This window comes from Bubalus kerabau, chromosome 6, assembly GCF_029407905.1.
Source record: "Bubalus kerabau isolate K-KA32 ecotype Philippines breed swamp buffalo chromosome 6, PCC_UOA_SB_1v2, whole genome shotgun sequence".
Lineage (NCBI taxonomy): Eukaryota > Metazoa > Chordata > Mammalia > Artiodactyla > Bovidae > Bubalus > Bubalus kerabau.
In genome coordinates this window covers 119,682,430-119,754,518 of record NC_073629.1, presented here as the reverse complement: position 1 = coordinate 119,754,518, position 72,089 = coordinate 119,682,430, and the positions used below count along the sequence as shown (strand labels likewise).

Below are 72,089 nucleotides of genomic sequence, written 5' to 3'. Positions count from 1 at the left end.
AGAGAAGTGTTCAGCTGCTTTGACCTCATCAAGTGCATCCCTTAGGCTCGGATTAAAGGCTTCCTCATGTCAATGATGCCTATGGATGACCCTGGGTGACCTCAGCAGGCTGGAGCCCCCTGCTTGTTTGTTGTTCAAAAAAACAAACAAAGAGCCTGGCTTTGGAAATGAAAATTTCTCTTTGTTTTCAGCTTACCAGAAGGAGTCACTACTTTATCATGCTAAGGGCTTGTCAAGAGAAATGGTCAAGTAATACTGAGCACAAAACCATGAACTCAGAATCTTTGAATTCACCACAGAAATACCTGCTTCTTGGGGTGTGGGGCTGAACAGGTGTGCCACACTAGCCACCTGTCCCCTCTACTTGTGAATGATCCCTGGGTGCCAGGGTCCAGCCCCAGCAGGATCCAGGGGAACTCTCAGGGTGAATGGCGTTGGAGAATGAGTGAGATGGGGTGCCCAAACCTCAGTGAGCAAGACCCGTAACTTTATTTTCAAAAGGAGCTTTTATACCCTGATTGTACAAGCTGGAATCAAGATTTCCAGGAGAAATATCAGTAACCTCAGATAGGCAGATGACACTACCCTTATGGCAGAAAGTGAAGAGGAACTAAAAAGCCTGGATGTCTGGATGTCTGGAACTAAAAAGCCTGGATGTCCAGATGTCTGGCTCTAGGTCAGTGATCACACCATCGTGAATATCTGGGCCGTGAAGATCTTTTTTGTACAGTTCTTCTGTGTATTCTTGCCACCTCTTCTTAATATCTTCTGCTTCTGTTAGGTCCATACCATTTCTGTCCTTTATCGAGCCCATCTTTGCATGAAATGTTCCTTTGGTATCTCTAATTTTCTTGAAGAGATCCCTAGTCTTTCCCATTCTGTTTTTTCCTCTATTTCTTTGCATTGATCACTGAAGAAGGCTTTCTTATCTCTTCTTGCTATTCTTTGGAACTCTGCATTCAGATATTTATATCTTTCCTTTTCTCCTTTGCTTTTCACAGCTATTTGTAAGGCCTCCCCAGACAGCTATTTTGCTTTTTTGCATTTCTTTTCCATGGGGATGGTCTTGATCCCTGTCTCCTGTACAATGTCACGAGCCTCATTCCATAGTTCATCAGGCACTCTATCTGTCAGATCTAGATAGATATTGGCACTTAGACCATAGTATCAGTCCTTTCAATGAATATTTAGATTTGATTTCCTTTAGGATTGACTAGCTTGATCTCCTTGCTGTCCAAGGAACTCTCAAGAGTCTTCTCCAAAACCACAGTTCAAAAGGACCAATTCTTTGGCACTCAGCTTTCTTTATGGTCCAACTCTCACTTCCATACATGACTAATGGAAAAATCATAGATTCAACTAGATGGACCTTTGTTGGGAAAGTTATATCTCTGCTTTTGAATATGCTGTCTAGGTTTGTCATACCTTTGCTCTGAATTTCTTGGCTGCAGTCACCATCCATAGTGATTTTGGAGTCCAAGAAAATAAAATCTGTCACTGTGTCCATTGTTGCCCCAACTATTTGCCATGACGTGATGAGATCTGGATGACAAGATCTTAGTTTTTTCAATGTTGAGCTTTAAGCCAGCTTTTACACTCTCCTCTTTCACCTCATCAAGGGGCTCTTTAGTTCATCTTCACTTTCTGCCATTGGGGTGGTGTCATCTGCATATCTGAGGTTGTTGATATTTTTCCCAGAAGTCTTGATTCCAGTTTGTGAGTCATGCAGCATGGCATATCGCATGATGTACTCTTGAGAGAGTTAAGACTTAGGCAGGTTGATAGGGAGTCCAAGTCCCCTTTAAGGTGGAGGTGAACATTTTTATTCACATTCTTTTGCATTAATCATGTAGGCTGCCCAGGCAACAGTATATCTTGCTCATGCTTTCATTAAGGCTTTTGCAACAATGTATCTTGCCCCAGAGAGCTGGCTTTTCTTTAGATATGGAGCTAATAAATGTGCAGCAGTAATATATCTTAATCATGGGTATGGTTTTCGTTGTCTATATGTTAATGATTATAATTGTAGCAAATCTTGCCTGGGAACCTGTTTTCTCATATCTGTTGCTTACACAGCAACAATATGTCTCACCCAGAGACATTCTGTCAGGAACAAATTCTCCTTGACTAATCTTGGATCGATGTTATCTTGGGATGTACCCTGTGGGAGAAAGATTCTGGTAAAACTTTTACAACCTTGTATGCCGGGAGCCGGCATATTGCATATTGAGTGAGGATCTGTAATAGCTCAACTGGAATTCTATCACTGCCGGGAGCCAGCGTGAGGCACTCCGCCCATGACAAAGGTCATGAGGAAGGAGGCTCGGCATACGCAAAGGCGGGATCGAGCCTCAGAAGTCCCCCTGGAAATTCTCGAGCATCTACCCCCCAAACCAGAGTCTGCCTACTTTCTGCTTTGTGCTTTCACCCACACCTCTGACTTTACAGGGGGCTGTCCCCCACTACCTCTCTCTGAAAAAAAGAGTTAGCTTACAGCTCCAGTTAATAATTCTTGGATGTGACAGTGTTTCAACCTACAAACTCCTTTAGCCTGCCTGAATGGGTTTTTCCGGCCACATGTGATTGTTCAGAGCCTCCCAACTGTGAGAGGCAGGAGATGTTCTAAACTGCCTAAACGCAGATTCCTTTGAGTAGTTAAAAGATTGATTAGAAATTGTATTGGTGAAGGGTTTTTCACTTGTTGGGCCAATGTTTGCTGCCAAGTCTCCATACTCCTTACCTACTGTGTCCTTGGCAGTGTATTGATTGATATAATGGGTGTATAGAAATGTAAAATGCAGCTTTGTCCAATGCTTTTTGGAAGGCTGGCGCCTGACTTTGGAATAATCACCTTTAGAGAAAGATAAGTTTCTTAAAATGTTAACAGGCCTCCGGGCCAGAAGATGATGTCTATCACCTGAACTTTTGCATATGATAAGTTTACAGGAAAAAAGCCTGGCTTGCTGCATGACTCTACCCCTTCCCCCATTATCCTCTATGCATAACTTAAGGTATAAAAGCTACTTTGGAAAATAAAGTGCGGGCCTTGTTCACTGAAACTTGGTCTCCCCATGTCACTCTCTCTCCCAAATTCCAGCTGAGTGTCCATCTGGAGCGCGGATCTCCTCTGCGACCATTTATTTGCCTGGGCTTCTAAGACCCACTCGAGAAGGTGTCTAAGGTGGGGCACCTTCCGCTATTCGAGAGGGCGCCTGCGGCCTCCGTGGTCAGAGCTAACCTGGTGTCACGGGTTATATTGATTTTCCGCGTAAACCAAGCCACTCAGCTTCTTTTCTCCACTGAATTTTCCTACTGAGCTATCCTTATTTCAGCCGCTTTTCTCCACTGAATTTCCTCACTGAGCTATCCTCATTCTATTACTCTTTATATCTTTGATGAATAAATAATTAAATAGGTCGCCGACGCCGTCCCCGCTTCAAATACCCTGGATCAGCCGGGGCTGGACCCCGGCACTTGTACAGTCTTGAAGTATTCTTTTTATCTTCTTAGCAGCTGACTGAAAAGTATATACTGCCCTGCTAACTAGTGAGGGGGGTGTACTCTTTCTTTCCCCTTCTGATGCCTACATCAGAAGCTTTCCTATTCTTTCACTTAAGTAAATTCTCTGCCGCACAAAGCTCTGAATGATTGAAACTGTGTCTTTGATTCCAGAGTGAAATTTTCTTTGAATACCACGAATTTGACACCAGCCACTGTAAGATATCGCTCTGCATATCAGTTAAATAAGCAGGATGGCAATATACAGCTTGACATACTCCTTCCCAATTTTGAACCAGTTTGTTGCTCCATGTCTGGTTTGAACTGTTGCTTCTTCAGCTGCATACAGATTTTCCAGGAGCCAGGTGAAGTAGTCTGGTATTCCAATCACTTTAAGAATTTTCCACAGTTTGCTGTGATCAACACAGTCAAAGGCTTTAGCATAGTCATTGAAGCAGAAGTAGACTTTTTTGGGATTTCCCTTGCTTTTTTGGAATAGATTCAAGGGAGTAGATATGGTAGACTGAGTGCCTGAAGAACTATGGACAGAGGTTTGCCACATTGTACAGGAGGTGGTGACCAAAATTATCCCCATAAAAAAGAATTGCAAGAAGGCAAAGTGATTATCTGAGGAGGCCTTACAAATAGCTGAGAAAAGAAGAAAAGCAAAAGGCAAAGAAGCAAGGGAAAGATATACCCAGCTGAATGCAGAGTTCCAGAGAATAGCAAGGAAAGATAAGAAAGCCTTCTTAATGAGCAATGCAAAGAAATAGAGGGGGAAAATAGAATGGAAATCTGCCGGGAGCCAGCGTGAGGAACTCTGCCCGTGGCAAAGGTCATGAGGAAGGAGGCTTGACATATGCAAAGGCAGGATTGAGCCTCAGGAGTCCCCCTGGAAATTCTCGAGCATCTATCCCCAAAACCAGAGTCTGCCTACTTTACTGCTTTGTGCTCTCACATACACCTCTGACTTTATGGGGGGCTGTCCCCCACCACCATCTCTCTCTCTGAAAAAGGGTTAACTTACAGCTCCAGTTAATAAAGTTCCTGGGCGTGACAAGTGTTTTAGTTCACAAACCCCTCAGATGGCTCTCTAACTTGCCTGACAGGTTTACCCAGACTCCTACAGCTATGCATACGATTGTTTACAGTCTCCCAGCCACGAGAGGCATGGGGAGCTTAAGATATTCAAATACTATAGAGCCTCTCAGAGAGTTAGAAATTGTCAGAATAGAACTAGTAGAAGATTTCATTGTTGAGCCAATGCTTGCTGCCAAGTTTCCACATCCCCTTTATTGTATCCTTGGAAGTGTATTAATTAATATAGTTGGTATGTGGGAAAAATAAGTAGTGGCCTTGGTGTTAGCAACTTTAGACCCTTAAGGTAATAAATTCTTTCATTTGTTGTAAACCCACTGCACCTCTGCCCTATAGGAATGCAACTTTATCTAACACCTTCAGAGGATGGCGCCAAACTTTAAAATAATTACTCTTAGAGAAAATAAGTCTTATGGTTGACAAACCTTTGTCAGAGCCATAAAATGTTAACAGGCCTTCTGGCCAGAAGATGATGTAAATCACCTAAACCATTTGTATACGATAAGTTTGCAGAAAAGAAACCCTGGTTTCAATAAGGATCAAAGACTGCTGACTTTGCATGATTTCACACCCCTATTATCCTCTATGTGCAACTTAGGGTATAAAAGCCCCTGTTGAAAATAAAGCTATGGGCCTTGCTCACCAAAGCTTGGTCTCCCCATGTCGTTCTTTCTCTCACCTTCTGGCTGAATTCCCATTTGGAGCGTGGAGGCTCGTCAAGCTTACTAATTTTGCCTGGGCTTCTAAGATCTGACTGGGGAGGTCTTAGTGTGTCCTCTCCTTCGGGAGAACGGGAGGACGCCTGCAGCCTACGTAGGTGACACAAACTCTTGTCTTGGAGGTTTATTGTTTTTCCACGTAAGCCAAGTTATTCAGCCTCTTTTCTCCACTGAATTTTCTCATTGAGCTATCCCTATTTAACCACTCTTTATATCTCTAATATCTCTAATTAATACTTAATTAAGCTATTGCTATTCTAATCACTGATGCTGTCATCCTGAGGGAATCCCTGAATCCAACCGGGGCTGGACCCCGGTAGAAATCACTACAGGTCTCTTTAAGAAAATTGAAGATACCACAGGAACATTTCAAGCAAAGATAGGCACAATAAAGGGCAAAAACTGCAAGGAACTAACAGAAGTATAGGCGATTAAGAAGAGGTGGCAAGAATACACAGAAGAACTATACAAAAAGGATCCTAATGACCCAGATAACCACGATGGTGTGATCACTCACCTAGAACCAGAAGTGTGATGCCAACTGGGCCTTAGGAAGCATTACTACGAACAAAACTAGTGGAAGTGATGGAATTCCAGCTGAGCTATTGCAAATCCTAAAAGGTGATGCTGTTAAATTGCTTCACTCACTATGCCAGCAAATTTGGAAAACTCAGCAGTGGCCACAGTACTGGAAAAGGTCCGTTTCCATTCCATTTGCAAAGAAAAGGCATGCCAAACATAGTTCAAATTGCCATACAGTTGCATTCATTTCATACGCCAAACAAATTACGCTCAAAATACTTCAAGCCAGGCTTCAACAGTATGTGAACCAAGAACTTCCAGATATACAATCTGGATTTAGAAAAGGGAGAGGAACCAGAGCTCAAACTGCCAACATATACTGGATCATAGAAAAACCAAGGGAATTCCACATATGAGTGATACAATGTTTGTTTCTCTGTTTGACTTTCTTTGCATCATATGATAATCTCTAGGTCCATCCATGTTGCTGCAAATGGCATTATTTCATTGTTTTCCTGGCTGAGCAATACTCCATTGAACATATTTGCAAAACAGAAATATGCTTACAGATATCAAAACAACTTATAATTACCAAACAGAAAATGTGCAAGGCAGAGAAATGATCAACCAGGAGTTTGGGATTAACATACACAGACTACTATGTATAAGAAAGATAACCAAGAAGGACCTGCTAGATAGCACAGGGAAATCTACTTAATGGCCCGTGATAGTCTAAATAAAAAGAAAAAAAGAATGTAAAAAAGAACGAGATTTTGCAAGTAGTTGAGCAAAGAAGAGAAGCAAAAGGAAAGGGAGAAAGGGAAAGATATACCCCACTTGAATGCAGAGTCTCGAGAATAACAAGGAGAGATAAGAAGGCCTTCTTAAATGAACTATGCAAATAAATAGAGGAAAACAATAGCATGGGGAAAGACTAGAGATCTCTTTAAGAAAATGAGATATCAAGGGAGCATTTCATGCAAGGATGGGCATGATAACAGACAAAAATGGTAAGGACCTAACAGAAGCAGAAGAGATTAAGAAGAAGTGGCAAGAATACGCAGAAGTCTACAAAAAGATCTTAATGGCCCAGATAACCATGATGCTGTTGTCACTCACTTAAAGCTGAACATCTTGGAGTGTGAAGTCAAGTGATTCTTAGGAAGCATTTATATAAACAATGCTAGTGGAGGTGATAGAATTCCACCTGAGCTATTTTAAATTCTGAAAGATAACGCAGTTAAAGTGCTGCACTCAACATGTCAGCAAATCTGAAAAACTCAGCAGTGGCCACAGGACTGGAAAGGGTCAGTTCTCATTCCAATCCCCAAGAAGGGAAATATCAAAGACTGTTTTAATGATCCTACAACTACTCATTTGACATGCTGGCAAGGTTATGTTCAAATTCCTTCAAACTAGGCTTCATCAATACATGATCTGAGAACTTCCAGATATACAAGCTGGATTTTGAAAAGGCAGAAGAACCAATGATCAAATTGGCAACACCTGTTGGATTTTGGAGAAAGCAAGGCAATTGCAGACAAACATCTACTTCTGCTATATTGACTAAGCTAATGCCTTTGACTGTGAATCTCAACAAACTATTGAAAATTCTTAAAGAGATGGGAGTACCACATCAACTTACCTGCTCCCTGAGAAACGTGCATGTGAATTAAGAAGGAACAGTTAGAACTGAACATGAGACAACTGACTGGTTCAAAGTTGGGGAAGGAGTACAAGGCTGTATATTGTCACACTGCTTATTTAACTTCTATGCAGAAGTACATCATGAGAAACGCTGGGCTGGAAGAAGCAAAAGCTGGAATCAAGATTACTGGGAGAAATATCAATAACCTCAGATATGCATATGACACCACCCTTATGGCAGAAAGTGAAGAGGAACTAAAAAGCATCTTGATGAAATTGAAAGAGGAGAGTGAAAAAGTTGTCTTAAAGCTCAACATTCAGAAAACAAAGATCATGGCATCTGGTCCCATCACTTCATGGGAAATAGATGGGGAAACAGTGGAAACAGTGTCAGACTTTATTTTTTTGGGCTCCAAAATCACTGTAGATGGTGACTGCAGCCATGAAATTAAAAGACGCTTACATCAACGATAAAATAATGAAATCCTTTCCTGCTTTTTGTGACAAATGGATGGATTTAGACGATTTCATCCTTTGTGAAAGAAATCATTTAGGGAAAATAAATACCATATGACCTCACATATATGTGGCTTTTTTATTTTTTTTAATATTTTTATTTTATTATTATTATTATTTTTACTTTACAATATTGCATTGGTTTTGCCATACATCAACATGCATCCACCATGAGTGTACATGTGTTCCCCATCCTGAACCCCCTGCCACCTCCCTCCCCATACCATCCCTCTGGGTCATCCCAGTGCACCAGCGCCAAGCTTTCTGTATCTTGCATTGAACCTGGACTGACGATTCGTTTCTTATATGATATTATACATGTTTTAATGCCATTCTCCCAAGTCATCCCCCCTCCCTCTCCCACAGAGTCCAAAAGACTGTTCTATACATCTGTGTCTCTTTTGCTGTCTCGCATACAGGGTTGTCATTATCATCTTTCTAAATCCCATATATATGCGTTAGTATACTGTATTGGTGTTTTTCTTTATGGCTTACTTCACTCTGTATAATAGGCTCCAGTTTCATCCATCTCATTAGAACTGATTCAAATGTATTCTTTTTAATGGCTGAGTAATACTCCATTGTGTATATGTACCACAGCTTTCTTATCCATTCATCTGCTGATGGACATCTAGGTTGCTTCCATGTCCTGGCTATTATAAACAGTGCTGTGATGAACATTGAGGTACATGTGTCTCTTTCCCTTCTGGTTTCTTCAGTGTGTATGTCTAGCAGTGGGATTGCTGGGTCGTATGGCAGTTCTATTTCCAGTTTTTTAAGGAATCTCCACACTGTTCTCCATAGTGGCTGTACTAGTTTGCATTCCCACCAACAGTGTAAGAGGGTTCCCTTTTCTCAACACCTTCTCCAGCATTTATTGCTTGTAGACTTTTGGATCGCAGCCATTCTGACTGGCGTGAAATGGTACCTCATTGTGGTTTTGATTTGCATTTCTCTGATAATGAGTGATGTTGAGCATCTTTTCATGTGTTTGTTAGCCATCTGTATGTCTTCTTTGGAGAAATGTCTATTTAGTTCCTTGGCCCATTTTTTGATTGGGTCGTTTAGTTTTCTGGAATTGAGCTGTAGGAGTTCCCTGTATATTTTTGAGATTAGTTGTTTATCAGTTGTTTCATTTGCCATTATTTTCTCCCATTCTGAAGGCTGTCTTTTCACCTTGCTTATAGTTTCTTTTGTTGTGCAGAAGCTTTTAATTTTAATTAGATCCCATTTGTTTATTTTTGCTTTTATTTCCAACATTCTGGGAGGTGGGTCATAGAGGATCCTGCTATGATGTATGTCGGAGAGTGTTTTGCCTATGTTCTCCTCTAAGAGTTTTATAGTTTCTGGTCTCATGTTTAGATCTTCAATCCATTTTGAGTTTATTTTTGTGTATGGTGTTAGAAAGTGTTCTAGTTTCATTCTTTTACAAGTGGTTGACCAGTTTTCCCAGCACCACTTGTTAAACAGATTGTCTTTTCTCCACTGTATATTTTTGCCACCTTTGTCAAAGATAAGGTGTCCATAGGTGTGTGGGTTTTTCTCTGGGCTTTCTATTTTGTTCCACTTATCTATATTTCTGTCTTTGTGCCAGTACCATATTGTCTTTATGACTGTGGCTTTGTAGTAGAGCCTGAAGTCAGGCAAGTTAATTCCTCCAGTTCCATTCTTCTTTCTCAAGATTGCTTTGGCTAGTCGTGGTTTTTTGTATTTCCATACAAATTATGAAATTATTTGTTCTAGTTCTGTGAAAAATACCGTTGGTAGCTTGATAGGGATTGCCTTGAATCTATAGATTGCTTTGGGTAGTATACTCATTTTCACTATATTGATTCTCCTGATCCATGAACATGGTATATTTCTCCATCTATTAGTCTCCTCTTTGATTTCTTTCATCATTGTTTTATAGTTTTCTATATATAGGTCTTTAGTTTCCTTAGGTAGATATATTCCTAAGTATTTTATTCTTTTCATTGCAATGGTGAATGGAATTGTTTCCTTAATTTCTCTTTCTATTTTCTCATTGTTAGTGTATAAGAATGCAAGGGATTTCTGTGTGCTGATTTTATATCATGCAACTTTACTATATTCATTGATTAGTTCTAGTAATTTTCTGGTGGAGTCTTTAGGGTTTTCTCTGTAGAGGATCATGTCATCTGCAAACAGTGAGAGTTTTACTCCTTCTTTTCCAATTTGGATTCCTTTTATTTCTTTTTCTGCTCTGATTGCTGTGGCCAAAACTTCCAAAACTATGTTGAATAGTAGTGGTGAGAGTGGGCACCCTTGTCTTGTTCCTGACTTTAGGGGAAATGCTTTCAATTTTTCACCATTGAGGATAATGTTTGCTGTGGGTTTGTCATATATAGCTTTTATTATGTTGAGGTATGTTCCTCCTATTCCTGCTCTCTAGAGAGTTTTTATCATCAATAGATGTTGAATTTTATCAAAGACTTTCTCTGCATCTATTGAGATAATCATATGGCTTTTATTTTTCAATTTGTTAATGTGGTGTATTACATTGAATGATTTGTGGATATTGAAGAATCCTTGCATCGCTGGGATAAAGCCCACTTGGTCATGGTGTATGATCTTTTTAATGTGTTGTTGGATTCTGATTGCTAGAATTTTATTAAGGATTTTTGCATCTATGTTCATCAGTGATATTGGCCTGTAGTTTTCTTGTTTTGTGGCATCTTTATCACATTTTGTTATTAGGGTGATGGTGGCCTCGTAGAATGGGTTTGGAAGTTTACCTTCCTCTGCAATTTTCTGGAAGAGTTTGAGTAGGATAGGTATCAGCTCTTCTCTAAACTTTTGGTAGAATTCAGCTGTGAAGCCGTCTGGACCTGGGCTTTTATTTGCTGGAAGATTTCTGATTACAGTTTCAATTTCCGTGCTTGTGATGGGTCTGTTAAGATTTTCTATTTCTTCCTGGTTCAGTTTTGGAAAGTTGTACTTTTCTAAGAATTTGTCCATTTCTTCCACGTTGTCCATTTTATTGGCATATAATTGCTGATAGTAGTCTCTTATGATCCTTTGTATTTCTGAGTTGTCTGCTGTGATCTCTCCATTTTCATTTCTAATTTTATTGATTTGATTTTTCTCCCTTTGTTTCTTGATGAGTCTGGCTAATGGTTTGTCAATTTTATTTATCCTTTCAAAGAACCAGCTTTTGGCTTTGTTGATTTTTGCTATGGTCTCCTTTGTTTCTTTTGCATTTATTTCTGCCCTAATTTTTAAGATTTCTTTCCATCTACTAACCCTGGGGTTCTTCATTTCTTCCTTTTCTAGTTGCTTTAGGTGTGCTGCTGCTGCTAAGTCACTTCCGTGTCTGACTCCGTGCGACCCCATAACATCAGCCCACCAGACTTCCCATCCCTGGGATTCTCCAGGGAAGAACACTGGAGTGGGTTGCCATTTCCTTCTCCGATGCATGAAAGTGAAAAGTGAAAGTGAAGTCGCTCAGTAGTGTCCGACTCTAGCAACCCCATGGACTGCAGCCCATCAGGCTCCTCTGTCCATGGGATTCTCCAGGCAAAAGTAGTGGAGTGGGGTGTGCTTAGGTGTAGAGTTAGGTTATTTACTTGACTTTTTTCTTTTTTCTTGAGGTATGCCTGTATTGCTATGAACTTTCCCCTTAGCACTGCTTTTACAGTGTCCCATAGGTTTTGGGTTGTTGTGTTTTCATTTTCATTCGTTTCTATGCATATTTTGATTTCTTCTGTGATTTGTTGGTTATTCAGCAGCATGTTGTTCAGCCTCCATATGTTGCAATTTTTAATATTTTTTCTCCTGTAATTGAGATCTAATCTTACTGCATTTTGGTCAGAAAAGATACTTGGAATGATTTCAATTTTTTTGAATTTACCAAGGCTAGATTTATGGCCCAGGATGTGATCTATCCTGGAGAAGGTTCCATGTGCAGTTGAGAAAAAGGTGAAATTCATTGTTTTGGGGTGAAATGTCCTATAGATAACAATTAGGTCTAACTGGTCTATTGTATCATTTAAAGTTTGTGTTTCTTTGTTAATTTTCTGTTTAGTTGATCTATCCATAGGTGTGAGTGGGGTATTAAAGTCTCCCACTCTTATTATGTTATTGTTAATTTCCCTTTTCATACTTGTTAGCATTTGTCTTACATATTGCAGTGCTCCTATGTTGGGTGCATATATATTTATAATTGTTATATCTTCATCTTGGATTGATCCTTTGATCATTATTAGTGTCCTTTTTTGTCTCTTTTTACAGCATTTGTTTTAAAGTCTATTTTTTTTTCTAATATGAGTATTGCTACTCCTGCTTTCTTTTGACCTCTATTTGCATGGAATATCTTTTTCCAGCCCTTCACTTTCAGTCTGTATGTGTCCCCTGTTTTGAGGTGGGTCTCTGGTAGACAACATATATAGGGATCTTGTTTTTGTGTCCATTCAGCCAGTCTTTGTCTTTAGGTTGGGACATTCAACCCATTTACGTTTAAGGTAATTATTGATAAGTATGATCCCGTTGCGTTTACTTTATTGTTTTGGGTTCGAGTTTTTTTTTTATTTTTTTATTAAAAAACTTTTTAAAAATTGGTTTACAAAGGAGCTACAGACTACATTGAACTAATCTTTGTACAAAAAGGCAAAAAAAAAAAAAAAGCCCCCAAACACCCAGAGACAAAAGGCAGGGGAAAGACAAGAAAGTAAGATACAAAAGAGCAGGAAGAAACTAAGACAAGAGATTAGCATCATACATACACAAGATCAAGGGGAAAAAAGAGCAAGAAAGATGAGAGAGCATTTAAAAGCATTTCCCCACAGCCCAGGTGATAATCTGATTGAAACCAACAACAAACACAGCATGAGATTATTAAGAAGTTTAAAAAGGCAACAGTGGTATGGAGACTGGTTATTGGGTTCGAGTTTATACACCGTTTTTGTGTCTCCTGTCTAGAGAATATCCTTTAGCATTTGTTGGAGAGCTGGTTTGGTGGTGCTGAATTCTCTCAGCTTTTGCTTGTCTGTAAAGCTTTTGATTTCTCCTTCATATTTGAATGAGATCCTTGCTGGGTACAGTAACCTGGGCTGTAGGTTATTTTCTTTCATCACTTTAAGTATGTCTTGCCATTCCCTCCTGGCCTGAAGAGTTTCTATTGAAAGATCAGCTGTTATCCTTATGGGAATCCCCTTGTGTGTTATTTGTTGTTTTTCCCTTGCTGCTTTTAATATTTGTTCTTTGTGTTTGATCTTTGTTGATTTGATTAATATGTGTCTTGGGGTGTTTTGCCTTGGGTTTATCCTGTTCGGGACTCTCTGGGTTTCTTGGACTTGGGTGATTATTTCCTTCCCCATTTTAGGGAAGTTTTCAACTATTATCTCCTCAAGTATTTTCTCATGGTGTTTCTTTTTGTCTTCTTCTTCTGGGACTCCTATGATTCGAATGTTGTGGCGTTTAACACTGTCCTGGAGGTGTCTGAGATTGTCCTCATTTCTTTTAATTTGTTTTTCTTTTTTTGTCTCTGATTCATTTATTTCTACCATTCTATCTTTTATTTCACTAATCCTATCTTCTGCCTCCGTTATTCTACTATTTGTTGCCTCCAGAGTGTTTTTGATCTCATTTATTGTATTATTCATTATATATTGACTCTTTTTTATTTCTTCTAGGTCCTTGTTAAACCTTTCTTGCATTTTCTCAATCCTTGCCTCCAGGCTATTTATTTGTGATTCCATTTTGATTTCAAGATTCTGGATCATTTTCACTATCATTATTTGGAATTCTTTATCAGGTAGATTCCCTATCTCTTCCTCTTTTGTTTGGTTTGGTGGGCAGTTATCCTATTCCTTTACCTGCTGGGTATTCCTCTGTCTCTTCATCTTGTTTATATTGCTGAGTTTGGGGTGGCCTTTCTGTATTCTGGCAGTTTGTGGAGTTCTCTTTATTATGGAGTTTCCTTGCTGTGGGTGGGGTTGTATCGGTGGCTTGTCAAGGTTTCTTGGTTAGGGAAGCTTGTGTCTGTGTTCTGGTGGGTGGAGCTGTATTTCTTCTCTCTGGAGTGCAATGAAGTGTCTATTAATGAGTTATAAGATGTCAATGGTTTGGGAGTAACTTTGGGCAGCCTGTATGTTGAAGCTCAGGGCTGTGTTCATGTGTTGCTGGAGAATTTGTGTGGTATGTCTTGCTCTGGAACTTGTTGGCTCTTGGGTGGTGCTTGGTTTCAGTGTAGGTATGGAGGCGTTTGATGAGCTCCTATCGCTTAATGATCCCTGGAGTCAGGTGTTCTATGATGTTCTCAGGATTTGGACTTAAACCTCCTGCTTCTGGTTTTCAGTCTTATTTTTCCAGTAGTCTCAAGACTTCTCCTTCTATACAGCACCATTGATAAAATATCTAGGTTAAAGATGAAAAGTCTCTCCACAGTAAGCGACACCCGGAGAGTTTCACAGAGTTACATGGAGAAGAGAAGAGGGAGGAGGGAGTTAGATGTGACCCGAATGAGATGAGGTGGAATCCAAAGAGGAGAGAGCAAGCTAGCCAGTAATCACTTCCTTATGTGCGCTCCACAGTCTGGACCACTCAGAGATGTTCATGGAGTTATACAGAGAAGAGAAGAGGGAGGAAGGAGTCAGAGGTGGCCAGGAGGATAAAAGGAGGGAATGAAAAGGAGAGAGACAGATCCAGCCAGTAATCAGTTCCCTAAGTGTCCTCCACGGTCTGGAATACACAGAGATTCAGAGAGTTGGGTAGAGAAGAGAAGGGGGAGGGAGGAGACAGAGGTGACCTAGTGGAGAGAAAGGAGAGTCCTAAGGGGGAGAGAGCAGTCAAGCCAGTAATCTCGCTCCCAAGTAAAAATAGGTACTGAAGATTGGGTTCTTAAAGGTACAAAATTGATAACAAATACCAAAAAGCAAAGATTAAAATTCTAGAGTAGAGGTTAGATTTTCAAAAATACAATATTAAAGAAAAGAAGAAGAAAAAAAAGTCACAAAAGTTATTAACTATATATATATATGAAGTTTGCTTTAAAAAAGTCTTTTTTTTTAAAAGTAATAGTAGGTTATAAAAATGAAAATTAAAGGAGTAATAGAGGACTTAAAATTAAAAAAAAGTTAGGCACGGCCGCTGGAGCTGGTGTATGTGCGGCAATAACATGTCGGCTCCACTGCCCGCCATCGTGCCTGCCACGCGGAAGGCCACCACCGCGGTGAGACTCTCACGGTCTGACCTGAAAGAGACAACTGTGTTCTGTAGAATGTGATCGTTTGCCCAGAAGCATGTCTAACTGGAACCTCAAGAAGTGCTAAAACCCCACGTGATCTTCCTTCATGGATTGGGAGACACAGCGCATGGATGGGCAGAAGCCTTTGCCAGGATCAGAAGCGCCCACATCAAATACATCTGCCCACATGCGCCGGTTATGCCTGTAACATTAAATATGAACATGGCCATGCCATCATGGTTTGACATTATTGGGCTTTCGCCAGATTCACTGGAGGATGAAACTGGAATTAAAAAAGGCAGCAGAAAATGTAAAAGCTTTGATAGATCAAGAGGTGAAGAATGGCATTCCTTCTAACAGAATTATTTTGGGAGGATTTTCTCAGGGAGGAGCTTTATCTCTGTACATGGCTCTGACCACACAGCAGAAGCTGGCCGGGGTCACTGCTCTCAGTTGCTGGCTGCAACTGCGGGCTTCATTTCCACGGGGCCCTATCAGTGGCGTGAACAGAGACATTTCTATTCTTCAGTGCCATGGGGACCTGGATCCTCTAGTCCCCCTGATGTTCGGTTCTTTCACTGCTGAGAAGCTGAAGACATTGGTGAATCCAGCCAATGTGACCTTCAGAACCTACGCAGGCATGATGCACAGTTCATGTCAGCAGGAAATGATGGACATCAAGCAGTTCATTGATAAGCTCCTACCTCCCGTTGACTGACGCTGCCAAGAGGCCTTGTGTAGAAGTGCACACCAGCATCGTCCAGTGGAGCACACACTTCTTCCTGTGCCCGACCTTGAAACCTGTAATGTTTGCAGTGTTAAAAGTTTTGCAAATATACACCAATGACACAGACTAAATAAATCTCCTCGTGGGAAATGTATGATCTTTGACATTTCTCATACGTATTTGTATGATATGATCCAGGATACACTAGTATTAAAATAGATGAAGCAGTTAGCTTCTTTCTCCCAAATGTAATTCAGCAAAATCATAAAATAATGCAACCGGACTTTTTTTTTTTACTACATCACTTGAAAATTACTAGTATGCTTAATGAAACCTTGTTCAGGTGTAAATGAGCAGTTAAGACATAAAGGGTTTATATGTGCTGTGACTTAGGACTATGGACACATCCCCAAATTACACAGTCACCATGCAGTATCCATATTTTTATATATGTGTTCTTATATACTTAATGATTATAATATTAAGAATGAGGTGTTATTACATTATTCCTTATAAGAGGGATAATGCTTCTAAGTGTCCATAAAGAATAATATTGCTCTCTAGAATTAATGGCCCTTTTATTCTGGGGACCAGGCTTTTGTTTGCTGGATATAATTTCTGTTCTTGTTAATATTCTTTTTTCCTCTGTAGAAATATGTTCTTTCTTCTTTTTGTCCTTCATAAAAGACCAAATATTGCCTCCTTGCCATAGACACCCACGGTCAATATATGCTGTAATTTGACATTCTGAATCACAGACGTGGTGGAGTAAAAATGTATTGATACTTATAGAAAGAAACTTGACATCCCTTCAGAGTTTGTACACTACTTCCTAAACTGGAGTTTAGTCCACATTTTGGACCTGAAGAGTTACTAGAATCTTCAGTGCAGGTAATGAAAATAATTCTGTGGTTGTATTTTCCAGTAATTAACTGAAAGAATAGTTCATATTCTAGTATGTTCTGGAATATTTAAAACGGATCTTAAAAGCTGTAATTTCTAAGATGATTTGCTCTAAGGTGATTCTCCTTATAGTATAGAATTTACTTATTTTGCACATATGTTTGAAACTGACTGCTGTAGGAAATGAACAATCCTTTCAAAAATTTTGCTTTACTCTTCTCTGCCAACAGACTCATTTAAAATTTTCACTGTAGTCAAATGATCTTTTTAAGTTAGCTTTTGTGCAAATGTAAAAATAACAATTATTTGATTTTAAATAATCAGATTTTTCAAATTATCGGTTAAAATTACTTGAAAATAAATTTATGGGTAACAAAAGTTAGTCAGAACTCAATACATGTGGTGTAGTTACCACACAGTTTAATACATACCAAAAATGTACACTTGATATTTCTGAACTGGTCATTTTTCTGGTGTATTCCAGCTGACTAGGACAGTGTTAGGATGGCATCTTCATAAATGGGTGCTATTTGATGATGGAAATGACTTGGTATGGACTACATAGAGCATGTGAATAATGAAGCCATATGTTTATGTCTGGATTCACAGTTTTTAAACAATCACTTACTGTCATTTTGCTTTACCTTGAAGAATATAAACTGTTGTTTCACTGACACAAATCAGCAACATCTAACTTATGGCAAGAAATATTCCATTGAAATGCTGTGCTGTAACGTGGGAAAATGGAAGTCTCTTTCGCGGTTTCTATCAATGTGAAATAAAATTGAATTCTGAAAAAAAAAATAAAAAAGTTAAAAAAAAGAAAAGGAAAAGAAAAAAAAGAAGAAGAAGAAAGAAAAGAATGATCGTAAAAATAAATCTAGGACTTTCTCTGGTGTTGTTGTGGGCAGTGTGGGGTCAGTTCATTTTCAGATAGTTTCTTGGTCTGGCTTATATTTCTCAAGATCTATAGGCCTCTTTCTATGTAGTCGGTACTAACTACAGGGTTTTAATCTATTGCACCTGTCACTTCCAAGGCGGTTCCCTCGGTTTTAGCTTCTGTTTGCTGGTCTCTTCAGTGTCTGATTTCCGCCCTGACACAAGGGGGCGGTGATGGACACTTTTTTTTTTTTTTTTTTTTAGGCTCACTTGTTTAGTCGCTGTGGGGAGGGAGGAACACTGCAAACAAATAACACTGGCATGTGCTCGCAGTGTCTCAGCCACACTGGGCCTGCCCCCACTCATGGCACGTGCACCCTCCCTGCCCACACAGCTCAGGCTCTAGGTTGCTCCACTGGGAACCGTCAGAGGCCAGCCCTGGGCTGCATGCACCTCCCAGGTCTAAGCCTCTCAGGTTCAGGCACTAGGGTAGTCCTCAGAGGCGCAAACTCCGTTGGGCCTGCGTTTTGTGCCCTTCCCAGCTCTGAGCAGCTCGGGTGATGAGGTGTTTGGCGAGCACGGTCACTGCGACTTATTGCCTCTCCCGTCCCTGCCACTTGGTTTCCTGGGTATACAACCGGCGCACCTTCTCAGGCAGATGACTGTCCAGAACCCCAAGAAGTCTTAGTAAGCAAAGAAGCCTGCTTGCAGTTTGGTAGATTATGTCTCTCTGGGGCTGCGATTGCCCCCTTCCAGCTCTGGCTGCCTGTCACCAGAGGGGAAAGGTCTGCAGCCAGCTAGCTTTGTTCTGCCCCTTGTTCTGTGCATGGGCCTGGCAGTGTCTTAGGGCTTTTCGCGTGGTAGCTATCCCACAGTCTGGTTTGCCAGCCCAAATTAGTTCACTCTGATTATCCTTGGGGGCATTCAGGCCTGATCCTTAGTCTAAGCAATGCAGCCCGTGCCTCCCTGCCCAGCCCCTGCTTGCTAGTGGCAGGCGCAGGTGTCTGCATTGCTTCTCCGCTGGAAAAGTTACCATTGGGCTCGTAATCTGTGGGTTTTAATTGTTTACTTATTTTTCCTCCCTATTATGTTGCCCTCTGTGCTTCCAAGGCTTGGCACAGACTTGGCAGTGAGAGTGTTTCCTGGTGTTTGGAAACTTCTCTTTTTTTAAGACTCCCTTCCCAGGACAGAGCTCCATCCCTCCCTCTTTTGTCTCTTTTTTTTCTCTTTTATATTTTTCCTACCTCCTTTCAAAGACAATGGGCTGCTTATCTGGGTGCCTGATGTCCTCTGCCAGCATTCAGAATTTGTTTTGTGGATTTTACTCAGCGTTTAAATGTTCTTTTGATGAATTTGTGGGCGAAAAAGTGATCTCCCTGTCCTATTCCTCTGACATCTTAGGACCACCTCCAGTAACCAATCTTTGGATAAAGGTCAGATGCTCAGATGTACAACCAGGAGATTAATACCTGGGTATAATCATTTAACTAAGTCAGATGACCTGGGGTATACTGAGCTTTATCTAATGAAAGCTCTTGACTTAAATACTTGCTTGTGACCTTACTAATACCTGCTAGCTGTATTATTTTCTATGTCACTTGTTTCAGAAGACTGTTTCTGACATTACTAGATGTGTGACTGAGCCTGTGATAAAATGCTGATATGAAGTTCCTTATGAGATCAATGATTTTAATAATGTAACTCTAGATATGTGAAGAAACAACAAGAGGGAATATTTTCCTGGACCAAGAAGCTAGTAAGAAAGGTATGGCCCAGAAACGTTTGCTACTTGCAAGGCCTGGTCCAATAACAGCACAGTGTGGCCTGTCAATGGAATCTTCCCTAGACCTGGGAATGAGCCTTCCCAGCACCGTGGGACACAACGGCCATGAAATGCCCCCAAAGCATGGTCAAATATGTGGCTCTGAAGGGACCCTGCTGACTGGAAGTTGGCACTTGCCAGCTGCTTCTACAAAGATTTCATCATGACCACTGCAAGCTGCTGACCTTCAACACCCCCAAAAGGAGTTCAGGGAGGAGATCAGAAATAAGGCACTCTGTGCTATGGGAAAAAACCCAGAAGAACTGGCCTTCAGAAAGTCCGATGTTTTCAGGTAAAGATTTTATAAGCACAAATTCTTGCCTCTTCTCGTACCTAGAGAAACACTAACATCACGAACCAATATCTCTTCCTGGTTCTCCTGGTTAGCCCTGAGCAGCTTTTCTACTTCTATTAATCTTTGGACCATGTACCTTTAACTTTCTTGTTAAGTTTATTTCTTCTAGAATACAACAGATCTCCAAGTGGTAGTACAACAAGAATATTCCCTCACCAACACCCAGACAACACTGAAACAGGTCACCTTATCACTCCATGAACTCTCAGATCCCTCCACAAATGCACCCTGACAAAGAGCAAACAAAGGGAACCCAGAGCCCCAGTACGTCCCTGTTCAGCCTGAAGAGGTCAAAGCAGTCATTGCCCCTTTTCCTTTGAGACTGGGTTCCCAAAGGCCTGAGAAGTGAAATAGGTAGATAGGTAGGTATGAGTAGGGTATCAACAGAGGCCAAAGAATTTGCCCTAAAAATAAAGAGAGGGAGGAACGTGGTGACCCAGGGACTAAAGAGTAAATAAGACCAAGGAGGGTCTTGGAATAAGGAATGGAAAACCAGACCCTTATCATCCTTCCCTCCCCCATATTGTAACTATTAATGGATTTCAGGTCCTCCTGAACAGTGTAACCTGTCTCCCCTTCTACCCGACACAGGGAGAAGGTGTTTGCCTTACTCTTCCCCCAGCCCTGTATACATGCCTCATCCAATCAGCAAACGACCCTCAAACCCCCATCCTACTTCTTGTATCCTGAGTATAAAAGTGGACTAAGGGCCCCTGTTCAATGTTGGATCTCCCTTGAGATGGCCTGCTGTTCTAACAACATCTCCCACTCTAATAAACTTTATTTCTCTCTCATTCTGTCTCATGTCTGGAAATTCTTTTCCAATCCATGCCTGGATCACACCATTTTTTTACTTTTCTGTGTTGTCATGACAGCACCTGGTTCTGACTGAACTGAACTTTATCTCAAACCTTGAGTTAACCAATGCTCACAGAGATGTCTTTCTTAAGTTATGTTAATGAACTATGTATTTGCTTGGAAATCTTCCTTTCTTCAAGATTCATGTCAATTGTTTTGTGGCCCAGGATGACTCACCTTCTGCCAATGCTGTCTCAAAATGCATGTTGTGAGTGAGGGGTCTGGTGCAACTCTCAGTTTTGACACATTTCCTTTCTCTCGCCCCACTCCAGTACTCTTGCCTGGAGAATCCCATGGACAGAGAAGCCTGGTAGGTTGCAGTCCATGGGGTCATTAAGTCGGACAGGACTGAGCAGCTTCACTTTCACTTTTCACTTTCATGCATTGGAGAAGGAAATGGCAACCCACTCCAGTGTTCTTGCCTGGAGAATCCCAGGGACGGGGGAGTCTGGTGGGCTGCCATCTATGGGGTCGTACAGACTCGGACATGACTGAAGTGACTTAGCAGCAATAGGTATATAGCTCCTTGCTAAAAACTAGCAAGGGGGGACTCTTTCTGTCTCCTTCTGATGTCAGTCAGAAGCTTTCTCTATCTCTTTTATACTTTAATAAAACTTTGTTACACAAAAGCTCTGATCAATGAAGCCTTGTCACTGGCCCCGAAATGAATTCCTTTCTTCCAGAGGCCAATAATCCTAGTGTCATTCACTCATAGCGGCAACCTTTCACTAGGTTGTTACCTAGTCCTGGTTTGAGTTCCTTGAGTCATACAGCAAATTCCCACTGGCTATCTATTTTATATATGGTAATGTATGTTTCCATCTTACTTTCTCCATATGCTCCCACAAGTCACAATCTGATCAAGAAATGTTTGTTGTTGTTGTTGTTGCCTAGAATAAGAGAAGATGACTTTTCAAGACAATGATTTTTTTTTTTTTTTTTTTTTATTTTTACATTTTTTTTAATTTTATTTTATTTTTAAACTTTACATAACTGTATTAGATTTGCCAAATATCAAAATGAATCCGCCACAGGTATACATGTGTTCCCCATCCTGAGCCCTCCTCCCTCCTCCCTCCCCATTCCATCCCTCTGGGTCGTCCCAGTGCACCAGCCCCAAGCATCCAGTATCGTGCATCGAACCTGGACTGGCAACTCGTTTCATACATGATATTTTACATGTTTCAATAAAGAGACACGAGTACCCCAATGTTCATCGCAGCACTGTTTATAATAGCCAGGACATGGAAGCAACCTAGATGTCCATCAGCAGATGAATGGATAAGAAAGCTGTGGTACATATACACAATGGAGTATTATTCAGCCATTAAAAAGAATACATTTGAATCAGTTCTAATGAGGTGGATGAAACTGGAGCCTATTATACAGAGTGAAGTAAGCCAGAAAGAAAAACACCAATACAGTATACTAAGACAATGATTTTTTTGATTTGCAATCAGCTCATGAGGCACCCACTGACTGAGCTTTTTTATCTTTCCAATTTGCTTCAAATGCCAAATGACCACAGAATGGTCGACAATGAGCTCTTCAGCAACTTCTTGTGTAGTTGTAAGAGGATAAGCTTTGATGGTCCTCTCAATTGGTTGGTATCATCTTCGGATGGCTGGCCACCGTCTCCTTCAACTTCAAGGCTCCCATCTCCTTTGCAAAACTTCTTGACCCACCACTGTACTCTACGCTCATTAGCAATTCCTGGGCCAAATGCGTTATTGATGTTGTGAGCTGTCTCTGCTGCTTTACTATCCATTTTGAACTCGAATAAGAAAATCACTCAGATTTACTTTTTGTCTAACAGTATTTCTCTAGTCTAAAATAAATATAAAATACACGGCAAGTAATGACATTAGCAAAAAATATAAAGTGAGAAGCATGCATTGAAATGATGTGTAATACAACCACATTTATTTAAGAATGTATTCCAATATAAACTGGCAAGTTCAACAGTGGAAAACCACAATTGCTTTTGCACCAACCTTAATGCTTGAAGCTATTTCTCTAAAAGATGATCTATAGATTGCCATCAAACATGAGAAAATGCTCAAAATCATGAATTGTTAGGGAAATAAAAGCAACAGAGATAATACTTCCCCATCATTTATGATGGCTCAAATGAAAGAGAAAAGAACATATATTAACAATTATGTGGATAAAATGGAACAGTTTTGCACTGTTGGAAAGAAGCAAAGTGATACAGCCACTTAGAAAAGTCATATAAGATTTCCCTCAAAATGAGAAAAGATAACCATATGATACAATCAAAAATCTGAATATATACTAAAAGAAAGAAAAGAAAGAAAAGAAAGAAAAAAGGCAGTCTCTCTGAGATATTTGCATGCCCATTTACATAGCATGTTCTTCAACATAGCCCACGTGTTCCTAGGTGGATGAAGGGATAAGCAAAAAGTTGTATACACATGTGATAGTCAGCCCTGAAAATGATAGAAATCTTGTCACATGCTGCAACATGGTAAACCTTGAGGATTCTATGTTAAATGAAACGACCAGACAGAAAAAGACAAATACTGTATGCTTTACTTATCTGGGCCATCTAAAGAAGTCACATGTGTGGAGACAGAAAGTAGAATAGTGACCACCAGTTGTGAAGGTAAAGGGAAAACAGGGAGTTATTATTTAGGGGGATGGAGTTCCAGGTTTGCAAGATGATAACGTTCTGGAGATCTGATACACAGTGAAGTGAGTATGCTAACACTACTGAACTACACTCAAAATTAGTTACAACAATTGATTTTTACATTAATAGGTAGAAACTTCTAAACTTTACTATAGGGTCAGCATCACAACTGCAAAGTGTTTTGTGTTGAAATGTGATGTGTTTATTTTCCACTGAAACACAATAAGCAAACGAGAACCGTATCATGTATATTTTGGAGTTCAATGTCTACTTAACACTGAACTCAATTTATACACCAGAATTAGATGTGAACAAAGAACCAAGTATGTGTCAGCAGCTTGCAAAGTATTATACAGGATGAACCAAAAAACAAACTACTTCTAACATTGTATAATTCCCTTCACTACAGTCTGAAACATAGGTTTACATAGAGTAAAGCCAACTTACAGGGTTTTAAAAATAATTTTCTTCCACAGTATAGGGCAATTTCTATTTCATCTAATATTTAACTTCCTTTCCTGATTTATTTGAAAGTGAAAATTAATGTTGCTCTACTAAGAACCACTGACATTATACTGTTGGCACCATTAACTTGCACGTATGATGAGACATATACACTTGTATAAAAAGATTGCACTTTTCTATTTCCTTTAGAAATTTAAATTAAGATGGTAGAAGACCCAAGATAATTCTTCTGAAATTTCATGGAATGGAAAACAATAAAATGAAAGAGAGAGCTAGGTGAGGGAAAGAGAGAGATTAGAAAGAAAGGAAAGGAAAAGAAAGAAGGAAGAAAGAAAGAAAGGGAGAAAAGGAGGAGGAGAGAGGAGACAAAAGAGGAAGAAAGGAAAATAGGAGATAGAATAATACAGCATGAAACAATCATAAGACATGTCATTTTGCTCCTGAAAACTAGGGCAACTTTTCAAAGACTTGCATCATTATATCAAGAGAATACAGTAATCTATGGAAGACTTAGAATTAAGTTTGGAGCCCAAATATGAGACAATGAGAACAAGAATAGGGTAGAGGCCTCTGAGTAGGTCCCAACAGAGCAATGGTGAGTGGCAGCCTGATGACAGGGTGTGAGCCCCTCCCCCACGGTCCTCCTGAGCAAAGAGAGAAGATGGAGAGCTGTGACCAGAGAGGCAGGGCCCGTCCCGACCGACCCTACTAGGGACAGACCACCCTTGTGTCCAGAGGACAACCTCCTGGTAGTGACCATGGGAGTGGATGACTCTTCCAAAAGAAGATGCCATAAGGAGGCCACTGGGTTCTGAGTCCAGACTGTGTGTTGAGTTCCATGGAGCATGATGATGAAGCTCTGAACCTGCGGCTCAAGCTTAAGGGACCAGGCTCCCAGGGAGTGTGAGAGAGAGCAAGGAGCTATGCTCTCTACAAGAAAGTGCGCCTTCCCTTTCCTAACCTGCTCTCAGCTGCAGCTACCAGGACCTTCGTCCTTATTCAGAGATGTCTGTGCTGACGAAGGATCATAAATGGGAAAGTGTCACCTGCCAGGCTGGGTGGTATAAAGTGTCAGTTGAAGTTTGGGTATCCACGCTGTCTCCCTAGGGCTCCCAGCCTCTGTCTGAGGGGAGAACCCAGGACAGGGAGCACTAGGAGCCTCTGAAGCAGGGGCACAGGTGCTCCCTGCTGCCTTGTTGGGTGGCAGCATCAGTGAACAGAAGGCAGAGGTGGAAGAACAGAAGGCACATGCAGGATTGTGGGGAAGCATGGTCTTCCTAACTCTTAATTGGCTCTGGTGACCCAGGCCATCACCAGGAAAGGGACAAGGCCAAGTGTCCTAGGGCCCCTCTTCTAGGTGGTCCAGGGAGATTGCTGAGCACATAATTACCTAGATTTAGAAATGAAGGGAAAAGAGAGGCATCAGAGTTTGTGTCGTTTAATACCTTCACCAGAGGAAGTTGAACTTGGGATACCCATGCTGTTTCAAAGACTCTCTGCTAATCACTCTGCCCACTGTGCTTTTCAGATTTCAAGATTAAGGTCTTGGATAACATGGGTCATTAGTTCTCTAGTGGGAATGAAGATGCCTTGTCTATCTTTATTTCTCACACTTGCAGTTTGTGGAGCATCATGTGCTTCATAAACAGTAGAATGTAACACTGGATGAAAGAGTGGGTTAGATAAATAGGGAATGAATTTCTCAAACCAAATCCAGTCCCTTCCATGAAGTCATCTTGTCTTGTTCTCAGGACACTGTCTCTCCGGCCATCATCCTTCACGTGGCTGTGTGTCTCTGCCCCAGTCTCTGCAGGGCATCCTTCACATCCTTGTTTCTCAGGCTGTAGATGAGGGGGTTGAGCATCGGGACGACCAGGGTGTATAAGACAGAGACCACCTTGCCCTGCTCCATGGATGCCACAGCTCCCGGCTGGGCATACATGACAAAAAGGGTCCCATAAAAGAGGGACACGGCTGTCATATGGGAGCCGCAGGTGGAGAAGAGCTTGTGTCTCCCTCCTCCTGAGCGCATCCTCAGGATGGTCACTGTGATGTAGCCATAGGAGACGAGAACCACAAGTGTGGTGCCCACGATGAAGAAGCCACAGAGGCCAAACATGACCAGCTCATTGGTCGTAGTGTCAGCACAGGCCAGCTTGAGCAGAGGCGGCACATCACAGAAGAAGTGGTCGATGTGGTTGGAGCTGCAGAACGGGAGGCTGAATGTGAAGCTGGCCTGCAGGATGGAGTTGAGGCAGCCTCCGCAGTAGGAGACCAGCACCAGGAGGGCACAGACCGAGGGGCACATGGTGATGGGGTAGTGCAAGGGGCTACAGACGGCCACAAAGCGATCATAGGCCATCATGGCCAGGAGTAACGCCTCTGTGGTGCCCAGTAGGGCGAAAAAGGAAAATTGAATGATACATCCCTCAAAGGTGATGACCTTGGAGGGGGACAGGAAGTTGACCAGGGCCTTGGGGGCGATGACAGATGAGTAACACAGGTCCACAAAGGAGAGGTTCTTGAGGAAGAAGTACATTGGAGAGTGCAGATGGGCATCCAGGGTGATGACCACCATCATGGTGAGGTTCCCCAGGGCGGCCACCACATACAGGGCCAGGAACAGAGCAAAGAGCAGAGCCTGGGTCTGTGGACCACCCTCAAATCCATCCAGCACAAACTCCTGCAAAGACATCACCGAGAGGTTTCCATCGCCTTGGGGTGACATGGCTCTCAGCTGAGCAACAAGCAGCAGACAGCAGAGAGCAGGTGAGATGCAGTGAGAGGGAGCAGGCCAAAGTCACAAGGGAACACTCTCTTGGAAAACAGAAACACTTCAAGGCCTTACAGCCCACTGACCAACAGACCACCAGCTGCCCTGTTCGTCTCCTGATGAACTCAGACTGACCTGAAATGGCAAACATTTCCTCTCATTTACTAATATCTAAGTGTGCTTGGAGGGCTTCCTTGGCGGCTGAGAGGTAAAGACTCTGCCTGCAATACAGGAGACTCAGGTTCAATCCCTGGGTTGGGAAGATCCCCTGGAGAAGAAATGGCAACCCATTCCAGTATTCTTACCTGGGAGAACTCATGGACAGAGGAGCTTGGAGATTTACAGTCATGGGGTCACAAAGAGTCGGACACAACCAAGCCACTAAACAGCAACAAAGTATGCTTGAAACACTCACTCTGTGGGAGACTCTGAGTGTTTACTATGAGATGGTTCCAGGGGTCATGTCAAGCTGAGAGTCTACTGTGTAAGAACGGCTTCCATCTCCTTGTCCTTGCTTTAAAGGACATGTTCTCCCTTCCCATGGGTTTGATCCTGAGCTGTGTCATTTCTGAACCTTCTCTGGTATCTTATCCTGCCTTTTTGCCCCTGAAGGAAATGGCGCCTGGCTCCAGTATTCTTGCCTGGAAAATGCTATGGATGGAGGAGCCTGGTAGGCTATAGTCCATGGGGTCGCAGAGTCAGACATGACTGAGTGACTTCATTTTCCTTTTTTTTTTTTTTTTTTTTTTGCTCATTCTTTAATTTCAGAAAGTGTTAAACACATCTTGCCATCAGGATGTTACTCAATGATAGTTCTATCTCCAGGCTAGCTTATCAGGCAAGCATATCAGGGCCCTGCCCTCACCAGGCTAGTGAGGTACTTTGCCTGTCTCTCCTGCAGGCCCTGAGATTTAACTTGGCATCTTTGTCACTGAGCTGGGACCTTGATGGCAACCATTGTTAGAGATCTCTGCATCCTTGATATTTTAAAGGTTCTTTCTTGCAATGTCCAGATACTGGACAATCTGTGGACAGGGGACAGTCCAGCTCTATGGCCACAGACACAGCAAGACAGACACTTTAACACACTCAGCACATGGTTATGTCATCTCTCTGTCCTTACTCCATGCATCTGGCTCCTTGGCACACCATGAGGGCTTGATTACTTTGAACAATGGGAACCATTAACAGTGGTGGCCTAGTCGGTAAGGAATCTGCCTGCAATGTAGGAGACCTGTGTACAATCCCTGGTTCAGGAAAATCCCCTGGAGAAGGGAATGGCTACCCACTCCAGCATTCTTGCCTGGAGAATTCCATGGACAGAGGAGCCTGGCAGGCTACAGTCTATGGGCTCACAAAGAGTCGGACATGACTCAGCGACTGATACTTTCACTTTCAACACTGTCACATCTGCACCTTTTGGATCTTCCATTAGGTGCTTCTTCCTGTCCCTGTCACAGCCTAGCACCCCCTTGTCTGTCCTGAGCAGAGCTGACCACTACACTCACGTGGGACATGGGAACCAGCTCTGTAATGGCCAGAGGAATGCTTGGGGGAAGATCCATCCTAAATGAGAAGGAGTGGTGAAGGAAGGTGGATACAGAGCCATAGTGCCTCCTAGGAAGACAAAGAGGATTAGTAAGAGGGTGGAAGTCAATTTTAGAGCTCTTCATGTTTTCTAGAGGTCATATCTGCAGCATCACAGTGCTAGCCTGGGAGTGTGGGTGTGTGGGCAGAGGATGGGTGGTCAGTGTGCCTATAGAGAACTGATGACCCTGAAGTTCCCTCAACCTTAAGTTTCCTTAGAAGGTGGTCTGAGAGAGTTCATTCTTTCCAACAAAACAGAAGGTAGATGACCGTGTAGGTTGTCCAGTTTTCCTCTTCTGGCAGACTTGACTCCAATTCTCACGTGATGGCAGAGGGGACAGTCTGCCCTGGATGCTCAGGCAGGGTTTAATATAATATGTGTTTGAAGCTGGTTCTAAGCGCAGAGTTGGTGGTCTGCCTTACACTCCATGGTCACCCACCCTTGCCTCCCACCTCTGTCCTGTGCAAACAGTCGCAGTAATCATGGCCAAACTTTTGCTATCCATTCTGTTCACTCCCTGGCCATACACACAATAGATTCACTGTGACCACAGTGACCATCTTCTCCCCACCACCCCAGGCCGGCTGTCTGGCTTCTATGTCCCCTGGGGTTTCTGTTCTGTTTCCAGGACAGTTTGTCCACCTCAGGGGCCTTTGATCCTCACAACAGTGACCCTTAGGATGTCTGATGAAGCCCATAAGTAGAGATTGACATGTTTACCTCAGAAAACAAGCTTGGTTTCTGACAAAACAAACTCACACATTGCCTTGGCTTATTGAAATGACTCAGTGGGCCTATGGTTGCTGCTTCAGTAAACCTACTTGTGAGCTGAGCCTGAGATGTACCTTCCCAAATAAAGCAAAAAGTCTACTGATGTCTGTAAGCCTCCATTTGTATTAACTACGCTTGAGTCCTTCAGGTAAACTTGTTGCTCCTACAGCACCAGCATCACCTGGAGATTGTCAGAAATATAGAATCTCAGGCATTAAATTAAAGCCTGCATTTATATGAGACCCCTTATTATTTCTACTCACTTTAAATTTTGGACCTCTGCCATAACTGACCCCTGCTCATAGTAGTAGGTGTGTGGGGGGAGAGTGTTGATCAGGCTTCAGGCTCTCAGGACTCATCTATCAGTGATGCTGATCCACACCCTGCTAAGTGATGACTGAACTGCTCCTGTGATGTCAGAAGGGGCATGACTCACCAAGGACCTTCTGCTCCCAGGGTCGACAGGGCTCCTGACCCAGGGCTGTGTTGATGATAATGAGTTGGTACAGAGGACTCTCCAGGCTGTTCAGGTCTCGCTTTCTGTGCAATGAAGTGTGATTGGAAAGGTTTCAGAGGAAGGCATCTGGGGCCACGGTGAGAGGCAGGCCAGGTAATCCAAGTTGATGCAGGAAACACTTGGGCCTTTAGTCTCGGTATAGGCAGGAAGTGGGGTGGACTCAACTCACCTGTTCCTCTCTGTCCTGTCCCCTGAGGTGGCTAGTATTCATGGCATCTGCATCTTTAGGTCACTGTACTGGGAAGATGCTCTCCATGTGGTGCAGCTGGGACTCTTGGCCTCAAATGGCCAATTAGCTGTTACTTGGCCTCTGAGTGCACTGGGACTCCCAACTCCCCAGGTCCCAGGAAGATGCAGTCCTGTGGCCAAACTTCCTCTAATACATCTCAGCCCAAACAGAGGAGACAGGAAGCCCGATCTCCCCCCAGGACTACTGGGGTTCATCCAATGGGAAGCAAGTTAACTTAGAGCGACCCAGTGGCCCTCTTTGGAAAGGCTTCCCCAGAACTGCAGGTGTGTCCTCCTGGCCCACAGCCTGCCTTCTTCCTCTGCTTCATCCTGGTATGTTGGTGTGATGAAGGGTGATGTGCAGGACTCTGTGCATGTGGAAATGACACAGCCCTCTCTAAGTCACACTGTGGCCCTTCCTCAGTGCAGGTTGAGTAAATGTGTCTGTAAAAACAAAACATTTAAATCCTGGACAGAAATCCAAAACCAAAGTATAAAGGTGATATATGTGTAACATGAAAATATAGAAAGTATGAAAGTAAAAGCAGAAAAAGTAGTATCATAAATATTCTAAAAATAAGAACAAGGCAGCTATATCTCAATAATCATTAGACAAAAAGGATTTCAGGAGAAAAAATGCTTATAAAGGGATGTTTATTAAGGAAAATGTTCAATCCAAGTGCATATCTGGAAAGTTTAAATTTTATGTGACTAATATGATTAAAAATATACATAGTAGAAACTGACAGAGTTAAGAAGAAATGAAAAACATCCATCATAGTTGATATTCATCTCATTCAGTAACTAACAAAAGAAACAGAAAAATTGTAGTCACATGTTAGAATTGGTTCAAAATATTAGCTAAACGGACCTACTGGGCATAGATAGAACATTGTAATCACAACTGCAGAATATAAATTCTCTTGAAACTCATAGAATATCACTGAACTAAGGTTTTTTTATTTAAATGAATTATTAGAAGGAGGTCATTCTCATTGTTGTTAAGTTGCTCAGTCATGTCCGAGTCTTTTGTGACCCCATGAACTGTAGCCCCCTCTGCTCCTCTGTCCACTGGATTTCCCAGGCAAGAATACTGGAGTGGGTTGCCATTTCTTGTCCAGGGGATCTTCCTGATCCAGAGATCAAATCCACGTCTCCTACATTGCAGGCAGGTTCTTTACCACTGAGTCACCTGGGAAGCCCCATGCTGCATTAGGTGGGCCCCACATCCAAAGAGGAGAAGGCAATGGTGCCCCACTCCAGTACTCTTGCCTGGAAAATCCCATGGATGGAGGAGCCTGGTGGGCTGCAGTCCATGGGGTCGCTAAGAGTCGGACACGACTGAGCGATTTCACTTTCACTTTTCACTTGCATGAATTGGAGAAGGAAATGGCAACCCACTCCAGTGTTCTTTCCTGGAGAATCCCAGGGATGGGGGAGCCTGGTGGGCTGCCGTCTATGGGGTCGAGCAGAGTCGGACATGACTGAAGCGACTTAGCAGCAGCAGCAGCACATCCAAAGACTGGTGTCCTTCTAAGAAGAGGAAATGATACAGAGACAAGACACAGGGCGGTGGGCATGTAAAGATGGGACAGAGTTTGGAGTGATGCAGCAGGGGAAGGAGTGCCAAGAAGTCTCCAGAAGCCAGGTAGAGGCAAGGAAGAATGTTTTCCTAGAGATTTGTTAATTAGTTGTGGTGGTCCTGGTGACAGACACAGGAGGGTAGTAAGGGAGCTTGCTTTCACCTGGCAAGGTCAGCAATATATACCTTCATGCCCCTATCTTAGGAGTATGCCCTCTGTCCAACTTTATATCAAAATGTACTCTGTATAGATCTTGATCACCTTTCCCAAACCTTCCATTTTCTAGTTTAACTATTAAATTGCTTTAAACATGAAAACATAGTCTAAGTGCTTGTGAACACATCTTTAGAAAGACACCTAATTTACTCACTTTTTCTTTGTTTGTTTGTTTTTTTTCAATAAAATATGTTATGTAATGGATCTTCCCACCCCCCGCCCCCACCCTACCTCTAATGTGTATATCTAGAAGTGGATTCATGAATCAAAAGACACATAAGACACTTTTTTTCTCCCTCAGCTGAGAACTCCCAGGTGTTCAAGGTGGATTTAAAAATGGACATGAGTTTGAGCAAGCTTCAGGAGTTGGTGATGGACAGCGAAGCCTGGGGTGCTGCAGTCCATGGGGTTGCAAAGAGTCAGACATGACTGAGAGACTGAACTGAACTGAACTGAACGAATCACAACCAGTAGTAGGAGTCTGTTTTCCTCATCCTTTCTTATTTTGATAGTGTGTTAAATCTATGCCTTTTATTTTCATTTGGGTTTCCTACTGCCAATGAGTTCTTATAAGTTTTCAAAGTATTTTTAGGTAGTCGAATTTAGTTATTTTTCTATTAGATATTTGACAACACTGCAGTTTCGATTGGGATGTCAATAAAAGAAATTTTCATTTTTCAGGTTCTTTTCCTCCTTCTCCTGCCTCTCGCCCTCCCCATCCTCCTTCTTTTTTTCCAAGTCCTTTGAACATGCTTTGACATGGTGTGTTCTATTTTCAATCAATTTGTTCATTATGTAAAAGCTGAATCAAGAATAGATAGCTGTAAGGCAATTATTCTCTAATTAAAAATAAATAAATTAAGAAAAAGAATGAATGGCATTGACTTATAGAGTCATGATAATGATTACCTTTGGAGAACAAGATTTGGGAGTGGGCAAAATGACAATGACATTTAGGTAAAAATATTTATCTATCTTGGATTGTGGTGAATTCCATGAGTAGATATGATGTGATGATTTTTTTTCTATAAATATATAAACATAAAATACAAACATGAATACTTCATTTTTCCTATCCTAGATGAGAAATGTGAATGCTATGACTGGAGTTCAAGGCAATGTTATCCATGCCTTTAGGGTGGTTGAACAGGAGCCCAAGAGAGCTTCTGCTCTAACAGGAACAAAGATTTTTCATCAGACCCCCACCTCTCTCTTCTGTGAGAGATACTGTTTGTCAAATCTGAGTCATTCAAGCCCAAACTATTTCTACTGACATCAAAGTCACAAGGGGGACACTTTGGCCATGTATTTAAATTATTATTTTAATTGTTATTGCTATTTAAAACTAGGTCATTCATATTTGATTGTGGTGAAATACCAAGAAACAAAGTTTAAAGATTTAATTTCTCTTTGGAACGATCACTTATCAGGCCACAATGAATATTTATCCATCAATCGTCTCTTCTATACCAGCCATTATCTAAGGTGTTTTATTTATATCCATTATCTCAGGTGAGTCTTGCCACATAAATAGTTTTTAAGTTTCAGTATAGTTGATGTTGCTACATGAAGAGTTTTTAAGTTGCAGTATAGTTGGTGGCTGTTTCAAGATGATGGAGTAGAAGGATGTGCTAAAATTACAGCTCACTGCTGAACAACCGTCAACAGGAGAATGTTGGATCTCACCAAAAACAGACACCCCACATCCAAGGGCAAAGGAGAAGCTCCAGCAAGATGGTAGGAGGGGCAAAATACGTTTAGAATCAAACCCCATAACCCCCAGAGACACTCGGACGGCTCAAACCTTGTGCACACCAGGACCCAGAGACCCCATAGAGACTGAGACAGAATTGTGTTTGAATGTCTCGAGTGGAGGTATGGATCAGCAGTGGCCTGCTTCAGGGGCAGGGGCTCTGGGTGCAACAGACCTGGGTATGGCATAAGTCTTCTTGGAGGAGGTCGCCATTAACCCACATTAGAGCCACCAGAACTTACACAGGACTGGAAAGCAGACTCCTGTAGGGCACAAACAAAACCCTGTGCATACCAGGACCCAGGAGGAAGGACCAGTGACGCCACAAGAGAGTGACCTAGACCTGCCTGTAAGTGTTCAAGAGTCTCCAGTGAAGGCGTGGGTTGGCAGTGGCTTGCTGCAGGGTCAGAGGCATTGAGTGTGGCAGTGCTTGCACAAGACCTTTTGAAGGAGGTCGCCATTATCTTCATTAACTCCACCATTTGGCCTCAGGTCAAACACCTGAGGTGTTTGGCCTCAGGTCAAAACCAGGGAGGGAACACATCCATCAACAGAAAATTGGATTAAAGATTTACTGAGCATGGCCCCGCCCATCAGGACAAGACCCAGTTCTCCCTCAGGCAGTCTCTCCCATCAGGAAGCTTCCATAAGCCTCTTGTCCTTCTCCTTCAGTGGGCAGACAGACTGAAAGCCACAATCACAGGGTTCTGACAAAACATGGTCCACTAGGGAAGGGACTGGGAAAGCACTTCAGCACTTGTGCCTTGACAACTCTATGAACGGTATGAAAAGGCAAAAGGATAGGACACTGAAAGATGAACTCCCCAGGTCGGAAGGTGCCCAATATGCTACTGGAGATCAGTGGAGAAATAATTCCAGAAAGAATGAAAATATGGAGCCAAAGCAAAAAATAACACCCAGTTGTGGATGTACTGGTGATGGAAGTGAAGTCTGATGCTGTAAAGGGCAATATTGCATAGGAACCTGGGAAGTTAGATCCATTAATTAAGGTAAATTAAAAGTGGTCAAACAGAAGATGGCAAGAGTGAACATCAACATTTTAGGAATCAGTGAACTAAAATGGACTGGAATGGGTGAATTTAACTCAGATGACCATATATCTATCACTGTGGGCAAGAATCCCTTAGAAGAAATGGAGTAGCCATAATAGTCAAATAAAGAGTCTGAAATTCAGTACTTGGATGCAATCTCAGAAACGACAGAATGATCTCTGTTAGTTTCCAAGGCAAACCATTCAATAACACAGTAATCCAAGTCTATGCCCCAACCAGTAATGCTGATGAGGCTGAAGCAGAGAGCTTCTATGAAGACCTACAAGACCTTCTAGAACTAACACCCAAAATAGATGCCCTTTTCATTAAAGGGGACTGGAATGCAAAAGTAGGACGTCAAGAGATACCTAGAGTAACAGGTAAATTTGGCCTTGGAGTACAGAATGAAGCAGGGCAAAGGCTAGTAGACTTTTGCCAAAGAACGCACTGGTCATGGCAAACACCCTCTTCCAACAACACAAGAGAAGACTCTACACATGGACATCACCAGATGGTCAGTGTGAAATCAGATTGATTATATTCTTTGCAGCCAAATATGGAGAATCTCTATACAGCCAGCAAAAGGAACACCAAGAGCTGAGCATGTCTCAGGACATGAACTCATTGCCAAATTCAGACTTAAATCAAAGAAAGTAGGGAAAACCTCCAGACTATTTGGGTATCACCTAAATCAAGTCCCTTACAATTATACAGTGGAAGTGACAAATAGATTGAAGGGATTAGGTCTGATAGAGTGCCTGAAGGACAGAGGTCTGTGACATTGTAGAAGAGGCAGTCACCAAAATAAACCCCAAGAAAAAGAAATGCAAAAAGACATTGTCTGAGGAGGTTGTCTGAGGAGGCCTTACAAATATCTGTGAAAAGAAGAAAGGCTAAAGGCAAAGGAGAAAAGGAAAGATATAACCACTTGAATGTAGAGTTCCTAAGAATAGCAAGGAGAGATCAGAAAGCCTTCCTCAGTGATCAATGCCAAGAAATAGAGGGTAACAATAGAATGGAAAAGACTAGAGATCTCTTCAAGGAAATTAGAGATACCAAGGGACCATTTCATGCAAAGATGGGCTCAATAAAGGAGAGAAATGGTATGAACCTAACAGAAGCAGAAGATATTAAGAAGAGGTGGCAAGCATATACAAAAGAACTATACAAAAAAGATCTTCATGACCCAGATAATCACGATGGTGTGATCACTCATGTAGAGCCAGACATCCTGGAATGCAAAGTCAAGTGGGCCTTAGGATACATCATTAGGAACAAAGCTAGTGGAGGTGATGGAAATCCAGTTGAGCTATTTCAAATCCTGAAAGATGACGCTGTGAAAGTGCTGTACTCAATGTTTCAGCAAATTTGGAAAACTCAGCAGTGGCCACAGGACTGGAAAAGGTCAATTTTAATTCCAACCCCAAAGAAAGGTAATGCTGAAGAATGTTCAAACTACTACACAATTGCCCTCATTTCACACGCTAGCAAAGTAATGCTCAAAATTCTCCAAGCCAGGCTTCAACTGTACGTGGACTGTGAACCTGTAGATGTTCAAGCTGGATTTAGAAAAGGCAGAGGAACCAGAGATCAAATTTCCAACTTGTGTTGGATCATCAAAAAAACAATAGAGTTCCAGAAAAGCATCTACTCCTGCTTTATTGACTACGCCAAATCCTTTGACTGTGTGGATCACTCAAACTGTGGAAAATTCTTAGAGAGATGGGAATACCAGACCACCTGATCTGTCACTTGAGAAATGTGTATGTAAGTCAAGAAGCAACGTTTAGAACCAGACATGGAATAATGGACTGGTTCCATACAGGTCAGGAAGCAACAGTTAGAACTGGACATGGAACAACAGACTGGTTCCAAATAGGAAAAGGAGTTCGTCAAGGCAGGAGGAGAAGGGGACGACAGAGGATGAGATGGCTGGATGCCATCACTGACTCAATGGACGTGAGTCTGAGTGAACTCTGGGAGTTGGTGATGGACAGGGAGGCCTGGTGTGCTGTGATTCATGGGGTCGAAAAGAGTAGGACACGACTGAGCGACTGATCTGATCTGATCCATACTGGGAAAGGAGTACATCAAGGCTGTATATAGTCACCCTGCTTATTTAACGTATATGCAGAGTGCACCATGGAAATGTTGGGTTGGATGAAGCAGAAGCTGGAATCAAGATTGCTGGGAGAAATATCAATAAACTCAGATATGCAGATGACACCACCTTTATGTAAGAAAGCAAAGAAGAACTAAAGACCTTCTTAATGAAATTAAAAGAGGAGAGTGAAAAAGCTGGCTTAAAGCTCAACATTCAGAAACTGAAGATCATGGCATCTGGTCTCATCAGTTCAGTTCAGTTCAGTTCAGTCACTCAGTCATGTCCAACTCTTTGCGACCCCATGAATTGCAGCATGCCAGGACTCCCTGTACATCACCAACTCCCGGAGTTTACCCAAACTCTTTTCCATCGAGTCGGCGATGCCATCCATCCATCTCATCCTCTGTCGTCCCCTTCTCCTCCTGCCCCCAATCCCTCCCAGCATCAGAGTCTTTTCCAATGAGTCAGCTCTTTGCATGAGGTGGCCAAAGTATTGGGGTTTCAGCTTTAGCATCAGTCCTTCCAATGAACACCCAGGACTGATCTCCTTTAGGATGGACTGGTTGGATCTCCTTGCAGTCCAAGGGACTCTCAAGAGTCCTCTCCAGCATCACAGTTCGAAAGCATCAATTCTTCGGCGCTCAGCTTTCTTCACAGTCCAACTCTCACATCCATACATGACCACTGGAAAAACCATAGCCTTGACTAGACGGACCTTTGTTGGCAAAGTAATGTCTCTGCTTTTGAATATGCTATCTAGGTTGGTCATAACTTTCCTTCCAAGGAGTGAATGTCTTTTAATTTCATGGCAGCAATCACCATCTGCAGTGATTTTGGAGCCCCAAAAAATAAAGTCTGACACTGTTTCCACTGTTTCCCCATCTATTTCCCATGAAGTGAGGGGACCGGATGCCATGATCTTCATTTTCTGAATGTTGAGCTTTAAGCCAACTTTTTCACTCTCCTCTCTCACTTTCATCAAGAGGCTTTTGGGTTCCTCTTCACTTTCTGCCATAAGGATGGTGTCATCTGCATATCTGAGATTATTGATGTTTCTCCTGGCAATCTTGATTCCTGTTTGGGCTTCCTGCAGCCCAGCATTTCTCATGGTGTACCCTGCATATAAGTTAAATAAGCAGGGTGACAATATACAGCCTTGATGTACTCCTTTTCCTATTAGGAACCAGTCTATTGTTCCATGTCCAGTTCTAACTGTTGCTTCCTGACCTGCATATAGGTTTCTGAAGAGGCAGGTCAGGTAGTCTGATATTCCCATCTCTTTCAGAATTTTCTATAGTTTATTGTGATCCACACAGTCAAAGGCTTTGGCATAGTCAGTAAAGCAGAAATAGATGTTTTTCTGGAACTCTCTTGCTTTTTCACTGGTCCCATCACTCCATGACAAATAGTGGGGAAACAATGAAAACAGTGAGAGACTTTATTTTCTTTGGCTCCAAAATCACTGCAGCCATGAAATTAAAAGACACTTGCTCCTTGGAAGAAAGCTAGGACCAATCTAGACAGCATATTAAAAAGCAGAGACCAACAAAGCGTCTTTTAATTTCATGGAATGGTTTCAGGACTTACCTTTAAACCTTTAACCTATTTTGTGAATTTTTTCTTTTTTACATAAAGTAAGAATGTGGTCCAGATTCACTCTTTTACCTATACCTGTTTAGTTTTCTCAGTATCACTTATTGAAGCCTCTGTCTTTTTCCAAATTGTATATTCTTGGGTCCTTTGCCATAGAGCATTAGACTGTTTAAGCATGTGTTTATTTTGGGGCTCTCCAGTTTGTTCAATTAATATATGTCTGTTTTTGCACCAGTATTATACTTTCTTCACTACTGTCGATTTGTAGTATTGTTTAAAATCAGGGAGTGTGATGCTTTCATTTTTGCTTTTCTTTCTCAAGATTGTGTAGGCAATAAATAGTCTTTTGAGCCCCCCCTCCCTTTTTTTGGCTGTACCACACAGCATGTGGAATCTTAGTTTCCTGCCAGAGATCGAACCCTTGCAGCCTGCAGTGGAAGATGAAGTCTTAGCCACTGGACCACCAAGAAAATCTTATCATTATTCACTCTAGCTCTGTGGAAAATTCCATTGGCATTTTCATATGAATTGCATGATATATATCTCCCCATTTGTGTTTTCCATTTCTTTCACCACTGTTTTTCATTTTTCAGAGTACAAGTCTTTTACCTCTTTGTTCAGATATATTCCTAGGTATTTTATATTTTCTGATGTAATTATAAACAGGATAGTCTTGCTAATTTCTTTTTTTTTAGCAGGTATTTATTAATGTGTAGGTAATTATTTCTGTCCTGGAGAAGGAAATGGCAACCCATTCCAGTATTCTTGCCTGGAAAATCCCATGGGTGGAGGAGCCTGGTGAGCTACAGTACATGGGATCGCAAAGAGTTGGACACGACTGAACAACTAAGTGCAGCATAAGGATTTCTGTATATTCATTCTTTTGGAGAAATTTAAGGAATTCATTTCTTAAGCCATAAAAGCTTTTTGGTAGTGTTTAAGCAACAGTTAGAAGTGGACATGGAGCAACACTCTAGTTCTAAATAGCAAAAGGAGTACGTCAAGGCTGTATATTGTCACCCTGCTTATTTAACTTATAGGCAAAGTACATCATGAGAAACCCTGGGTTGGAAGAAGCACAAGCTGGAATCAAGATTGCTGGGAGAAATATCAAGAACCTCAGATATGCAGATGACACCACCCTGATGGCAGAAAGTGAAGAGGAGCTAAAAAGCCTCTTGATGAAAGTGAAAGAGGAGAGTGAAAAAGTTGGCTTAAAGCTCAACATTCAGAAAATGAAGATCATGGCATCTGGTCCCATCACTTCATGGGAAATAGATGGGGAAACAGTGGAAACAGTGTCAGACTTTATCTTTGGGGGCTGTGATTCATGGGATGACAAAGAGTTGGACACGACTGAGCGAGAACTGAACTGAACGGAAGATTTACTTTATATAGTATCATGTCATCTGCAAACAGTGACAGTTTTACTTCTTCCTTTCCAATTAGGATTCTTTTATGTCTTTTTCTTGTTTGATTGCTGTGGCTAGGACTTGCAGTACTATATTGAATGCAAATGGCAAGAGTTGGCACTCCTATCCTGTTGAAAAGTTTGGAACTTTTCACCACTGGGTGTGATGCTGACTGTGGGTTTCTCACATACGTATGGTCTGTATAGGCTTTGCTTGTGGCTCAGCTGGTAAAGAAACTGCCCACAATGTAGGAGACCTGGGTTCGATTCCTGGGTTGGGATGATCCCCTGCAGAAGGGAAAGGCTACCCACTCCAGTATCCTAGCCTGGAGAATTCCACGGACTGTATAGTCCCTGGGCTCACAAAGAGTCGGACACGACTGAGTGACTTTCACTTCACTTACATGTTCCCTCTATATCTACTTTGTTGAGAGTTTTTATCACAAATTCGTAGTTTTGGTAGAAGTGTTTTCTGCATCCATTGAGATGATCATATGATTTTTACTCTTCCATTTGTTAATGTGTTTTATCACTTTGATTGATTGTGTATGTTGAAACATTCTTGCATCCCTTGGATGAATGCTATTTGACAATGGTATATGATCAATCATTTTAATTGCTATTGAATTCAGTTTTCTAATGCTGTATTGAGAACTTTTCAATCTATATTTATCAGATACAGATCTCTAGTTTTCTTTTCCTGTAGTGGCCTTATCTTGTTTTCGTATTAGACTAGTGCTGGCCTTGTACAATGAGTACGGGAGTGTTCCCTCCTGTTCAATATTTTGGAATAATTCGAGAACTTTGGGCATTAATTATTTTTAATATTTTCTAGAATGCATCCTGAAGCCATCTGATCCTTGGCTTTTCTTTACTGGGTGATTTTTCATTACTGATTAAATCTCCTTATTCATTATTGGACTTATAATATTTTCTATTTTTTTCCTAATTAAGTTTTGAGGGGTTGTACAGTTTTTATTCACTTCTTCTAGATTTTCTGTTTTATTGACATAAAATATTTACTAATAATCTCTTATAATCTTTTGTATTTCTGTATCTTGTATCTTCTTTTCCCATCCAATTTTATTTACTTGGGCCCTCTGTCTTTTTTCATAGTGAGTCTAGCTACAGGTTTATTACTTTTCTTTATCTATTAAAAGAACCGTTCTTAGTCACATTGATCTCTTCTATCATTTTTTAGTCTCTTTTGTTTTGGGGCTGATCTTTATTATTTCATTCCTTCCAGTAAACTTGGATTTTGTTTTTTCTTTTTTCCTAGCTCCCTTAGTTGTGAAATTTGATTTTTTATTTGATATTTTTATTTTCTGAAGTAGGCTTTTATCACTGTAAACTTCTCTCATAGAACTCCATTAGTTGCACCCCATAGATTTTGAATAGTTTCATCTTCCTTTTCATTTAACTCCATATTTTTTAAAACTTCCTCTTCGATTAATTTAGTCACCCATTTGTTTTTTAGGAGCATATTGTTTATGTGTTTTTGGTTTTTGTTGTTTTTCTTGTAGTCTATTTCTCTTCATGCTTCCATGATGAGAAAAAATTCTTGATATAATTTTAATTATCTTAAAGTTAATGGGAGTTGTTTAGCAGGCCTTGTATGTGATCTATCCTGGAAAAACATTCCACATGCACCTGACAAAAAGATGCATTCTTCTGTTTTTGAATAAAATATTCTGTATATTTCCACTAAATCCACATGTCCAAAGTGTCATTTAGGACAGTATTTCCATATTGATTTTCTGTCTGTGTGATCTTTCCATTGATTGGATTTAGCCCCTACTGTTATTGTATTACTTTTAATTATTCCCTTCAGGTTTCTTAGTGTATGTTTTGTTTTTGGTGCTCCTATATTTGGTGTGCATATACAACTGTTGACTCTTCTTGTTGGTTTAATGTAGTGAAAATGATAACAAAAGCACCAAAACAAAAAATAAAAGTAGACAAAATAGACAAAATGAAGATGAGAAACCAGTGTACTAAAAAAACTTAAGAAACACTGTTAAAAAAAAAAAAAAAACCTATGAGATGGGAGATAACGTTTCCAAATCTTCTATCTGATAAGGGGTAATATCAGAATATAAAAAGTTTTTCTACAATTAAAAAGACCAGTAACCCAAATTGAAAAAAAAAAATGATTATCTCAATAGATGCAGAGAAAGCCTTTGACAAAATTCAACATCCATTTATGAAAAAAAAAAAAAAAACTCTCCAGAAAGCAGGAATAGAAGGAACATACCTCAACATAATAAAAGCTATATATGACAGACCCACAGCAAACATTATTCTCAATGGTGAAAAATTGAAAGCATTTCCCCTAAAGTCAGGAACAAGACAAGGGTGCCCACTTTCACCATTACTATTCAACATAGTTTTGGAAGTTTTGGCCACAGCAATCAGAGCAGAAAAAGAAATAAAAGGAATCCAAATTGGAAAAGAAGAAGTAAATCTCTCACTGTTTGCAGATGGCATGATTCTCTACATAGAAAACCCTAAAGACTCCACCAGAAAATTACTAGAACGAATCAATGATTATAGTAAAGCTGCAGGATATAAAATGAACACACAGAAATCCCTTGCATTCCTATACACTAATAATGATAAAACAGAAAGAGAAATTAAGGAAACAATTCCATTCACCATTGCAACGGAAAGAATAAAATACTTAGGAATATATCTACCTAAAGAAACTAAAGACCTATATATAGAAAACTATAAAACACTGGTGAAAGAAATCAAAGAGGACACTAATAGATGGAGAAATATACCATGTTCATGGATTGGAAGAATCAATATAGTGAAAATGAGTATACTACCCAAAGCAATTTATAGATTCAATGCAATCCCTATCAAGCTACCAACGGTATTCTTCACAGAGCTAGAACAAATAATTTCACAATTTGTATGGAAATACAAAAAACCTCGAATAGCCAAAGCGATCTTGAGAAAGAAGAATGGAACTGGAGGAATCAACCTACCTGACTTCAGGCTCTATTACAAAGCCACAGTTATCAAGACAGTATGGTACTGGCACAAAGACAGAAATATTGATCAATGAAACAAAATAGAAAGCCCAGAGATAAATCCACGCACCTATGGACACCTTATCTTTGACAAAGGAGGCAAGAGTATACAATGGATTAAAGACAATCTCTTTAACAAGTGGTGCTGGGAAAACTGGTCAACCACTTGTAAAAGAATGAAACTAGAACACTTTCTAACACCATACACAAAAATAAACTCAAAATGGATTAAAGATCTCAATGTAAGAGCAGAAACTATAAAACTCCTAGAGGAGAACGTAGGCAAAACACTCTCTGACATACATCACAGCAGGATCCTCTATGACCCACCTCCCAGAATATTGGAAATAAAAGCAAAAATAAACAAATGGGACCTAATTAAATTTAAAAGCTTTTGCACAACAAAGGAAACTATTAGCAAGGTGAAAAGACAGCCTTCAGAATGGGAGAAAATAATAGCAAATGAAGCAACTGACAAACAACTAATCTCAAAAATATACAAGCAACTCCTACAGCTCAACTCCAGAAAAATAAATGACCCAATAAAAAAATGGGCCAAAGAACTAAATAGACATTTCTCCAAAGAAGACATACAGATGGCTAACAAACACATGAAAAGATGCTCAACATCACTCATTATCAGAGAAATGCAAATCAAAACCACAATGAGGTACCATTTCACGCCAGTCAGAATGGCTGCGATCCAAAAGTCTACAAGCAATAAATGCTGGAGAGGGTGTGGAGAAAAGGGAACCCTCTTACACTGTTGGTGGGAATGCAAACTAGTACAGCCACTATGGAGAACAGTGTGGAGATTCCTTAAAAAACTGGAAATAGAACTGCCTTATGATCCAGCAATTCCACTGCTGGGCATACACACTGAGGAAACCAGAAGGGAAAGAGACACGTGTACCCCAATGTTCATCGCAGCACTGTTTATAATAGCCAGGACATGGTAGCAACCTAGATGCCCATCAGCAGATGAATGGATAAGAAAGCTGTGGTACATATACACAATGGAGTATTACTCAGCCATTAAAAAGAATACATTTGAATCAGTTCTAATGAGGTGGATGAAACTGGAACCTATTATACAGAGTGAAGTAAGCCAGAAAGAAAAACACCAATACAGTATACTAACACATATATATGGAATTTAGAAAGATGGTAACAATAACCCTGTGTACGAGACAGCAAAAGAGGCACTGATGTATAGATCAGACTTATGGACTCTGTGGGAGAGGGAGAGGGTGGGGAGATTTGGGAGAATGGCATTGAAATATGTATAATATCATGTATGAAATGAGTCGCCAGTCCAGGTTTGATGCACGATACTGGATGCTTGGGGCTGGTGCACTGGGATGACCCAGAGGGAGGAGGGAGGAGGGTTCAGGATGGGGAGCACGGGTATACCTGTGGTGGATTCATTTCGATGTTGGGCAAAACTAATACAATTATGTAAAGTTTAAAAATAAAATAAAATTAAAAAAAAAAAAGGAAGAAGCACCAAAGAGGTCTGGCATGAAAAATAAATGCTCACCCAAAAATGGAAAAAAAAAAAAAAAAAAAGAATGAGTATTCTAAAAGAAAGAAAGAGAGAAGTTAGTTTGGCTAGGAAGTCAAGAAATTGGAACATTTTGCACTATTGATGGGAATGTAAAATGGTATAGCCACTATGTAAAGTTCTTTGGAGGTTCCCTCCAACTTAAAACATATTTACTCTATGTTTCAGTAGTCATATGGTTGTGTATATATTTCCCCCCCCCAAAAAAAAAGGTGACTATCAGAGATATTTGTGCATCCATGTACATAGCAGCATTTTTCACAATAGGCAAAAGATGGACACAACCAAGGCGTTCATTGGTGGATGAATAAATAAACAAAATGTGGCATAAACATATGATGGAATATCATTCAGCTTTTAAAAAGATGTAAATCCATTCATTTACTGCAACATGTATGAACCCTGAAGACATGTTAAGTCTCATAACCAGACACAAGAAGACAAATATTCTATGTTTTACTTACATGAGGTATCTAAAGTAGTCACATTCAAAAAACAGAAAGTAAAATGCTGGCTTCTAGTACTGGAAGTAAGGGGGAAATAGGGAGGCTTTGCTGAAGGGGTATGCAAGTTCAATTTTGCAAGACGAAAAAGTTCTGGAGATCTGTTACACAACAAGGTTTTCTTTCCAATTCCAAAGAAAGGGAATGCCAAAGCATGTTCAAACTACCACACAATTGCATTCATTCCACATGCTAGACAAGTAATGCTCAAAATTCTCCAAGCTAGGCTTCAACAGTACGTGAACCAAGAACTTCCAGATGTTCAAGTTGGATTTAGAAAAGGCAGAGAAAAGTGTTAGTCACTCAGTCGTGTCTGACTCTATTTGACCCCATGGACTATAGCCCACCAGGCACCTCTATCCATGGGATTCTCCAGGCAAGAATACTGGACTGGGTAGCCATTGCCTTCTGTGGGGGACTTTTCTGACTCAGAGATCAAACCTGGGTCACCTGCATTGCAGGCAGGTTCTTTGTTGTCTGAGCTACCAAAATTCTCCAAGCTAAGCTTCAACAGTACATGAACTGAGAACTTCCAGATATTCAAGCTGGATTTGGAAAAGGCAGCAGAACCAGAGATCAAATTGCCAATCCTATGATCCATTGGATCATAGGAAAAGCAAGAGAATTCCAGAAAAACATCTACTTCTGCTTCATTGACTATGCTAAAGCCTTTGACTCTGTGTATCACAACAAACTGTGGAAAACTCTTCAAGAGATGGGAATTCCAGAACATCTTACCTGCCACATGAGCAACTTGTGTGCAGAACAAGAAGCCACAGTTAGAACAGGACATGGAACAAGGGGCTGGTTCCAAATTGGGAAAGTAGTACATCCAGGCTGTATATTGACACCCTGCTTATTTAACTTATGTGCAGAGTATGTCATGTGAAATGCTGGGCTGGATGAAGCACGAGATTACTAGTAGAAATACCACTCACCTCAGATATGCAAATGACAACACCCTTATGGCATAAAGTGAAGAGGAACTAAAGAGCCTCTTGATGAAGGTAAAAGAGAAGACTGAAAAAGTCAGACTTAAAACTCAGCATTCAGAAAATGAAGATTATGGTATCTGGTCCCATCACTTCATGGAAAATAGATGGACAAACAGTGGAAACACTGAGAGACTTTATTTTTGGGGCTCCAAAATCACTGCAGATGGTGACTGCAGCCATGAATTGAAAGACTCACGCTCCTTGGAAGGAAAGCTATGACAAACTTAGACGGCATATTAAAAAACAGAGATTACATTGCCAACCAAGGTTCGTCTAGTCAAAGCTATGATTTTTCCAGTAGTCGTGTATGGGTGTCAGATTAGGACCATAAAGAAAGCTGAGCACCAAAGAATAGATGCTTTTGAACTGTGGTGTTGGAGAAGACTCTTGAGAGTCCCTTGGACTGCAAGGAGATCAAAGCAGTCAATCCTGAAAGAAATCAATTCTCAATATTCATTGGAAGACTGATGCTGAAACTGAAGCTCCAGTACTTTGACCACCTGATGTGAAGAACTGACTCCTTGGAAAAGACCCTGATGCTGGGAAAGATTGAAGGCAGGAGGAGAAGGGGACAGCAGAGGATGAGATTGTTGGACGGCATCACTGACTTGATGGACAGGAGTTTGAGCAATCTCCAGGAGTTGATGATGGACAGGGAATTCTGGCGTGCTGCAGTCCATGGTGTCATGAAGAGTCGGACAGGACTGAGTGACTGAACTGACTGACTGATCAGATCAGATCAGATCAGATCAGTCGCTCAGTTGTGTCCGACTCTTTGCGACCCCATGAATCGCAGCATGCCAGGCCTCCCTGTCCATCACCAACTCCCGGAGTTCACTGAGACTTACGTCCATCGAGTCAGTGATGCCATCCTGCCATCTCATCCCCTGTCGTCTCCTCCTCTTGCCCCCAATCCCTCCCAGCATCAGAGTCTTTTCCAATGAGTTACCTCTTCTCATGAGGTGGCCAAAGTACTGGAGTTTCAGCTTTAGCATCATTCCTTCCAAAGAAATCCCAGGGCTGATCTCCTTCAGAATGGACTGGTTGGATCTCCTTGCAGTCCAAGGGACTCTCAATAGAGTGGCTAAACTCTACACTTAAAATTAGTTACAAAAAAAGATTACTTTTAGACACAAACACGATAAAAGTTGTAAGATTTGTTAAAAGTTAATGCAGAATCAGACTTAAAAATGTAATATGATCTTGAATGTAAGGTGTTTATTTTACACCTATCGCATTAATACAACTAGAGCTATGCCAATTATACTTTGGAGTTCAATGATGAGTTAACAGTAAACTCAAGTTGTAATCAGCCAGTAGATATGAAATGAGAATGAACTATGTTGCAGCAACCTGCAAAGTATAGAATGAGTTTCAGTTTGGTTCAGTTCAGCTCAGTTGCTCATTCGTGTCCGACTCTTTGTGACCCCATGAATCACAGCATGCCAGTCCTCCCTGTCCATCACCAACTCCCAGAATTTACTCAAACTCATGTTAATCAAGTCAGTGATGCCATCCAGCCATCTCATCCTCTGTCGTCCCCTTCTCCTCCTGCCCTCAATCTTTCCCAGCATCAGGGTCTTTTCCAATGAGTCAACTCTTCTCATGAGGTAGCCAAAGCATTGAAGTTTCAGCTTTAGCATCAGTCCTTCCAATGAACACCCAGGACTGATCTCCTTTAGAATGGACTGGTTGGATCTCATTTCTGTCCAAGGGACTCTCAAGAGTTTTCTCCAACACCATAGTTCAAAAGCATCAATTCTATGGTGCTCAGCTTTCTTCACAATCCAAATCTCACATCCATACATGACTACTAGAAAAACCATAGCCTTGACTAGACAGACCTTTGTTAACAAAGCAATGTCTCTGCTTTTGAATATGCTATCTAGGTTGGTCATAACTTTCCTTCCAAGGAGTAAGCATCTTGTAATTTCATGGCTGCAATCACCATCTGCTGTGATTTTGGAGCCCAGAAAAATAAAGTCTGACACTGTTTCCCAATCTATTTCCCATGAAGTGATGGGACCAGATGCCATGATCTTCGTTTTCTGAATGTTGAGCTTTAAGCCAACTTTTTCACTCTCCTCTTTCACTTTCATCAAGAGGCTTTTTAGTTCCTCTTCACTTTCTGCCATAAGGAAGGTGTCATGTGCATATCTGAGTTTGTTGGTATTTCTCCTGGAAATCTTGATTCCTGTTTGGGCTTCTTTCAGCCCAGCATTTCTCATGATGTACTTTGCCTATAAGTTAAATAAGCAGGGTGACAATATACAGCCTTGACGTACTCCTTTTCCTATTTGGAACCAGACTTTTCTTCCATGTCCAGTTCTAACTGTTGCTTCCTGACCTGCATATAGGTTTCTCAAGAGGCAGGTCAGGTGGTCTGGTTTGCCCATCTCTTTCAGAATTTTCCACAGTTTATTGTGATCCACACAGTCAGAGGCTTTGGCATAGTCAATAAAGCAGAAATAGATGTTTTTCTGGAACTCTCTTGCTTTCTCGATGATCCAGCGGATGTAGGCAATTTGATCTCTGGTTCCTCTGCCTTTTCTAAAATGAGCTTGAACATCTGGAAGCTCACGGTTCACGTATGGCGGAAGCCTAGCTTGGAGAATTTTGAGCATTAGTTTACTAGTGCATGAGATGAGTGCAATTGTGCAGTAGTTTGAGCATTTTTGGCATTGCCTTTATTTGGGATGGAGTGAAAACTGAACTTTTCCAGTCCTGTGGCCCCTGCAGACTTTTCCAAATTTGCTGGCAAACCACTTTTAGCATTGTGCAGCTATCTTCACTATAGTCTGATATGTAGGTTAACACAGACATAAAGATAATCTGTAGGGTCTTAAAATAATTTTTTCCAGACTTTTGGAGAATTTCTACTCCATGCAATATTGGATCAGTTTTCATGACTTATTCCAAAGTCATAATTAATGTTTTTCTACTAAGAACTACTGATTTCTTTAATACCATTAGGTATGAAATAATGATGATAAATCTCCACTTGTATAGGAAAACAAAGACTGTGTTTTTCCATTTCCTTTAGAAATATAAATTGAAATAGTAGACAACCAAAGTTTTGTCTTGTGAAAAGACATGTGAAAGTGAAAGTCGCTCAGTCACGTCAGACACTTTGTGACTCCATGGACTATACAGGCCATGGAATTGTCCAGGCCAGAATACTGGAATGGGTAACCTTTCCTTTCTCCAGGGAATCTTTCCAACCCAGGGATCGAACCCAGGTCTCCTGCATTGCAGGTGGATCAATGACTAAAAATGAAATGAGAAAATACAACAAGGGATGGAGGAAGAGCGAGCTGGGTGTGGGGAAAGTGGGAAAAAGGAAGGAGGGGTAAGTGGAGGGAAAGAGAGGTGGTTGGGGAGGGAAGGGGAAAGGAATGAAAGAAAGAAGGAAAAGCAGAGAAAGGAGGAAGAAGTCAGGAGGAAACAGAGTAGATAAAAAGAGAGGAAGAAGGGAGCGTGGGAAACAACATTCTTACAGCTCGAGAAGAAAAGGAGTGTCCCTAATAGCTGAAAACTGGAGAACTCCTCAAAAGAAACAGGCGTTATATCAAGGGAATACAGTAAACTGGCAGAGAGAGAAATAATTTTACAGAAAGTCCAGAAATGAGAAGGAAGAGGAACAAGTGAGTGAAGACCTTGGAGTGTGTTTCAGTTGACTATTGTGGGCAGCAATCTTCTCACTGGGCTATTAGCCCCTCCTCATGTCTCCTGAGCAAAGAAGCAAGAAGATTGAGTCTATGATCAGAGACACAGGGCACGTTCCCCTGCCCCTACAGGGTACAGACCACCCTTCTTAAAGAGGACAACTTCCTGGGAGTGACCATGGGAGTGGATGACACTACCAAAGGGAGACCAGTTAAGGAGGCTGCTGGGTTCTACATACAGGCTGTGTGTTAGTTCCACAGAAAAGGAGGATGGAGCTCTGAATGGACAGGTTAAGCCTGAGGGGCCAGGCTCCCAGGGAGTGTGGGACAGAGAGCAGGGAGCTCTGCCAACTAGCAAGAAAGGGCACCTTCTTTCTCTACCATCTGCTCTCTGCTTCAGCCACCAGGATCTCCATCTTTACTCAGAGATGTCTGTGCTAACAAGGTCCCATTTCTTAGCGTCACAGGTAGTCAGAACAGTGTCACCTGTCAGGTTGGATGGTGAACTTTGGGTGTCAGGCATCCATGTTGTCTCCCTGGGGCTCCCAGCTGCTGTCTGAGGGGAGAAACCCAGGACAGGGAGCACTAGGAGTGTCTGAAGCAGGAACACAGGTGCTCCCTGCTGCCATGTTGGGTTATGGCTTCAGTGAACAGAAGGGGGAAGAGGAGGAACAGCCCCGCTGCAGGACTGAAGGAAAGCATGGTCTTCCTAACTGCCCTAATTGGCTGTGGGAATGCCCAGGCTATCACAAGGCTGGCTGTCCTAAGGCCCCCCTGGTAGGTGGTCCAGGGGAGATAGCTGAACACTTACTTACATTAGGTTCAGCAACAACTTGAAGGGAGAAGCCTCAAAATCTGTCTAGTCTATGTATTTTCACTGGAGGAAGTTGAACGTGGGACATACAGACTGCTCAGAGATTCTCTGTTCACGATGCTGCCCACTGTGTTACCCAGAGTTCAAGATTATGGCCTTGCTCCATCCTTGCACTGTTACTTTTCTGCTGGCAAAAGAGCCTTGTTCTTTATTGCATCTCATCCATGCAATGTATGCTCCATGAAGTGCTACTATGAAGGGCTGAATGAAAGTTTAGATGAAAGAAATGAGTTGGATGAATTAGGAATGCGTTCCTCAAACCAAAGCCTGTACCTCTCCCAAAGCCCTCTTGTCCTGTCTTGGAACAACCAGTCTCTCTGGTCACTCTCCTTCACGTGGCTGTGTGTTTTTGCCCCAGTCTCCTCAGGGCATCCTTGACCTCCTTGTTTCTCAGACTGTAGACTAGGGGGTTGAGCATCGGGATGACCAGGGTGTAGAAGACAGAGACCACCTTGCCCTGCTCCATGGACTCCACAGCTCCTGGCTGGGCATACATGACAAAAAGGGTCCCATAAAAGAGGGACACGGCTGTCATGTGGGAGCCACAGGTGGAGAAGAGCTTGTGTCTCCCTCCTCCTGAGCGCATCCTCAGGATGGTCACTGTGATGTAGCCATAGGAGATGAGGACCACGAGTGTGGTGCCCACAATGATGAGGCCACAAATGCTAAACAAGACCAGCTCATTGATCATAGTGTCAGCACAGGCAAGCTTGAGCAATGGAGGGACATCACACAGGAAGTGGTCAATGTGGTTGGAGCTGCAGAACGGGAGGCTGAATGTGAAGCTGGTCTGCAGGATGGAGTTGAGGCAGCCACCACAGTAGCAGCCCAGCATCAGGCGGGCACAAACCAAGGGGCACATGGAGATGGGGTAGCGCAGGGGGCTGCAGATGGCCATGAAGCGGTCATAGGCCATCACGGCCAAGACGAATCCCTCAGTGGTGAGGAGCAGGGAGATGAAGAAGAACTGGGTGGCACATCCCCCTAAGGTGATGACTTTGGAGGAGGAAAGGAGGTCAGTGAGGGTCTTAGGGTAGATGACAGATGAGTAGCACAAGTCCAGGAAGGAGAGGTTCTTGAGGAAGAAGTACATTGGAGAGTGCAGACGGGCATCCAGCGTGATGACCACGATCATGGTGATGTTCCCCAGGATGGCAACCAAGTACAGAACAAGGAACAGAGCAAACAGCAGGGCCTGGGTCTGTGGGCCACCCCCAAATCCATCCAGCACAAACTCCTGCAGAGGCATCACTGAGAGGTTTCCATTTCTGTGTGGTGACATGATCCTGACCATGACACAGTGCAGAAAGCAGAGAGCAGGTGGGAGGCAGGGAGAGGGAGCAGGTCAATGTCACATGATCGTCCTGCCTTGGAGATCAAGGACATTGCAGCACCTCACTGCCCAGTGACTAAGAGACCACCAGCTGTCCAGTTCTGCTTCCAGATGAGTATGGACTGGCCTGAAAAGGGAACATTTCCTCTGATTCATTAATGCATAAATATGGAAGTTTATTCTCTCTGGGTTACTCTGGGCTGCTGTTATGGGGTGTGTAGTGGCTGCCAGGAGCTTTAGAGGCTGAAAACTTAAAGTGTGAAGAGTGTTGCAATGTCCTCTGTCTCTTCTCAATAAATGCTTTCCATCTCCATAGGGATGTTCCTGACCTGTGTAATTTCCACTCCTCACTCAAGTATCTAATCCTGCACTTTCCTGTCTTATTAATTCATTCACTAATTTTATAAATATATATTGAACACCTCATGCCAGCCTGGTGGTGTGTTGCTGATGATTGTACCTCCAGGCCAGGCTGGGACCAGAGCAGGAACCAGCACCAACCAGGAAAATTTCTCTCAGTCTGTCCTGAAGACCATGAGCCCCATGTAGCATCAATATGTGAACCTGGACCACAGCTTCATTCTGTCTGCAGAGCATTGTGCATCCTTGAGGATCTCAAGGGGCCTCAAGCCAATGTCCTCATGTTTAAAAACATGAAGAGGGGACACCAGGCTACTGGGGTGCTATGTCTATCTTTCCTGCAGACCCTGAGATCTATCTTGGCATGATGGCAAACATCAACAGAGCTGTTTGCATCCTTGAGAATGTAAGGGTTTTTTATTGCAATGTACAGATAGCGGACAATTAATGGGGAGGGGACAGCCAAGCTTCATGGCCTGAGAAGCAGCAGGAAAGGGGCTGTGACACATTTGGGATGTGAGGATGTCCTCCTCCTGTCCTTACTTCTATGCCCCTGGCTCCTCAGCACATCTCATATAGTCATTGCTTGGAGCAATGGGAGCCTCCAACACGGTCACATCTGCTCAGTGTCCGGGTGCTGCTTCATGTCCCTGTCACAGCCCAGACCTCCCTTGGCCACACTGGACCGGGCTGACCGCCACACCCTCATGGGACATGGGGACCTGCTGTGTGGTGACCAGAGGAATTGTTGGGAGATGCAACCTAGAGAGCGAGCAGTGGGAAGGAGGGCGGGCACAGCACCACAGTGCCAGTCAGGAAGGTGAGGAGGATTAGGGGGAGGATGTAAAGTATGTCAGATCAAACCCCACAGTCCCTAGAGGGCAGGTCAGCAGCATGGCACAGCTGGCTGCCTTTGCAGGGAGCAAGCTCCCATGCACTGTGGGTGTGCAGTCAGAGGCTGGGTGGTCTGTGGTGGTGTGGAGGAGTGATGACCCCCATGCTCCCTCTTAGCTTGAAGTTCTCTTGGAAGATGATCTATAAGAGCCCACACTTTGCAACCAAAAGTTGTACAAGGTACAAGGGTTAATGGTCCCGCTTTCTTCTCCTGGGAGACTTAAGTCTAATCCTCTCATGACAGCAGAGGGGGACAGTCTGTCTGACATGTGCGGGCAGGGTCCACTCAAATTTGAATTTGGATATGGGCACTGAGGCTGAACAGGGTGATGCCCTACACATGTTGGCCATGAAGCCCTATACACCAAGGCCTGTCCTGCACACACACACACACACACACACACACACACACACACACCCTCTGTCTGCCTGTCCAGGTCCTCATCTCATAATAATCTCAAAGTGACCCGAGTGACCACCTTCACCCACTATCCCCAGATTTGGTGACCTTGCTGTTATATCCCTGGGGGTTCCCAGCTTTATTTATTTGGCTGTTTCCTGGGACAATTCATCCACCTCAGGGGCCTTGAGTCATCACCACAGTGACCCCTCGCCTACCTGGGGAGCACATGACCAGTGCTTGGCATTTTCACCTGGGAAGCCAAGCTTCCAAGCTTGTTTTGAAAAAGTGAACAAACACATTCTTCTGGCTTGTTAAGATGGCCAAGTGGGGCTACTGCAGTTTCTTCAGTAAACCTGCCTCTGAGTCGAGCCTAACAAATACCTCCAGGGTGAAGCAGAGAAACCCAGCGTTGCTACTGAGGATCTATTGAATATTTGTAGTGACTGTGTCCTGAATCCTTTCCTTGAAAACTCTCATCACTCAAGCGTGATCTGAGCTCCTTCAGCACCAGCAGTGCCTGATGCTTCTTAGGTTCAGGATCTCAGACCATTGACTTAAAATCCACCTTTGTACGAGGACTCTTATTATTTCTACTCTTGTTAAGCTCAGACCTGCTGCCCTAATTGATCCTGCCCAGGGCAGTGGGGACTGGGGGACCATGTTGTCCAGGATCCAGGCTCCCAGGACTCACCTGTCAGTGATGCTCTCCACACCCTGCTGAGTGATGACCACACTGCTCCTGTGATGTCAGGAGGGGCATGGCTCACGCAGGGCCCTGTGCTCCCACAGAGGACAGGACTCCTCACCAGGTCTGTGCTGCTGCTGCTGATGTGGTGTTGAGGGCCCCCTCCCTTGTCCACCTCTGGCCTCCTGTGCACGGAAGTGAGAGGGAGGAGGGGACACAGGGGGAAGCAGGCTCTGGCTGCAGGAACTCCTGGGTCTTGATAGAAGCAGAGCAGGGGATGGACTCAGTCACCTGACTCTCCACATTATCTGCCATCTGGGCAATATGTCAGGTTCCTGTACCTGAGGGTCACTCTGCTCAGAAGATGCTATTTTCAGGTCTGGGACTTGAGGCCTCGAATGGCCAATTAGGTGAGACCTGGGCTTCTGAGTGCACTGGGACTCACAACCCCCTGGGTCCCAGGAGCTGCAATCCTGTGGCCATTTGTCCTTTGATGCATCTCAGTCCAGTACAGGGGAGGCAGGAAGACCATAGGGAGCCCTGAGTGTGGGTGGGGCAAACAGTAGAGAAACTCAGACAACTTATATGGGCTCTATGGACGTTCTTGTAAAGATCTCCCTGGGCAGCAGGTGGGACCTCCTGGCCCACAGCCCTTTCTCCGCCTCTGGCCCATCCTCATCTGTTGCCGTGAGGAAAAGTGACAGGTGGGGAATCTGTACCCAGGGCAACAGCACAGCCCTTTCAGTGATACCTATTACCATTATGATCCTTTTTCATGCTAAAATTGTCCTGTTTTGGCTATTTGGATTCTCTTCAAGGCAGCCCTAACTCACTGAATATAGCTTAAATATATCATGTCCATTTAAACAAAATATTTAACCTCAGTTGGAAAACCAAAAAAAAAAAAAAATTATAAACATGATATATGTTTAGTGTTTAATTTAATATAGAAAATTTGAAATGGAAATGCTGGAGAAAATTGTATCATATACATTTTAAGATAAACAAGGCTCACATGCCTCAATAATTTTAGACAAACTAGACTTCTGGGAAAAAGTTTATTTGTAAAGGGACACATCATAGTGAAAATGTTTTATCCACCTGGATCATAGGAAAATTTAAATGTGTATACAACTAATAGAGACTTAAAATATAGGAAGTAAAACCCGACAGAATTAAAAAGAAATAATCCCACTTCTGGGCATACACACCAAGGAAACCAGAATTGAAAGAACACATGTACCCCAATGTTCATCAGAGCACTGTTTACAATAGTCAGGACATGGATGCGACCTAGTTGTCCATCGACAGATGAATGAATAAGAAAGCCGTGGTACATATACACAATGGAGTATTACCGAGCTATTAAAAAGAATGCATTTGAATCGGTTCTAATGAGGTGGATGAAACTGGAACCTATTATACAGAGTGAAGTAAGTCAGAAAGAAAAACACCAATACAGTATATTAACACATATATATGGAATTTAGAAATTTGGTAATGATGACCCTATATGTGATACAGCAAAAAGAGACAGATATAAAGAACAAACTTTTGGATTCTGTGGGAAAAGGCAATGGTGGGATGATTTGAGAGAATAGCATTGAATCTTATACATTATCATATATGAAATAGATAGCCAGTCCAGGTTCAATGCATGAGACAGGGTGCTCAGGGATGGTGCACTGGGATGACCCTGAGGGATGGGATGGGGAGGAAGGTGGGAGGGGGCTCATGATGGGGAACACATGTACACCCATGGCTGATTCATGTCAATGTATCGCAAAAATCACTACAATATTGTAAAGTAATCAGCCTTCAATTAAAATAAATACTTTTTTTTTAAAAGAAAAAGAATGGCAACATACTTCAGTATTCTTGCCTGGAGAATTCCATGGACAGAGAAGCCTGGTGGGCACATTCCAAGGGTTTTCAAAGAGTGAGACACAACTGAGTGATGAAGACACACACATATTCAAATTATGGGTGATATAGGTGATGTTTTACCATATCTCTCTAAATAATAATGCAAGAGAAAAATTATAGTCATGTTACAATTGATTATACCTATCAACCACACCAGTTCTACTTGACATAGAGAAAACAATACATTCAGCAACTGCAGAGTAAATTACCTTTAGCACATGGAACAGGATTCTAGTAGACTCCATAATGACCCCCTCCCCTCAAAAAATGTCTGCCTCAAAATGCAGAGTGTGACCTTAATTGGAAATAGGATCTTTCCAAATGAATTAGTGAGGATGAGGTCATGCTGGATTAGGTGGGCCCTAAATCCACTGGCAGGTGTTCTTCTGAGAAGAAGAGATGAAACAGAGACACAAGACACAAGGAAGAAGGGCAAGTAAAAGCTGGGCACAGGTTGGAGCGATGTATCAATAGGGCCAGGGAAGGAGTGCCAAGGATGGCAGAGGCTGCAGAAGCCAGGAAAAGTCACGGAAAAGTGTTTGTCTCGAATTTTCAAAAGCAGCAGGCCCTGGAGACAACTTGATTTTGGACATCTTTCCTCTAGACCTGCAAGAGAGCAAATTCCTGTTGTGAAAAGTCACCGTGTGTTAATTCGTTCTGGCAGCCCTGGTCACTGACACAGAAGAGCAGGGAGGCAGTCTGCTTTCACCTGGCAAGGTCAGCAATACACCTTCATTGTCCATTCTCAGGGCTATGTCCCCTCTCTCCAGCTCGATGTCAGAATGTACTCTGCAGAGATATTGATCCCCTTTTCCAAATCTTCCATATTCTAGGTCACTTATTTCTGTTGTTTTAAACATGATCACATATCACAATTTACTTGTAGAATCTTCTTTACAGAGATGTTTAGGTTACTTCCTTTTTATTATTTCAGTAACGCGTATTATACATTGGACATTTTTGTCTTCCCTAAAGTTTGATGTGTTCAGTTCAGTTCAGTTCAGTTGCTCAGTCGTGTCTGACTCTTTGTGACCCCGTGTATTGCAGCATGCCAGGCCTCCCTGTCCATCACCAACTCCCGGAGTCTACTCAAACTCATGTCCATCGAGTCTGTGATGCCATCCAGCCATCTCATCCTCTGTCGTCCCCTTCTCCTCCTGCCCCCAATCCCTCCCAGCATCAGGGTATTTTCCAATGAGTCAACTCTTTGCATGAGGTGGCCAAAGTACTGGAGTTTCAGCTTTAGCATCAGTCCTTCCAATGAACATCCAGTACTGATCTCATTTAGGATGGACTGGTTGGACCTCCTTGCAGTCCAAGAGACTCTCAAGAGTCTTCTCCAACACCACAGTTCAAAAGCATCAATTCTTCAGGACTTAGCTTTCTTCACAGTCTAACTCTCACATCCATACACGACCACTGGAAAAATCATAGCCTTGACTAGACAGACCTTTGTCGGAAAAGTAATGTCTCTGCTTTTTAATAAGTTGTCTAGGTTAGTCATAGCTTTCCTTCCAAGGAGTAAGTGTCTTTTAATTTCATGGCTACAGTCACCATCTGCAGTGATTTTGGAGCCCCCCAGAATGAAGTCTGACACTGTTTCCACTGTTTCCCCATGTATTTCCCATGAAGTGATGGGACTGCATGCCATGATCTTAGTTTTCTGAATGTTGAGCTTTAAGCCAACATTTTCACTCTCCTCTATCACTTTCATGGCTTTTTAGTTCCTCTTCATTTTTTGCCATGAGGGTGGTGTCATCTGCATATCTGAGGTTATTGATATTTCTCCCGGCAATCTTTTTTTTTTTTTTTTTCTTTTTTTTTTTTTTTTTAATTTTATTTTATTTTTAAACTTTACATAACTGTATTAGATTTGCCAAATATCAAAATGAATCCGCCACAGGTTTACATATGTTCCCCATCCTGAACCCTCCTCCCTCCTCCCTCCCCATTCCATCCCTCTGGGTCGTCCCAGTGCACCAGCCCCAAGCATCCAGTATCGTGCATCGAACCTGGACTGGCAACTCATTTCATACATGATATTTTACATGTTTCAATGCCATTCTCCCAAATCTTCCCACCCTCTCCCTCTCCCACAGAGTCCATAAGACTGTTCTATACATCAGTGTCTCTTTTGCTGTCTCGTACACTCCCGGCAATCTTGATTCCAGCTTGTGCTTCTTCCAGTCCAGTGTTTCTCAAGATGTACTCTGCATATAAGTTAAATTAGAAGGGTGACAATATACAACCTTGATGTACTCCACGTGTCTCGTGGCCAAACAAATGAACAAAAATAAATAAAACAGAAGCAATATTGTAATAAATTCAGTAAAGAGTTTACAAAAAGCTGGATCTTGAGTATTGGCCTTATTGGTTGGGGTAAAGTATGAAGGAAAAAAGCTAAGGATTTAATTTTTCTTTGAAATAATCACCCATAAGGGCACAATGAATATTTATCCATCAATAATCTTTTATATACTAGCCATTGCCTAAGGTCTGTTATTGTGCACAGTATCTCTGGTGAGCCTGGCCATATGAATATGTCTTTAATTGCCATGTAGCCGACTGTAATGCTGGGTTAGTTTCTGGTGTACTGCCTAGTGATGTGACAGTTATATTCCCTGGTGGCTCAGATGGTAAAGAATCTGCCTGCAATGCGGGAGACCTGGGTTCGATTCCTGGGTTGGGAAGATCCCCTGGAGGAGGGCACGGCAGCCCACTCCAGTATTCTTGCCTGGAGAATCCCCAAGGACAGAGGAGGCTGGCTGGCTACAGTCCATGGGGTCGCAAAGAGTCAGACATGACTGAGTGACTACGCACACACAGCACATACATTATGAAATGACCATCTCAAAAAATCTAATAACCATCTGTTCCCATGTAAGTTTTTATATTAATAATACAATGACTAAGAATACATATTCTTTATGCTGTAATTTATATCCCCAGATTGTTTTTTAATTTATTACAGAGTTTATGCCTGTATACTCCCTTTATCAATTTGGCCCCTCAATGCCTTCCCTTCTGGCAACCACCATTTCTTCTATGTATGTATGAATCTGATTCCGATTTATTATTTATTTTTTTTTATTAAAAAAAAAAGCCACATATATGTGAGGTCATATGGTATTTCTTTTTCCTAAATGACTTCTTTCACAAAGGATAAAACCATCTAAATCCATCCATTTGTCGCAAAAAGCAGGAAGGGATTTCATTACTTTATAGTTGATTAATACTCCAGTGTTGGTGTGTCTGTTCAATTATATGACACATATTTGTTCATTCTTATTTTGAGGGACACTTGGATTGCTTCCTTATGTTAACTATTGTACAGAATGCTGCAGAAAAAGAATCAATGTGTGTATAAATTATAGGCAGAGGACATCATGAGAAACACTGGACTGGAAGAAGCAGAAGCTGGAATCAAGATTGCCAGGAGAAATATCAATAACCTCAGATATGCAGATGACACCACCCTTATGACAGAAAGTGAAGAGGAACTAAAAAGCCTCTTGATGAAAGTGAAAGTGGAGAGTGCAAAAGTTGGCTTAAAGCTCAACATTCAGAAAACGAAGATCATGGCATGCAGTCCCATCACTTCATGGCAAATAGATGGGGAAACAATGGAAACAGTGTCAGACTTTATTTTGGGGGGCTCCAAAATCACTGCAGATGGTGACTGCAGCCATGAAATTAAAAGATGCTTACTCCTTGGAAGGAAAGTTATGACCAACCTAGATAGCATATTCAAAAGCAGAGACATTACTTTGCCAACAAAGGTCCATCTAGTCAAGGCTATGGTTTTTCCTGTGGTCATGTATGGATGTGGGAGTTGGACTGTGAAGAAGGCTGAGCACCGAAGAATTGATGCTTTTGAATTGTGGTGTTGGAGAAGACTCTTGAGAGTCCCTTGGACTGCAAGGGGATCCAACCAGTCCATTCTGAAGGAAATCAGCCTTGGGAGTTCTTTGGAAGGAATGATGCTAAAGCTGAAACTCCAATACTTTGGCCACTTCATGCGAAGATTTGACTCATTGGAAAAGACTCTGATGCTGGGAGGGATTGGGGGCAGGAGGAGAAGGGGACGAGAGAGGATGAGATGGCTGGATGGCATCACTGACTTGATGGACGTGAGTCTGGGTGAACTCCGGGAGATGGTGATGGACAGGGAGGCCTGGCATGCTGCGATTCATGGGGTCGCAAAGAGTCGGACACGACTGAGTGAACTGAACTGAACTGAACTGATATATTTTCAAAAGAGTGTTTTTGTTTTCTTCAAGGAAATACGAAGAAGGGGAATTGCTAGATCTCATAGACGTCCTATTTTCAGTTTTGGTAAGTGAGGAAGCATGCCATATCATTCTCCACAGTTGCCAAAGCAAATTTAAATTCCAGCAATGGTGACTGAGGGTTCCTTTTCTCCACATTCTTATCAATACTCACTATTTTTCCCTTTTTATGATAACCATTCAAATAGGTGTGAAGTGATATCACAATTTGCTGTTGATTTGCATTTCCCTGAGGATGAGTGGTGTTGAGAGTCTTTTCACGTGCATGTTAGCCGTTGTATGTCTCCTTTGATAAAGGTTTATTTAGGTACTTGGCCAATTTTTAATTGGGTGGTTTGCTTTTTTGTTTTGGAATTTTTATTTTATTGAACTATAGTTGATTTATATTTTTTGCTAGTTTCAAGAGTACAACAAAGTAATTCAGTCATTTGGTTATTGTTGTTCAGTCACTAAGTCTTGTCGGACTCTTTCTACCCAATGTACCACACTGGGTTCCTCTGTTCTCCTATATCTCAAAGAGTTTGCTCAAATTTATGTGCACTGAGTTGGTGATGCTATTTAACCATCTCATCTTCTTCTGCTCCCTTCTTTAGTCTTCAATCTTCTCAGCATCAGGTTGTTTGTTTTTTTTTTTTTTTTCCAGTGAATTTTCTCTTCACACCAAGTAGTCAAAGTATTGAACCTTCAGCTTCTGCATCAGTCCTTTAAATGAATATTCCAGGTTGATTTCTTCTGGAATTGACTGGTTTGATTTCCTTGCAGTTCAAGGGACTCTCAAGAGTCTTCTCCAACACCACATTCGAAACCATCAATTCTTTGGTGCTCAACCTTCTTTATGGTCCATCTCTCACATACATACATGACTACTGGAAAAGCCATACCTTGGACTATATGGACGATCGTGGGCAAAGTGATGCCTCTATTTTTTAATATGCTGTCTAGGTTTGTCATAGCTTTCCTTCCAAGGAGCAAGCACCTTTGAATTTCATGGCTGCAGTCACTGTCTACAGTGATTTTGGAGCCCCCAAAATAAAATCTGTCCCTGCTTCCAATTTTCCCTCTTCTATTTGCCATGAAGTGATAGGACCAGATGCCATATTCTTAGCTTTTGAATGTTGAGCTTTAAGCCTTTCACTCTCCTCTTTCACCCTTATCAAGATGTTCTTTACTTCCTCTTCACATTCTGCTGTTAGGGTCGTGTCTTCTGCATATCTGAGGTTGTTGATCCCAGCAATCTTGATTCTAGCTTGTTCTTCAACAAGCCTGGCATTTTGCATGATGTACTCCACATAGAAGTTAAATAAGCAGTGTGACAATATACAGCCTTGTACTCCTTCCCCAACTTCGAACCAGTCAGTTGTCTCATGTTCAGTTCTAACTCTTCCTTCTTAATTCACATGCAAGTTTCTCAGGGGGCAGGTAAGTTGATGTGGTACTCTAATCTCTTTAAGAATTTCCCACAGTTTGTTGAGATTCACAGTCAAAGGCATTAGCTTAGTCAATGTAGCAGAAGCAGACGTTTTTCTGTAATTGCCTTGTTTTCTCCAAGATCCAACAAACATTGCCAATTTGATCACTGGTTCTTCTGCCTTTTCAAAATCCAGCTTGTATATCTGGAAGTTCTTAGTTCCTGTATTGCTGAAGCCTAGTTTGAAGGACCGGCATGTATATCTGGAATTTCTCAGTTCCTGTATTGCTAAAGCCTAGTTTGAAGGAGAAGGCAATGGCACCCCACTCCAGTACTCATGCCTGGAAAATCCCATGGACGGAGGAGCCTGGTAGGCTGCAGTCCATGGGGTCGCTGAGGGTCGGACACGACTGAGCAACTTCACTTTCAATTTTCAGTTTTGTGCATTGGAGAAGGAAATGGCAACCCACTCCAGTGTTCTTGCCTGGAGAATCCCAGGGATGGGGCAACCTGGTGGGCTGCCGTCTATGAGATCACACAGAGTCGGACACGACTGAAGTGACTTAGCATCAGTTTGAAGGAATTTGAACATAACCTTGCTAGCATGTGAAATGAGTAGTTGTAGGATCATTAAAACATTCTTTGATATTGCCCTTCTTGGGGATTGGAATGAGAACTGACCTTTTCCAGTACTGTGGCCACAGCTGAGTTTTTCAGATTTGCTGACATGTTGAGTGCAGCACTTTAACTGCATCATCTTTCAGAATGTAAAATAGCTCAGCTGGAATTCTATCACCTCCACTAGCATTGTTTGTATAAATGCTTCCTAAGACTCACTTGACTTCACAGTACAAGATGTTCAGCTTTAGGTGAGTGACCACACCAACATGGTTATCTGGGCCATTAAGATCTTTTTGTAGACTTCTGCATATTCTTGCCACTTCCTAATCTTCTCTGCTTCTGTTAGGTCCTTACCATTTTTGTCTGTTATCGTGCCCATCCTTGCATGAAATGTTCCCTTGATATCTCATTTTCTTAAAGAGATCTCTAGTCTTTCCCATTCTATTGTTTTCCTCTATTTCTTTGCATAGTTCATTTAAGAAGGCCTTCTTATCTCTCCTTGCTATTCTCAAGACTCTGCATTCAAGTGGGGGTATATCTTTCCCTTTCTCCCTTTCCTTTTGTTTCTCTTCTTTGCTCAACTATTTGCAAAATCTCATTCTTTTTTACATTCTTTTTTGGTTTAGACTATCATGGGCCATTAAGTAGATTTCCCTGGCTATCTAGTAGGCCCTTCTCGTTATCACTCTTATGCATAGTAGTCTGTGTACCTTAATCCCAAACTCCTGTTTGATCATTTCTCTGCCTTGCACATCTTCAGTTTGGTAATTATAAGTTTGTTTTGATATCTATAAGCATATTTCTGTTTTGCAAATATATTCAATGGAGTATTGCTCAGCCAGGAAAACAATGAAATAATGCCATTTGCAGCAACATGGATGGACCTAGAGATTATCCTATAATACAAAGAAAGTCAGACAGAAACAAACGTTGTATCACTCATATGCAGAATTCCCTTGCTTTTTCTATGATCCAGTATATGTTAGCAGTTTGATCTCTGGTTCCTCTGCCTTTTCTAAATCCAGCTTTTATATCTGGAAGTTCTTGGTTCACAAACTGCTGAAACCTGGCTTGAAGTATTTTGAGCGTAATTTGGCTGGCGTATGAAATGAATGCAACTGTATGACAATTTGAACTATGTTTGGCATTCCTTTTCTTTGCAAATGGAATGGAAACGGACCTTTTCCAGTCCTGTGGCCACTGCTGAGTTTTCCAAATTTGCTGGCATAGTGAGTGAAGCAATATAACAGCATCACCTTTTAGGATTTGCAATAGCTCAGCTGGAATTCCATCACTTCCACTAGTTTTCATTGTAGTAATGCTTCCTAAGGCCCAGTGGACTTCACAGTTCTGGTTCTAGGTGAGTGACCACACCATCGTGGTTATCTGGGTCATTAGGATCCTTTTTGTATAGTTCTTCTGTGTATTCTTGCCACCTCTTCTTAATCGCCTATACTTCTGTTAGTTCCTTGCCGTTTTTGCCCTTTATTGTGCCTATCTTTGCTTGAAATGTTCCCGTGGTATCTCCAATTTTCTTAAAGGGACCTGTAGTGATTTCCATTTTATTTTCCCCTTCTATTTCTTTGCATTGCTCATTAAGAAGGCTTTCTTATCTTTCCTTGCTAATCTCTGGAACTCTGCATTCAACTGGGTATATCTTTCCCTTTCTTCTTTGCCTTTTGCTTTTCTTGTTTTCCCAGCTATTTGTAAGGCCTCCTCAGACAATCACTTTGCCTTCTTGCAATTCTTTTTTTGGGGATAATTTTGGTCACCACTTCCTGTACAATGTTGCAAACCTCTGTCCATAGTTCTTCAGGCATGCAGTCTACCATATCTACTCCCTTGAATCTATTCCAAAAAAGCAAGGGAAATCCCAAAAGTCTACTTCTGCTTCAATGACTATGCTAAAGCCTTTGACTGTGTTGATCACAGCAAACTGTGCAAAATTCTTAAAGTGATGAGAATACCAGACTACTTCACCTGGCTCCTGGAAAATCTGTATGCAGCTGAAGAAGCAACAGTTCGAACCAGACATGGAGTGACAAACTGGTTCAAAATTGGGACAGGAGGATGTCAAAGCTGTATATTGCCATCCTGCTTATTTAACTGATATGCAGAGTGATATCTTACAGTGGCTGGTGTCAAATTCGTGGTATTCAAAGAAACTTTCACTCTGGAATCAAAGACACAGTCTCAGTCATTCAGAGCTTTGTGCGGCAGAGAATTTACTAAAGTGAAAGAATAGGAAAGCTTCTGACATAGGCATCAGAAGGGGGAAGAAAGAGTACACCCCCCTCACTAGTTTTAGCAGGGCAGTATATACTTTTCAGTTGGCTGCTAAGAAGATAAAAAGAATACTTCAAGACTGTACAAGGTTGTAAAAGTTTTGCCAGAATCCTTCTCCCACAGGGTACATCCCAAGATAACATCAATCCAAGATTAGTCAAGGAGAATGGGTTCCTGGAAGAATGTCTCTGGGCGAGATATATTGTTGCTGTGTAAGCAACGGATATGAGAAAACAGGGTCCCAGGCAAGATTTGCTACAATTATAATCATTAACATACAGATAAAGAAAACCATACCCATGATTAAGATATTACCGCTACACATTCATTAGCTCCATATCGAAAGAAACACCAGCTCTCTGGGGCAAGATGCATTGTTGCAAAAGCTTTAAAGAAAGCATGAGCAAGATATACTGTTACCTGGGCAGCCTACATGATTAATGCAAAAGAATGTGAACAAAAATGTTCACCTCCACCTTAAAGGGGACTTGGACTCCCTATCAACTTGCATAAGTCTTAACTCTCTCAAGAGTACATCATGTGATATGCCATGCTGGATGACTCACAAGCTGGAATCAAGACTGCTGGGGAAATTATCAACAACCTCAGATATGCAGATGACACCACCCCAATGGCAGAAAGTGAAAATGAACTAAAGAGCCTCTTGATGAGGTGAAAGAGGAGAGCATAAAAGCTGGCTTAAAGTTCAACATTAAAAAAACTAAGATCTTGTCATCCAGATCTCATCACTTCATGGCAAATAGTTGGGGCAACACTGGAAACAGTGACAGATTTTATTTTCCTGGACTCCAAAATTACTGTGGATGGTGGCTGCAGCCATGAAATTCAGAGCAAAACTATGACAAACTTAGACAGCATATTCAAAAGCTTCGCCAACAAAGGTCCATCTAGTTGAATCTATGATTTTTCCATTAGTCATGTATGGATGTGAGAGTTGGACCATAAAGAAGCCTGAGTGCCAAGGAATTGATGCTTTTGAACTGTGGTGTTGGAGAAGACTCTTGAGAGTTCCTTGGACAGCAAGGAGATCAAACTAGTCAATCGTAAGGGAAATCAAATCTGAATATTCATTGAAAGGACTGATACTATGGCTTAAGCTCCAATACTTTTGCTACCTGATATGAAGAGCTGACTGATTGGTAAAGACCCTGATGCCGGGAAATACTGAAGGCCGGAGGAGATAGGGGAGACCAAGGATAAGATAGTTGGATGGCATTTGTCGACTCAATGGACATGAGTGTGAGCAAACTCTGGAAGATGGTGAAGGATAGAGAAGCCTGGAGTGCTGCAGTCCATGAGGCTGCAAAGAGTCAGACTCAGCTGAGCAACTGAATGACAGCAACAACAATTAAAAACTCAATGAAAAATCTTCAAGCTATGAATATATATTTCTCCAAATATAAATGTGTATTTCTGTAAACATGTTATATACATTGACAACTAACATGAAAATATGCTCAACAGCACTAATCATCAGTGAAATGAAAATAAAAAACAATGTTATAATACTTTGGAACTATCAAGATGGATATACAAAAGAAACAAAAGTATGTTTGTATGTTGTATGTATGTAAGTATACATGTTGACTAGGAGAAATTGGAACATTCTTGCACTGTTGATGGGAATGTAAAAAGTACTATGAAAAATTCTTTGCAGGTTCCTCCAAAATTTAAAAAAACTACTATATGATCCAGTAATCACATATTTGAGTGTATATCCTGCCTCAATTTGATAGCAGTAACTACCAGAGATACTGGCACACCTACATACATAGCAGCATTCTTCATCATAGGCAGAAAGTGGAAGAAACACAAGTGTTCATTGGTGAATAAAATGGTAAACAAAATGTTGTGGTGTATATATGAGGGGATATTATTTAGCTTTTTAAAAGATTAAAATACTGATATTTACTAAAACATGGGTGAAACTTGAAGACATTTTATTAAGCGAGATAACCAGACACACAAAAAGACAAACATCATATGCTTTACTTATCTGAGGTATCTAAAGTAGTCGCATTCATAGAGACAAATCAAAGTGTTGGCTGCCAGTGGTTGAGGCAGGGAAAATAGGGAGTTACTGCTGAGGGGTATGCAGTTCAATTTTGCAAGATGAAAAAAGGTGAAATAAGTTCTGGAGATTTGTTACACGAGAAGGTGCATATGCTGAGCACTGCTGAACTGTACACTTAAAAGCAGGTACAACAAAAATGTTGCTTTTTAAACACAATTAGAAACTTATAACCTTAAAAAAGCTAGCATAGAAACAATTTAAAATACAGTATGGTCCTGAAATTCAAGATATTTATTCTACACTAACTCAATAATGTAACTAGAACTATTTAAGCTACATTTTGGAGTTCAGTGACTAATTAACACTGAACTCAAATTATAATCAGCCAGTAGATATGGACTGAGAACCTATTAAGTGGCAGAAGATTGCAAAGTATGTACAGAATTAAATAAGCAGGGTGACAATATACAGCCTTGACATACTCCTTTTCCTATTTGGAACCAGTCTGTTGTTCCATGTCCAGTTCTAACTGTTGCTTCCTGACCTGCATATAGGTTTCTCAAGCGGCAGGTCAGGTGGTCTGGTATTCCCATCTCTTTCAGAATTTTCCACAGTTTATTGTGATCGACACAGTCAAAGGCTTTGGCATAGTCAATAAAGCAGAAATAGATGTTTTTCTGGAACTCTCTTACTTTTTCAATGATCCAGCAGATGTTGGCAATTTGATCTCTGATTCCTCTGCCTTTTCTAAAACGAGCTTGAACATCTGGAAGTTCATGGTTCACATATTGCTGAAGCCTGGCTTGGAGAATTTTGAGCATTACTTTACTAGCATGTGAGATGAGTGCAATTGTGTGGTAGTTTGAGCATTCTTTGGCTTTGGGATTGGAATGAAAACTGACCTTTTCCGGTCCTATAGCCACTGCTGAGTTTTCCAAATTTGCCGGCATATTGAGTGCAGCACTTTCACAGCATCATCTTTTAGGATTTGAAATAGCTCAACTGGAATTCCATCACCTCCACTAGCTTTGTTCATAGTGATGCTTCCTAAGGCCCACCTGACTACACATTCTACAATGTCCGGCTCTAAATGAGTGTGAAAGATATTCTTGTAAGATGGTATAGGTAAAAGAATATCTATTTGAACCCCCATAGAATGATACAGGACAAATGAGAGGGAGAGAGAGAAGAAGGAGGAGGAGCGGGCATTGGAGTGGGAGGAGGGTGCAGAGGAGGGGAGGAAGGGAAGTGGAGGGGGAGGGAGTGGGGAATGAGGATGATGAGGAGGACAAGGGGAAAGTGGGTGGGAGATAGAACAATATTACAGCATGAGAGGATGAGAAGCACAATATCATGGAGAGGTAATTTGGGGAACTCAACAAAAAATATATTGTATCAGATGATTACAGAAATATACTACAGAGACAGAAATAATTTTGGAGAGCTCAAAGTGAAGACAAATGGGGCCAACAGATACCTTGGAGTGTGCTGGAAATAAGTGATGGTGAGTAGCAATTTGATGCTTGGGTGTTGGCTCCTCCCCACAGTTCTCCTGAGCAAGAGATGGAGAACTATGATCAGAGACCACTCCCAAGTTCACTGGACAAGTTCCTTGTAGTAACCATGGGAGTGGATGATGCTACCAAAGAAAGACACCATGAGGAGGCCTCTGGGCTCTGAGTCCAGGCTGTGTGTTGGGTCCATGGAGCACGAGGATGGATCTCTGAATGGGCAGGTCAAGATTGAGGGACCAGGCTCCTGGGGAGTGCGGGAAAGGGCTAGAAAGTTATGCTCCCTACCAAGAAAGTTCACCATCTCTTAGCAACCCCTGATTTCTTCTGCAGCCACCAGAATAATGTTAATAATGTTACCCTTATTAAAAGATGTCTGCGCTGACAAAGCACCATTTGTCAGGGTCATAAGTAGTCAGGACAGTGTCACCTGCCAGGCTGTGTGGTAAAGGGTCAGTTGAGCTTTGAGAATCAGGCATCCACGTTGACTCCCTGGGGTTCCCAGCTGCTGTCTGAGGGGAGAAACCCAGGACAGGGTGCATTGAGAGCCTCTGAAGCCGGGCACAGGTGCACCCTGCTGCCTTGTTGGTGTGGTAGTATCAGTGAACAGGAGGGGAAGGTGGAAGAACAACCACACTGCAAAATTAAGGGGGAACCTGGTCTTCTTAACTCCTCCTAATTGGCAGTAGTAATCTCAGGCTACCAGGAAGGAAGATGCAAGGCTGAGTGTGCTAAAGCCCGCCTTCTAGGTGGTCCAGGGGAGAATTCTAAGCACACATTTGCATTCGATTCAGGAAAGAAGTGAAGGAAATGGCCAGAGATTTTGTCTAGTTATGTACCTTCACTGGTAGAGTTGAACTTGGGACACATACTATGCCTCAAAGACTCTCTGTTCGTCACTCTACCTACAAAGTTCAAGATTGGAGTCATGCCCCATTGATGATATTAATTTTCTGATGCCAAAGAAAATGTCTCATTCACTTTGTATCTCACACTCAAAATGCGTGGCTGATGGTATGTGAAGTATTGAATGAAATGTTGGATGAAAGAATGAATTAAGGGAATAAGGAACAAATTCCTCCAACCAAACCTAGTGCCTCCTATGAAGCCATATTGTCCTGATGTCAAGACGCACTGCCCCTTTTGGCCACACTCCTTCACGTGGCTGTGTGCTTCTGGCCCAGTCTCCACAGGGCATCCTTCACCTCCTTGTTTCTCAGACTGTAGATGAGGGGGTTGAGCATCGGGATGACCAGGGTGTAGAAGACAGAAACCACCTTGCCCTGCTCCATGGACTCCACAGCTCCTGGCTGGACATATATGACAAAAACTGTCCCATAATAGATGGACACAGCTGTCAAGTGGCAGCTGCAGGTGGAGAAGAGCTTGTGTCTCCCTCCTCCTGATCGCATCTTCAGGATGGTCACTGTGATGTAGCCATAGGAGGTGAGGATCTCAAGTATGGTGCCCACAGTTATGAGCCCACAAAGGCCAAACATGACCAGCTCATTGATGGTAGTGTCAGCACAGGCAAGCTTAAGTAAGGGAAGCACATCACAGAAGAAGTGGTCGATGCGGTTGGAGCTGCAGAATGGGAGGCTGAATGTGAAGCTGGTCTGAAGAACGGAGTTGACACAGCCCCCACAGTAGGTGCCCAATACCAGGCAGGCACACACCGAGGGGCGCATGGAGATGGGGTAGCACAGGGGGCTACAGATGGCCACGAAGCGGTCATAGGCCATCACGGCCAAGAGGAATGCCTCAGTGGTGCCCACCATGGAGAAGAGGAAGAATTGAGTGGCACATCCTGCAAAGGTGATAACCTTGGAGGAAGACAGGAAGTTGGCCAGGGCTTTGGGGTAGATGACAGATGAGTAGCACAAGTCCACAAAGGAGAGGTTCTTGAGGAAGAAGTACATTGGGGAGTGCAGACGGGCATCCAGGGTGATGACCACGATCATGGTGAGGTTCCCCAGGATGGCCACCACATACAGGGCCAGGAACAGAGCAAACAGCAGGACCTGGGTCTGAAATCCATCCAGTACAAACTTCTGCAAAGGCATCGCTGAAAGGTTTCCATTTCCATAGGGTGACATTTCCCTGAACTGGGCGACAGGGGCAGAGAGTCAAGAGCAGGAGAGAGATAGTGAGATGGAACAGGTCAAGGTCACACGGTGATCCTCCCATGGATCACACACACCCTTCCATGTCTCACTGCCCACTGACCAACACACTAGCCACTTCCCATTCCTCCTTTCAGATGAGCTCAGACTGACCTGAAATTGTAAACATTTCCACCGACTTGCACCTTCATAATCATGCATGGAGCCCTCCCTCTCTGGGAGACTCTGAGCTGTTGTCATGGGGTTTGTCCAGGGCTCCTCCAGAGCTGAGTGTCTATGGTGTAAGTATGGCTTGCATCTCCTGGTCATTTATGAGGAACATGTTTTCCCTCCCCATGGGGATACTTCTGAGTTGTGCCATTTCTGTACTTTATTCGAGTATCTAATACTGCACGTTCTGTTCCTTATTTTGAGTGAAGTGAGTGAGTGAAGTCACTCACTCATGTCCAGCTCTTTGCGACCCCATGGACTGTAGCCCACCAGGCTCCTCCGTCCATGGGATTCTCCAGGCAAGAATACTGGAGTGGGTTACCATTTCCTTTTCCAGGGGATCTTCCCAACCCAGGAATCTAACTGAGGTCTCCCGCATTGCAGACAGATGCTTTAACCTCTGAGCCACCAGAGAAGCCCTTTATTTTAGCCCTACTTTAATTTCAGAAAATGTAAAGCCCTTTTTGTCATCCTGACTCAACCCAGTGATGGTCCTATGTCTAGGCCAGGCCGGGACCAGAGCAGGGACCAGTCCTCACCAGGCTAATGTGGGTGATTTGTCTGTCACCCCTGTAGACCGTGAGAGATATCTCAGCTTCATTGTCTCCGAGATTTGACTATTATGGCAACCATCAGCAGAACTCTCTGCATCTTTGAGAATATAAGGGTTCTTTCCTGCTAAGTCCTGAGGTGGCGTAATTCATGGAGAGCAGACTGCCCAGCTACACAGCCTGAGAACCTGCCGGACAGGGACTGTGACACACTCAGGGCGTGCCATGTCCTCCCCCTGTCCTTACTTCCATGCCACTGGCACCTTGGCACACTACGTGTAGTGATTGCTTGGAGCAATGGGAGCCACCAACATGGTCACATCTGCCTCAATGTCTGGGTCCCCCTCTGGATGCTGCTTCCTGTCCCTGTCACAGCCCAGACCTCCCTTGTCTGCCACACAGTCTCATGAAACATGGGGACCAGTTGTGTGATGACCAGAGGAATTAACAGGATATGATGCAACTTAAGAGGAGGAGTGGGAAGGACGGATCATTAGCACAGAGCCACAGTGCCTCCGAGGGAGGGGAGGAGGATTAGTGAGAGGGTGAAAACTGATTTTATAGAGTTTCATGTTTTCTAGAGGTCAGAGATGTAGCATCAGTTGGACATCTGTAGCATCAGCTATCTGACTTTGGAAGTGTGAGTGCCCCAGGAGTCAGGGTGTGCGGGCAGAGGCTGGAGGTCAGTGGTGCCTGTGGAGGAGTGATGACCCACCACGTTTCTCTGAGACTGAAGTTCTCTTAGAAGGTTGTCTACGAGAGCCAGGGCTCTCTCTCAATAGAGGATGTGAATGAAAGAATAGGCTGTCCTATTTGGAATATTTAGGCTTTCCTTTCTGGAATATTTGACCCCAACTCTCACATAAGAGCAGAGGCGGATAGTCTGACCTTGGATGCCCAAGATCCTCTTGAATATGTTTGAAGCTGGTGCTAAGTGTGGTGGCCCCTACCCACCTTGGCCGCCCACCCCTGTGCAAATAGCTCTGTACTCTCAGTGGCACAAGGAACTGTCCCCTCTCCCTCTTCAGCTCTGCCTTCCTTGCAGTGAAGTGAGACTGAGGAGGGGGCAGAGGTGGACCCCTGAGGTGCCAGTGATAGTCTGTCCAGGTCCTCTAGTTCTGGGTACCAGGAACTCCCACAACACAGTTCAACCAGAGTGGACCATGTTGAACTCACCTGCCCCTCTCTCTGTCCCCTCAGCTGGCCAGCATCCGTGGCACCTGCACACTAGGATCTTTTTCTGGAGAGGATCTCTCCACCTGGCACAGCTGGGATTCGAGGCCTCAAGTGGCCAATTAGCTGCTGCCTAAACTCTGAGTACTCTGGGACTCCCAAAACTCTGAGTCCCTGGCAGAGGTAGTCC

The 72,089-nt window shown here is 42.3% G+C and overlaps 3 protein-coding genes and 1 pseudogene across 3 annotated transcripts; 1 reads left to right on the top strand and 3 right to left on the bottom strand.

Annotated features, from left to right (window-relative positions):
• Positions 1-15,102: 15,102 nt before the first annotated feature.
• On the top strand, positions 15,103-15,988 carry LOC129656356 (acyl-protein thioesterase 1-like; annotated as a pseudogene).
• A 9,652-nt stretch (positions 15,989-25,640) lies between these two features.
• LOC129656355 (olfactory receptor 12-like) lies at positions 25,641-26,591 on the bottom strand. The gene has a single exon (XM_055587049.1). It carries the CDS (start codon positions 26,589-26,591, stop codon positions 25,641-25,643), a length of 951 nt encoding a protein of 316 aa, XP_055443024.1.
• Positions 26,592-50,422: 23,831 nt separating this feature from the next.
• Positions 50,423-51,373, bottom strand: LOC129656353 (olfactory receptor 12-like). Its single transcript, XM_055587048.1, has one exon. It carries the CDS (start codon positions 51,371-51,373, stop codon positions 50,423-50,425), a length of 951 nt encoding a protein of 316 aa, XP_055443023.1.
• A 17,626-nt stretch (positions 51,374-68,999) lies between these two features.
• LOC129656352 (olfactory receptor 12-like) lies at positions 69,000-69,938 on the bottom strand. Its single transcript, XM_055587047.1, has one exon. The coding sequence runs from the start codon at positions 69,936-69,938 to the stop codon at positions 69,000-69,002; it is 939 nt and encodes a 312-aa protein (XP_055443022.1).
• Positions 69,939-72,089: the final 2,151 nt, after the last annotated feature.

Excerpts from the sequence above, each read along its gene's own strand:
- LOC129656355 (XM_055587049.1), bottom strand. The coding sequence starts at position 26,591 with ATGTCACCCCAAGGCGATGGAAACCTCTCGGTGATGTCTTTGCAGGAG.
- LOC129656353 (XM_055587048.1), bottom strand. The coding sequence starts at position 51,373 with ATGTCACCACACAGAAATGGAAACCTCTCAGTGATGCCTCTGCAGGAG.
- LOC129656352 (XM_055587047.1), bottom strand. The coding sequence starts at position 69,938 with ATGTCACCCTATGGAAATGGAAACCTTTCAGCGATGCCTTTGCAGAAG.